At 39.2% G+C, this 72,089-nt stretch overlaps 4 protein-coding genes, 3 long non-coding RNA genes and 1 other non-coding gene across 9 annotated transcripts; 5 read left to right on the top strand and 3 right to left on the bottom strand.

Moving 5' to 3' along the window:
• Positions 1-1,433: 1,433 nt before the first annotated feature.
• Positions 1,434-6,374, bottom strand: LOC118488818. Its single transcript, XM_035986190.1, has 4 exons — positions 6,095-6,374; positions 3,546-4,582; positions 2,574-3,449; positions 1,434-2,447 (listed from the first exon to the last, which is right to left on the bottom strand). Exons 1-4 carry the CDS (start codon positions 6,372-6,374, stop codon positions 1,434-1,436), a joined length of 3,207 nt encoding a protein of 1,068 aa, XP_035842083.1.
• Positions 6,313-6,418, top strand: LOC118489496. The gene has a single exon (XR_004887516.1). It is a non-coding gene; the product is annotated as a small nucleolar RNA R71 (small nucleolar RNA).
• A 19,725-nt stretch (positions 6,419-26,143) lies between these two features.
• Positions 26,144-26,769, top strand: LOC110921838. Its single transcript, XR_002582681.2, has 2 exons — positions 26,144-26,294; positions 26,355-26,769. It is a non-coding gene; the product is annotated as an uncharacterized LOC110921838 (long non-coding RNA).
• Positions 26,770-30,673: 3,904 nt separating this feature from the next.
• On the top strand, positions 30,674-31,607 carry LOC110924093. Its single transcript, XM_035986818.1, has 3 exons — positions 30,674-30,823; positions 30,904-31,062; positions 31,142-31,607. Exons 1-3 carry the CDS (start codon positions 30,710-30,712, stop codon positions 31,436-31,438), a joined length of 570 nt encoding a protein of 189 aa, XP_035842711.1. The 5' UTR covers positions 30,674-30,709; the 3' UTR covers positions 31,439-31,607.
• Positions 31,608-33,254: 1,647 nt separating this feature from the next.
• On the top strand, positions 33,255-41,413 carry LOC110925712. Of its 2 annotated transcripts, XR_004886534.1 has the most exons (5): positions 33,255-33,384; positions 33,897-33,962; positions 35,905-36,384; positions 40,009-40,074; positions 41,025-41,413. It is a non-coding gene; the product is annotated as an uncharacterized LOC110925712 (long non-coding RNA). The 2 variants fall into 2 exon arrangements; XR_002584685.2 differs by lacking the exons at positions 35,905-36,384; positions 40,009-40,074; positions 41,025-41,413 and adding an exon at positions 35,161-35,401.
• Positions 41,414-51,124: 9,711 nt separating this feature from the next.
• Positions 51,125-51,632, top strand: LOC110926408. Its single transcript, XR_002585175.2, has 3 exons — positions 51,125-51,234; positions 51,306-51,479; positions 51,563-51,632. It is a non-coding gene; the product is annotated as an uncharacterized LOC110926408 (long non-coding RNA).
• A 2,304-nt stretch (positions 51,633-53,936) lies between these two features.
• Positions 53,937-54,893, bottom strand: LOC110924094. Its single transcript, XM_022168132.1, has one exon. It carries the CDS (start codon positions 54,891-54,893, stop codon positions 53,937-53,939), a length of 957 nt encoding a protein of 318 aa, XP_022023824.1.
• An 86-nt stretch (positions 54,894-54,979) lies between these two features.
• Positions 54,980-56,294, bottom strand: LOC110924095. Its single transcript, XM_022168133.1, has 3 exons — positions 56,159-56,294; positions 55,282-55,916; positions 54,980-55,201 (listed from the first exon to the last, which is right to left on the bottom strand). The coding sequence occupies exons 1-3, from the start codon at positions 56,292-56,294 to the stop codon at positions 54,980-54,982; spliced, it is 993 nt and encodes a 330-aa protein (XP_022023825.1).
• Positions 56,295-72,089: the final 15,795 nt, after the last annotated feature.

Raw genomic sequence — 72,089 nt, 5'->3', positions numbered from 1 at the left:
TGTACCATCATAAACTTGTGATTACCTAATTCATGCAAATAACCGGATAAAATGTAGAATGTGCGTTATGTTTAAGCCTTTTAAGGGTTGTCCTACGGACCACCCGTCACATCCCCACACTTACCCATTGCTTGTCCCAAGCAACCACTTCAAAAACTGTTTTAACCATAAGCGACCAATCATGCAAACCAAACCAAAGTGCCATCCTTTTACTAGCTTTTTATCAATCCACAAGACACACCCCTCACAACTCTCGGTGACAAGAAAAATTAGCAACTTATGCTAAACCACTCAATGCGTATATGTGTGTGTGCGACAATAAGCTTGTATGAAAATCAAGTTGCCTCCTAACCAATGTCTAGCATGCTTTTTGAATCAAGGAAACTTACGGGTTGTAATGAGGCTAGGTGCAAGGGTAGGAAAAGGAATATATATGTAGTAGCGAAGGATTTAACCCGGTCTTTTTATTACACAATGAAACAAACGAACAACTATCAAACTTAACTACTATATACAAGACAACTAAGCATCACTTTTTTTTTTTTTTTTCATATTTTCATTGTTTTTTTTTTTTTTTTTTTTTTTTTTTTTTTTTTTTTTTTTTTTTAGAACACAACTAAATCACAAACTACTAAACAACCACTAATTATAAGACCGGGTTAAATCGGGTAAATTCTTAGGAAAACTAGCTAGGGGGTAACAAATGATAGGCTTTAAGCACAAAATGGGCAACTAAATGTCCAAACCCCCGCCCCTCTCGCAACCATGCTCATATATATAATTAATGAGGTCCAACCCCCCCAAATCCCACACTCGCACTCATCTAGACGAGGCATCCTAGAAGTCCCCTATCATCTGCAAAAGCATGTTGACTCTAGGATTTAACAAGTATTCACACACAAGTTCTATTAACACACAACACATAACGCCACTCAAACAAGGAAATATCACTAACAATCATGCGTGGCTCAATTCTCACCAAGAAAGGATTAGAGATGGGTGTCGGTGTGTCAAATGGAACAATATCAAGTGTTCAAAATTTTACACTTCCGCTTGGATTTGCAAAAAATTTTTGAATTTTCTCAAAAATTTCCCCCATCCCCACACTTGGGATACATTGTCCCAATGTATGGTTTTGAGGGAAAAATCGCTTTCAACAAAAACATCCCCAATGGCTTATATTCTCAAACCCAAATATTTTTTTTTTTTTTTTTTTTTAAATTTTCAAAAAATTAAGTTTTCAAAAAAATTTTTTAAGAAAAACATAACTTTTACCCTACCCCCCATTAAAAACCCGTGTTGTCCTCAACACTATGTTCGGGAAATTCGTGAAAATTTCCCCACACTTGTTTCGAACACCGGTTTTGAACGAGATTTATTCGAAACGAAATAAACTACGCTAAATATTTACAAATACCAAACCTGGGCCTCTTTCACGTTTCCTCATCATCCACTGGGCGTAAAATGTAGCCCACTTTATCTAGTTCAAGGTTGTTGATATCATTCCCTTCCAAGTACGGTTTGAGGCGATGCCCGTTAACCGTTTGTTGCTTGTTTGTTCGTTCGTCTTGAATATCAACATCTCCGAACCTTCCCACTCTTCGGACAACGTAAGGACCCATCCACTTGCTTTTCAGTTTCCCCGCAAACAATTTCAACCTTGAATTATACAACCACACTTTCTGACCCACTTCAAAGTTCTTTTTCTTAATCTTCGCATCATGAACTTTTTTAAGTTTGTCTTTGTATGCGGCTGCACATTCATAAGCTTGGTCCCTTATTTCCTCTATTTCATTCAATTGAAGCTTTCTCGCCCGACCCGCTTCATCATAGTTTGCGTTCACTGTTTTAATTGCCCAATACGCCCGGTGTGCCAACTCCATAGGCAAGTGACATCCTTTCCCATAAACCATCCGATAAGGAGTGGTATCAAGTGGAGTTTTGTAAGCCGTTCGATAGGCCCACAACGCATCGTCAAGCTTGCTTGACCAATCCTTCCGATCCGTTCTCACCGTCTTCATTAAAATCTCTTTAATTTGCCGGTTAGAAACTTCGACTTGACCACTCGTTTGTGGGTGGTATGGTGTAGCAACGCGGTGGTTCACATTGTATCTCTTGAGCAACTTCCCAAAATTGAAATTCTTGAAATGTGACCCGCCATCACTTATTATCACCCTAGGCACACCAAAACGAGCAAAAATATTAGATTGCACAAACTTACAAACAACGGAGTGATCATTGGTCCTTGTGGCAATAGCTTCAATCCATTTCGACACGTAATCGACCGCCACCAAAATGTATAAGAACCCATTTGAGTTTGGGAAAGGACCCATGAAGTCAATTCCCCAAACATCAAATACTTCTACTACCAAAATTGGGTTTAACGGCATTTCATCACGTTTCGAAATACTTCCCATTCTTTGACAATTGATGCAATTCCGGGCATACTCACAAGAATCCTTGAAAATCGTAGGCCAATAAAACCCACTAGATAACACCCGATAACCCGTCTTGTTCCCACTAAAATGCCCACCACACGCCGATGAATGAGCATGAATCAAAATCTCTAGAACTTCCGTTTCGGGAACACATCTTCGTATCACTTGATCGGCTCCAATTTTGAACAAGTCGGGTTCGTCCCATATGTATTGCTTCACTTGACTAAGAAATTGTTGTCGTCTCTTCCTAGTCCAATGACTTGGAATTGCACCCTTAGCCAAATAATTGACATAATGGGCATACCAAGGTGCAACATAAGTGGAGACGGCCAACAAGTCTTCATCGGGGAACCGTTCATTTATTTGACTTGGGTCATCGACACCTTCCAACGGGATTCGGGACAAATGATCCGCAACAACATTTTCACACCCTTTTTTGTCCCGAATCTCAAGATCGAATTCTTGTAGTAGAAGCACCCAACGAATCAACCGGGGTTTTGCATCCTTCTTTTCCATCAAATATCGGACCGCGCTATGATCCGAATACACTATCACCTTGCTTCCCCAAATATAAGATCGAAACTTGTCCAAGGCATATACCACCGCTAATAATTCTTTCTCGGTTGTGGTGTAATTAAGTTGCGCCTCGGACAATGTTTTGCTTGCATAGTATATCACCACCGGCTTTTTATCTACCCTTTGCCCCAAAACCGCTCCAATAGTTGTATCACTAGCATCACACATAATCTCGAACGGCTTTGACCAATCCGGTGGTTGCAAAATGGGAGCCTTCACCAACTGTTCCTTCAAAACATGAAACGCTTGCAAACATTCATCAGTAAAATCAAAGGGAACATCTTTTAATAATAAGTTACATAAAGGTTTTGTGATCACACTAAAGCCTTTAATAAACCTTCGGTAAAACCCCGCATGTCCCAAAAAAGATCTCACCCCCTTTACATTCTTTGGTGGGGGTAAAGATGAAATTACCCGAATCTTTGCTTTGTCTACCTCCATCCCCCGGTCCGAAATGACATGCCCCAAAACAATACCCTCTTGAACCATAAAATGGCTCTTTTCCCAACTTAGTACCAAGTTTGTCTCAACACACCTTTTTAAAACTTTTTCTAATTCATTAAGACAAGAGTCAAAACTTGGACCAAAAATGGAAAAATCGTCCATAAATACTTCAAGAGACTCCCCGACCATATCCGAAAATATACTCATCATACATCTTTGGAATGTGGCGGGGGCGTTACATAGTCCAAATGGCATTCGCCGAAAAGCAAATGTACCATATGGACATGTAAACGTGGTTTTGTGTTGGTCGTCCGGGTGAATAGCAATTTGGTTATATCCCGAATACCCATCCAAAAAGCAATAATATTTTTGACCGGAAAGTTTTTCAATTATTTGGTCAATGAAGGGTAACGGGAAATGGTCTTTTGAGGTAGCCGCGTTTAATTTGCGATAATCAATACACACTCGCCACCCGGTTACCGGGCGGGTGGCGATTTGCTCACCTTGTTCATCTTTCACTACTTGGATGCCGGATTTTTTAGGCACTACCTGTGTCGGACTTACCCATGCACTATCCGAAATGGGGTAAATGATCCCCGCATCCAACCACTTGATGACTTCTTTCTTCACCACTTCTCTCAAATTCGGATTTAACCTTCTTTGTGTTTCACGGGTCGGCTTTGCATCCTCGCTTGTAATAATCTTGTGCATCACAATGGATGGACTAATACCTTTTAAATCGGCTATCGTCCACCCAATCGCCGCCTTATGAGCCTTCAACACCCGCATCAATTCTTCCTCTTGAGCTACCTCTAAGTTGGAAGCAATGATTACCGGTAAGGTATCATTCTCCCCCAAGAATGCATACTTTAGGTGCTTTGGTAGCTCCTTCAACTCTACACTTGGTGGACTTTCCAAAGAAGGCTTTGTGCCCGAATCAATTTCCACCGGTAATGTATCCGTTTGATAAGTCCATGGTGGACTTCCTTCTTTCACCGCGAGAGCTTCTTGCTCCTTCTCTTCAACCTCTAGCTCGCATGTATGAACCTGCAAAGACATATCACAAACACAAGAGCCCAAAATTTCTTCTTCGAACACCTTCGGGTCATAGCCATCTATAAAATCTGCCAAGAAACACTCATCACCATACACATTAGTACCGTTAGTAAAAACATTCAACCTCATTTTTCTATTACCGAATGTCATGTCAACTGTGCCATAACGACAATCAATAATAGCATGTGCGGTGTTCAAAAATGGCCGACCCAAAATAACATTTTGTTGTTGAATTGGGTCCGCGGATGAGTAATCTAGCACAAGAAAATCAACGGGATAATAAAATTCATCAACTTTAACTATAACATCCCGTACGATACCCCGGGGAAGCTTGTGAGACAAGTCGGCTAATACAACCGTTGTTTCGACCCGCTTCAATGGACCAAAATCGTATTGGTCATATAACCCCCCCGGTAGGATACTTACTCCGGCTCCAAGATCCAACAATGCCCTTGTGGTTTGAAAATTTCCAACTTGAATATTTATTAAGGGCGTTCCCGGATCTTGTAACTTAGGAGGAAGGTCTCCTTTCAATACCGCACTTACCCGCTCCGTCAAATCTACCAATTTAGGCACTTTTTGTTGCCTCTTTTGAGTACACAATTCCTTTAAAAATTTGGCGTAAGCGGGTACCTGTTTAATAGCTTCAAGTAGAGGAAGATTAATTTTAACCTGTTTGAATACCTCCCACATTTCCTCTTTTTGAGGACCCCGTTTTGAAATAAAATTCTTTTTACCCGGATCTAGCAAGGCCGAAGGAAACGGTACTTCACTAGACCCCTCACCCTCATTTACTTTTTCTTTTTCTTTAATAATTTCGGGTTTTTCAAAATTGGGTTTTTTAGACGAAACAATGGGTGGTTCGTTTTCTTCCTCACTTTCTTGACCCGTTATATCCTCAACCACCCCTTCAACCAAATCCGGTGAAGGATTGGTTTTATACTCTTTCCCACTTCTCAAAACACTCACATGATGAATATTAACATTGTTACCTCTTGACGTACCGTGAGATGGATTTACCTTAGTGTCGCTTGGTAATTGACCTTTACCCTTCTTCAATTCGGACACTTCGGTTGCAAGTTGACCCATTTGAGTGGTCAAAGTTTGGATTGCTTTGTCTCGCGCCTCATCCTTTTGTATGCGTGCGTCATCCATTTGGTTCCTCTTTTGCATCTCCACTTGCATACTCTTCAACATTTCCATCATTTCATTTCCACCCGAAGACCCTCCTTTTTCTTGACCCGCTTGGTATTGCCTTTGGTATCCTTGGTTGTTCCCACCTCTATGTCCACCTTGATTATTGTAAGGTTGGCGCGAACCATAATTCCCTTGGCTACCTTGAAAGTTCGGGTTTGATTGATTCGAAGGGTTCCCATAACGAAAATTCGGATGATTTCTCAACCCGGGGTGATAAGTGTTAGAATTCATGTTGTAATTTCTACCACCCCCTCCTTGACCTTGAATGGCATGAACTTCTTCAAATTGCCCTTCAACCATTCCTTGGCAATTTTCCGCCGCATGACCTATTTCATTACACAATGCACAAACGTCATAAATTTGATTAGAAGTTTGTATATTACCGTCATCAACCGCGTGCACTTGTGTTCGAGTAACGGCCGGTCGTGCTCTCCTTGATGCTTGCGCCTTCCTCTTTGAGGTGATTGCCATTTGCTCCAAAAATTCCCAATCCTCATATTCATAGTTTGTGCCGAAAGTTCCATTTGTGATGGACATCAAATCTCGTGCATCTTCGGCACACAAACCTTCATGGAAAGCATTCATCAATTCCCAAAGCTCAATTCCATGATGTGGACAATTTTTGATCATCATATTAAAGCGCTCAAAGGCTTCATGGAACATTTCGCCTTGTTGTTGTTGGAAACTCCTCAACCCCTTCCTAGCATCATTGGTCTTTTGGGCGGTGTAGAATTCGTCTAAAAATGTTTGTTGCATTTCCGCCCAAGTGTAAATAGATGCCGAAGGCAAAGTGTAGAACCACTTCTTTGCCTTGTCCTCCAAAGAAAATTGAAATAATACCAACTTGATATCATCGGCCGAAAAACCTTGACTCCCAAGAGTATTGCAAATTGAGTCATAGGCCTCCAAATGGAAATACGGCTCCTCCGTTGCTTGACCCTTGTATTTCGGCAAACTTTGTAAGGAGTTGGTCCTTACCTCAAATGTTCTTCCTTGATTGTTTTGAGGAATAACCACCGGTGAAGGATTGTGAGTAATCACCGGTCTAAAATGCGCTTCAATTCCCCTCGCATTTTCCCTAAGATGCCTCCTTGGCACACCAAATCGACCCCTTGGACGAACTTGACCCATTGGTCTTTGCATCGGTCCTTGTGGTGCATTCGGTTGTTGAAATTGTTGTTGTGGCACCGGTGGATGTTGAATTGGTCTTGGAAATTGTGGTTGCACATTTTGTGGTCGAACTTGTTGTAAAGGAACCGGACGTTGCAATTGCGGCCCTTGTGGCCTTGGCCGAATATGTTGAGGAATGAGTTGTTGTTGTTGTATTCCACCAACATTTGGAATGACTTGTACTTGGCCTTGCATATACCCGAATTCCCCTTGATCTCCATCACCCCCATAACCGTATCCTTCTTCATCAAAACCTTCAAATTCCTCATAACCTTCATCATACCCATCTCCTTGAATTCCCGATGATTGCCCAAATGGAATAGTCGAGTATTGGAAACCCGATTGATTTGGTGGTCGATACGGTGTAGCATGGACAATAGACGAAATTGGTGCCATAGTATGGCTCGAATATGAGGGACCCGCACCCGGGAAAAAATGGGATAATGGTGGTATAGTAGTGGAAGGGTTAAAGGTGACGGTTGGTTCTTCTTGGGTAGTAATGGGCTGTGTGGTGTTGGTTGGTGTAACCTGTTGAGGTATGGTGGGTTCGGTAGTATTTGGTGGAATGGTAGTGTTAGGTGAAGGTTGAGTGGATGTTGGCATGAATGATGAGGTAAATTCACCCGTAGTGGGTGGTGGTGGATCTCTCTCCATGTATCGAAGTGGTGTAATTGGTGTTGTTGGTGAACTACTGATTGTGTTTTCTCGTAACAAAATTCGGTTTGCTCGCAAAGTTCGCTCGATTTCCGGATCAAATGCCAAAGGTGATAGCTTGTGAGAGCTCCTAGTACGCATGCACCTGTAAATACCTGCACACTAAACACACCTCGCGTAAACCAGAAAAATAACAAACAAAAAGCAAGACAAAAATAACACACGTTGCGCACTACTCCCCGGCAACGGCGCCAAAATTTGACGTGATGTCGTGGTCACGCAAATTTAATCCCAAAAAAACAACTATGTAAATAGTGGTAAGCGGGTATCGAACACAGGGAGTTTGTGGAAAATGTGTTACTTGAAAATTATCTAAGTTAACTAAAATTACACTAAATTGCAAGGAAAATAAAATTCACGAGTTGTTTTGATTTGATTGGTTTTAAAAACTAAGATTAATTAACTACTTTGCAAAATGAACTTGAAGTTGTAAACAATTGAGAAATAAACGACTATCTTGTGTATCCGGTTTGCTTCAACTTTTGTGTTAATCATTTAACTAGAAAGAACTACATAGACATAGTTCATGCATAAACAATTGCAGTGATGAAAGAGGACGAAGTACTCAGATTCCGAGAACGTGAGGTTGTCACCCGATGATCAATCAACCCTTACCCAAACCTAACTATACCCATGATATCCCGATTGCCAACGGCACCAAGAACGTATGGTTTCTAATTAGTTTAAAATAAGAATCAACCTGTTACTAACAATTGACTACACACCATAACAATCAATTTAAATGAAAAGAGATTGATATTCTAGAAATGCAAATAAGAACACAAAAGTCTAAACAAACCTTCACCACAAGATAGTCATTAAAGTACCTAGCCACTCATGGCTTTAACACACATCATGACAAAATAGAAATAACAAACAATGTTTCCAAGTTTCACCAACAAAGACAAGAAATATAGTGCCAAGATTCTTTCCACTTGATTCTAGTGAAAGATTATGCAAAAGATGTGTTTCTTAACTCCCAAGTGCCTCCTAAATAGTCCCCCCACTCGTTTTTCTCAAGTAGTAACCGAAACCCCATGATTAGATATCATAATTCTTTATAAAATGGGCTTTAAATGCGTCGGTTACGTCTTTGGTTCGATCAGCGCCGTAAGCTACGGCCTCCTGCCGTAGCTTACGGTGGGCAGTGGGTTCCAAATCTCAGTCATCGCCGTAAGATACGGCGGGTGACCGTAGCTTACGGCGGGCAGTGGTTCCTTACGCCTTCCGGCTCCTGTCTTACGGCGGCATTTTTGGCCATTCTTTGGGTGCCGTAGCCTACGGCAGAGACCGTAGGTTACGGCCCTGAATGACTTTTTTCTCCCGTTTTCTTCATTTTTCTTTGGTTCCCACATATTTCGATCACACCAGCCTCTAGCATCCTTCAAACCCTCTTAAACCCGCATTTTGTACACTTTAACACCTGTACCATCATAAACTTGTGATTACCTAATTCATGCAAATAACCGGATAAAATGTAGAATGTGCGTTATGTTTAAGCCTTTTAAGGGTTGTCCTACGGACCACCCGTCACCCTTCTGCATAAGCACACACCCCATACCCGTGTGTGATGCATCGCAGTAAACTACGAATTCATCTGTACCCTCAGGTAAGGTCAACACAGGTGCGTTGCTTAGCTTCTGCTTCAGTATTTCAAAGGACTCTTGCTGCTTCGGGCCCCAAATGTACTTTTCTTTCTTCTTGGTCAAGGAAGTCAAAGGCGCAGCAATCCTCGAGAAATTTTCAATAAATCTTCGGTAGTATCCTGCTAAACCCAGGAAGCTACGAATTTCGGTAGGCGTCTTTGGCTCTTGCCAGTTCATGACTGCCTCTACCTTAGCGGGATCCACTTGGATACCACGCTCACTCACAACGTGTCCTAAAAACTGGACCTCTCGTAGCCAGAATTCACATTTCGAGAATTTGGCGTAGAGTTTCTCACGCTGTAGTAATTCGAGAATGCAACGAAGGTGCTTCTCGTGGTCAGCTTGGTTCTTGGAATAGATAAGGATATCGTCGATGAAGACTATGACGAATTTATCTAAATATGGCTTGCAAACGCGATTCATGAGATCCATGAACGCAGCCGGTGCATTTGTGAGCCCAAAAGGCATCACTAGGAACTCGTAATGACCATAGCGAGTCCTAAATGCAGTCTTGTGTACATCTTCATCTCTGACCCTTAGTTGATGATAACCCGACCTTAAGTCGATCTTGGAGAAGTAGCTTGCTCCTTGCAGCTGGTCGAACAGATCATCGATCCTTGGTAAAGGATATCTATTCTTTATGGTAACTTTATTTAGTTCTCGATAGTCGATGCATAACCGCATCGATCCGTCCTTCTTCTTTACAAATAGGACAGGAGCTCCCCAGGGAGATGAACTAGGTCTAATAAAACCTTTCGCCAGCAGTTCATCCAACTGGGTCCTCAGTTCTTTCATTTCCGTTGGCGCTAATCTGTAAGGTGCTCTTGCTATCGGAGCTGCTCCAGGAATGATGTCAATTCTGAACTCCACTTGTCTATCTGGAGGCAAACCAGGTAGTTCTTCAGGAAAAACCTCGGGGTATTCAGAAATGACAGGAAGATCCTCGATCTTCGGCTTTGGTTCTTCGATTATCACCTGAGCCATGTAAATTACACAGCTTCTGTTCAAACACCTTGAAGCTTTCAGCATAGATACGTCTTCGGGCAATCCGTAATGCGTATCCCCTCGAATGGTAAGAGATTCACCACTCGGAGTCTTTAAAACTATTTGCCTCTTGCCGCAAATGATTTGGGCCTGGTTATGGGATAACCAGTCCATGCCTAGCACGATATCAAAACCCGCAAGTTTGAAAGGAAGTAGAGATAAGGGAAAAGAATGGTTCCTAATGGATATTTCACATCCTTCTAGAACGGTAGAGACGGTTTCTATCGTGCCGTCTGCTAATTCTACTTCGTATTTTACGTCAAGGGTTTTGATTGGCATATTTAGTAGTTGGCAAAATTTCTGGTCTACAAAGGACTTGTCAGCGCCAGAATCGAACAGTACTCTTGCAAATATATTATTTACGAGAAAGGTACCTGTAAGCACATTGTCGTCCTTGACCGCTTCCTTTGCATCCAAGCGAAAAATTCTCGCATTTGATTTCTTAGTCTCTTCCGCCTTCTTGGCATACTTCGGGCAATTACTCTTTATGTGCCCCTTTTCATTGCAATTATAGCAGGTTGCGTCCTTTATCTTTTTGCACTCCACTGTCTTATGCTCCTTGGACTTGCATAGTCCACAAGGTGGAGTCCTTGGTTGCGACTGTGAACCAGACGCAAACCTACACTTCCCGGAGTGTGGTTTCTTGCAGACCTTGCAGTAAGGTCTTCCATCAGATTGCCCCTCCTTCCTTGCCTCCGACCCTTTCTTGCTCTCACCGTTTCCACGGTGCTTTTTCCCTGACTTTCGTGAGGTATCATCCTCACGCTTTCGCTTTTCAGCCTCCTTGCTCCTTTGTGCCCTCAGACGGACAGCATCAAGTGTAAGAGACAAGGAGAGGTCAGTAACTGACCTGAAGGTCGTTGGCCTAGAGGCCTTTACGCTGGCCTTGATCGCCGGCTCTAAGCCCCCAATGAATCGGGCAATCCTTCTTGGTTCTGGTGTCACAAGATATGGCACCAGTCGTGACATAGTGTTAAAACTTGTCAGGTATGCTTGACAATCCAGGTTTGTCATCACCAGTGAGACAAAATCTGCCTCAATCTTTTCAACCTCGTGCTGAGGGCAGTAGTTTTCTTTTATGAGGGTAATAAACTCCCCCCATGTCATCTTGTACAAGGCAGACTTACCTGAAGCCTGCACCAGAGCTCTCCACCATGCCAGGGCCTCGCCCTTGAATGACTGGGACACAAACTTAACCACGTCCCTCTCAGCGCACCCGCTGATGTCCACAATCGTGTCCATCTCGTCCAGCCAGGTTATACAGTCAACCGCACCTTTCTCCCCTGTAAATTCACGGGGCTTACATGATACAAAGTATTTGTAGGTGCAACCCTTAGCACTGGACGCATCAGTATATTCTCTATCGCGGTGAACGTTGTGCTCAGTAGACGAATGCTTGTCGTCATCTTTCTTGGGTTCAGAGGGTGGTTTGGAGAGTGTCTTTGGTTTAGAGGGTGGCTTTGACACAGATCTGCCTTGAGACTCAGTATGTTGACGATCAATAGCTGCCTGGACAGCATTGTTGATCAGAGCCTTTAGCTGTGCGCCTGTCAAATGTACTGACGCATTGTCATAGTCATCTTCGTTTGTGTGGCTGTTGTCTCCATTGGGATCCGCCATTGTAACTTGAATCTGTTACAGAAGATAACAAAATTTTAATTTAGGAGATTATTATAAAATTGTCTTTTATGACAATTTGTCAACCATGGTACAGAGACCATATCTGGTTAACTTATTATTTCATTATATATTAAGATCTGAATATCTCCTATTTCAACTATATAAATAGTATTGGCGGCATAAAGCCTAATCACGATGATGTTTTATAATATCAGCCGAGATTTCATAGAATCAAAGGCATAGAGAATTGAACCGTAGTTCTTTATCTCTTTTCGACAGGGAGTCATAGACCACCACTGTCTTTTGTCTTTATAAGACAATTATTATGGCCCATAGGCACTACACCCCTAATGGATGTCTTAATATGGTTGGCCCGTAGGCACTACATCACTAATGGATGTTTTAATAATATTGGCCCGTAGGCACTACATCACTAATGGATGTTTTAATAATACTGGCCCGTAGGCACTGCATCACTAATGGATGTCTTTATAATATTGGCCCGTAGGCATTGCATCGCTAAATGGATGTCTTTATAATATTGGCCCGTAGGCATTGCATCGCTAAATGGATGTCTTTATAATACTGGCCCGTAGGCATTGCATCGCTAAATGGATGTCTTTATAATACTGGCCCGTAGGCATTGCATCACTAAATGGATGCCTTTATAGTATTGATCACCTTTATTGGTGATTTAACCCGCGATTTTATAAATCATTTAGTTGGGTTTTGAAATCCTTAAAGGATTATTGTATAGGAATGACGTGCGTGAATATAACGAATCACATCTGCCATGAATGTTAACATGCGTACAGAGGTTAACAGAGAATTAGAATCTTTTCAGCTAGGTCGTACCATCTTGACTGATCTTTAAAAGACCCCAAGCTAGGTTTCACCCCCTTAAGATTCTTTATTTAGGCAGATCAATGTAAAAGGAATGGTTTTGATTTATTTTTTATATATATTAAAACAAAACTCATAACATACATTCCGAAATTTCAAATACAATTACATATTGCCCTAAACGGGTCTTTCAAATAATACATACCTCCAGAGAGGTTTAAAATAAGTGTCAAGTCCACGCAGGGACTAATACAAGATAGGTGTCCATGCAAGGACTAAATATAAGTCCACGTAGGGACTGAAATACGATAAGTTGTCCACACAGGGACTTATTTCAAAATAGAAATTACATTCGTATTACTATTAAGGGCTAGTGGTCACGTTTCTTCTTTTTGCCCTTTAGTAGATTCGCCAAGCCCTTGAGAAAACCTCGGTGGCTTTTCTTTTCTTCCTCGAACTCTCTCTCCACACGATCTAGTCGATGGAGTATTTCTTCCTGTTCAGGAGGAGAAAATCGTGGTTGTGGCGCTTGATGCGGAACTGGAGGTCTGGGAGGTATTGGATACCCATGAGCTGAGTAGTCCGGGGGTCCCATGTTTCCATGTGCTCCGTCAGGGTAGCGCGCATTATATCTAGCCGACACCACATATGGGTCGCGCTCATAGCCGTAGTTGTATTGTGCTTGTGACGGTTCAAACGGGTTGTAAGCCGTTGGACCTGTGTAAGCTGGTATGGGTTGGTCATACCCAAATGGTGGCGAATTTCTTGCAGTAGGTGCGGAGTTCGCTTCTTGTATAGGACTTGAAGGTCCTTCTTCATGTAGTGGCGGATAGTGGCTACTACTAGAATGTCGAGGAGTGCTGAAGTGGTTACCCCCTCCTCCTCGTGTAGACATACGAGCATTTGTCCTCCTACGCCTCGGCGGAGCAGGTATTACTGGTTGTGCCGGTGGCGGAGGTGGTGGCGTAACTGCCTCAAAGCGTGAATCCTCAGAGGGATCCTGTGGATGTCTCGGTTGCGATGTCTGATGAGATGGTGTGTTGTACCACTCATGTCGGTCAAACAAGGCCATAAAGCTGTCTGGGCCTTGATACTGCGGACCATGATATGAAGATCCATCAGATACTTCTATCGGATGCGTGGGCGTACCACGAGCTGGTTCAGTTGGATCCTCATCTTCCTCCATGGGATCTTCAGAAAAATGGTCTTGTGGCCCTAGTGGAACAAAACCTGAAGGTTCCTGTATGTAGTCAGCCGGATTAAACTGAGCTACGTAGTATGGACTAGGGTCGTCGTAGTTCCGGTGCGACACCGAACGTTGTAGAGGTATGAAGGAAGGTTGTGGGTTGTTGGGATTATTTTCTGAATCTGGCCCAAAGGAGTGCCGGTAGGATGGCGTTGAGCTGTGAGAAGTGGAATGCCTCGCTGGTTCGTAAAGATCTCTTCGTCGTTGTGGCTCTTCGCTCCTTGTCATCGAAGGATGTCTTGTACCAGATGGTCCAGCTTCTTGATCGTGATGTGTCACGATTTCTCCTCGGCCTCTTCGTCCCCTTCCTCTTCCTCGGAATATAACAGGTGGCATTTTCCTGCTCCAAAACTTATTAAAAATCAAATCGAAAAATAAAGACAAAAAGGAGTATCAATCCGAATTTGTCCTAAGTTCTTGTCTAGACTCAAGTATGTGCAATTGTGTCATTGAGATTAAACACAATGGATAGTGTTTAATTCACTCAATGTTGGCTCTGATACCAACCTGTCACACCCCGATTTCCACGTGTCTCACCGGTGGGCCCGGTGGGGGATTACCGTGACGATGTTGGCAACAATATAGTCAAACCACACAATTATATAATGCACAGCGGAAGCATAATTTAAATATATAATTTCAACCTCTGATTGTAATATCAAAATGTATTACAGAAGTTGAATATCCACAGTGGATCGAAAATAAAGATAAAGTATTGTTCCATTAGATACTGCAATCAAGCTTGCGAGGCTTATCCCGACGCTAGGGAGCTAATACCAGCCAATTACGTTTAGGTACCTGCACTTAATCTTTTTGGGGAAAATACGTCAGTTTACACTGGTAAATACATTCAACTGACACATTTGAAAATGTTTATTAAAAATTGATTTGAATGCACAAGGCACAAACTCTTTTATAACTTGGGAAAATTCATAATGATCTTGTGAACGTTTTACATGTTCTTTTATGCGTTCAGTAGCCCGGGTCGTGCCGGGTTAAAGATTTATAGACACACCACGTTCGCGTAAAACCGTAGTACAGAAACCAACGGCTACGTCTTTTAGTTTTAATGTCGACACTTTATACCGGGTGTACGCCTACACCGGGATGTCGATGGTCGTGGCCATTTCGTAAAATGATGCCGAGGATATCCGGGACAACGGTCATTAAACCCCCCAAAGGCTTTTAAGCAACAAAACTGTTTAAATGAGCCGATCATATTATTTAATTATCCACCTAAGCGATGGATGAATATAATGCTCAATCAAGCGGTATTAATATACCGTAACCCAAGCCCATATAGGGGAAATAAGTCAAAAGTATTTACCTTTGCAAGTATTAATCCTTAATTTAGATCAAGTCACCGATAGCTTTTACTGGGGCTCCTAATCTGGAACGAAGGTTTTAATTAACCTCTTAGAATCCTAACGGTCCTTGTATTAGCCGTAGCTTAAACCGGTTGATTCCGATATATAGGTATGGTTAATTCGCACGAAAAGGCGAAAACCGGGAATGGAGTATGATTTGGACCCAACAAGTTCAGAGACTTGTTTTATATGGGTTTATGGTTCATACTCTGGATTTTGGGGTTCAAATAATATAATTTGACCCGTATCGGCTATTGCACGAAAACTAGTTCCATGAGCCGTACCGTGTGCGCAAATAGGCGAAACGGTTAACCATAAGAGTCGTACGCTTATTTCCTAAGTCAATATGCCTTAAAAGTATTTTGGTATCAGTAGGATACCTTCCGTAATGCCCGTAACGAGTTTAAGTTAATATTATGCCCCGAAGGGGCTTTTCGGTCATTTTAAAGACTTAAAAAGGACTTTTCGAGTTCTACAGGAAATCTGAGTTTCCCGAACAGCTTATAAAGCTTAAAATACTTTATTTATTATTTAAAACCAGTGGCAATTGGAATCGGGTCAAAAGACCTTGTAGAACTCCCGTTTTGGCCAAAAAGGGCATATTCGGTATTTACCGAACCGTAGCCATAACCGCAGGTTATGAGCAAGGTAAAAATTATAAAAAATCTTTAAAATTCCCAAAATATTATTTCACCACAGTGGGTAAAAGTTTTGGTGACGAAAACTTGGGTTAGATGGGCGTTATGCTAATTGCGCCGTTAATTACAAAACTTTCTTAAAAGTGCGCCTTTTAGCATAACTCTCATTCTAGGCCTCGGATTGACGTGAAACTTCAGGGACATGCTTATAATTTAATAAGCAAGGTTTTGGTCCGTTCACGTGTCCGAAATACTCGTTTTAATTTTAAAAGGCCGTTACGGTCAACTTTTAGGCGAATGACGGAATTGCGTAAAAGACTCGGGTAACTCATGAACCGACCACAGAGGCTTATACCAACATGTGACCTGGTCCTAAGAGAGTCCTAAGGTATATTTATACCTCACTAAAACGGGTCAGAACTGAAGTCAAAGCAAAAGTCAAACTTTTGCGACTTTCGGCTCCGAACCGGTTCTATATAGTAAATGATCGATTCAAACGAGCGCAAACAGGTTTATATACTCATTATCATGTTTTATGATTATCAAAACAGGTTCCATAACATATATATTACAGATTATGCATAAATCGCTAAAATAGCTTTCTGTTGACTTTTTAACCGCACGTTTGACTCGACATTTGACATAGTTAGAGTGGTGATCAGGGGGAACCATTTTAGAGGTTTAATACCCACATAAATACCAACTCAAAACTACTTTTGGTTCGTCATAAGACTGAACCATCACTGAGTTATTTTAAAGTCAGACCGTAGTTACGACGGTTTGGTTCTTAGCCATTTACTAAGCATAAACTGAATCACAAAGGATCTAAACGACTTACAGTAGTTGGTTCTTGCTTAGGGAACTTCAGAGAAGTCTTGAGAGCTTGAGAGATGTTTAGTAGAAGTGTTTTTGAGTGTGTGAATGTTATGAGCCAAAGAGGCCTATTTATAGTCACACAAGACCCTCAAGATCTTTACACAACATACTATAACTGATCATGGATCATGGGCAGGTGTCCCTAAGGGTAATGGGTCGTGTAGGGGTCACCCATGCTGCCATAATTGATCAAATGATCGTTCAAGAGCTCAAAAGTCAAGAAGTTACAACCATTCTGCATCTGGGCGTCGTACGCGACCCGCATGGACAATCCATGCAACTTGTACGCGGGTCGCCTGGGATCAACAATTCAGACGCGTAATAGAGGGAGCTCGCGGCCCGCCTCAACTTAGGTTTAAACCTTACGCGGGTCGCGTGAGGTTATATTTTCAGAATTTTTCAAATCTTTTATAATCATTACAGAATCGGGCCATTAATAACGAAATCTTTCGTAATGATTTACCTGGCCTTTCGGTTCTGAAGGGGTAACTTTGCGGTTTGGCCCTCGGTTATTTACCGATAGGGGCCTCGTGTTAATTACCCGCATTATTAAGTCCCCGGTTTATTTATTTAATTATTCTGAAAGCCTTAACTTTCATTGTTGACGCTTTTAACCCTTCTTCTACGAATTCGATCGTATCTTTCTCGTTTCATATCGAAACTTCGCGAAATTCATATATATTATTTTAGTGAGGGTATAATACCGTTACAAAGTCTTTGGGACGTTAAAGGGTCACTCAGAGGTATTATTAAACATGTTGACACAGTTAACCCTCGTAGTTTGTAATCTCTCACTTTCTTTCGCGTTTTATATTTGTACGATCTATAATTTATTTGTTTGAAGGTTTAAGCATTATTTAGGGATACTATACAGTATATTTACCCTTGTTGACAATTATAACCCTCGAATTTATATACTTTCAAGGTTTGTCAAAATTAGTCCTTTATTTATTATAGATGCCACGTGTAAACAAATGACACGTGTTAACACATCATTGGACACAAAATTTCGAGGTGTTACATTATCGCATAACCAAGCCCAAATTGTGTGCAACAAGAAACAAGTGGTAATCAAGACTCCGTCTGGAGAACCACTTACCATTCAGGGAGATACTCGACATGGAATGCCTGCACAAGTATCTATGCTAAAGGCATCCATATGTTTGAAGAAAGGATGTGTCATTTATATGGCACAGGTGATTATCGGTGAGGAGAAACCCAAGATTGAAGACATCCCAGTCATCTCTGACTATCCTGAAGTTTTCCCAGAAGAACTGCCTGGTTTGCCACCAGACAGGCAAGTGGAATTCAGTATCGACATCATTCCAGGAGCAGCGCCTATTGCAAGAGCACCTTATAGATTGGCACCCACGGAAATGAAAGAATTGAGGGCGCAGCTAGATGACCTGCTAGCCAAGGGTTTCGTTAGACCAAGTTCATCTCCTTGGGGAGCTCCAATCCTGTTCGTCAAGAAGAAAGATGGTTCGATGCGTCTATGCATCGACTACCGTGAACTTAATAAGGTTACAATCAAGAATAGGTATCCTTTGCCCAGGATCGACGATCAGTTCGATCAGTTACAAGGAGCGAGCTACTTATCCAAAATTGACCTAAGGTCAGGGTACCATCATTTGAAGGTTAAAGACGAAGATGTGCACAAGACCGCATTTAGGACTCGCTATGGTCATTTCGAGTTCCTCGTGATGCCTTTTGGGCTCACTAATGCACCTGCCGCATTCATGGATCTCATGAATCGCGTTTGTAAGCCTTATTTGGATAAATTTGTCATTGTCTTCATCGATGACATCCTCATCTTCTCCAAGAGTCAAGCTGACCACGAGAAGCACCTTCGATGTATTCTTAAACTGCTTCATCAAGAAAAGCTTTATGCCAAATTCTCTAATGTGAATTTTGGCTACGAGAAGTTCAATTCCTTGGGCATGTAGTCAGTGAGCGTGGTATCCAGGTGGATCCCGCCAAGGTTGAAGCCGTCATGAATTGGCAGGAGCCGAAGACGCCTACGGAGATTCGCAGTTTCCTAGGTCTAGCAGGATACTACAGACGCTTCATCGAAAATTTCTCAAGAATTGCTGCACCCCTAACTTCGTTAACTAGAAAGAATATAAAGTTTAATTGGGGCCCTAAGCAGCAAGAAGCTTTTGATATCCTTAAACAAAAGCTGAGCAATGCTCCAGTGTTGACATTGCCGGAAGGAATAGAAGAATTTGTCGTATATTGTGATGCATCGCACACCGGTATGGGTTGTGTGCTTATGCAGAGGGGCAAGGTGATTGCCTATGCGTCAAGACAATTAAAAGTGCATGAAAAGAACTACACCACCCATGACTTGGAGTTGGGTGCCGTTGTATTTGCACTAAAGCTTTGGAGACATTACTTATATGGCATTAAATTTGTGATCTATTCTGATCACAAAAGCCTTCAGCATCTGTTCAATCAGAAAGATTTGAATATGAGGCAGCGACGTTGGATGGAAACTCTGAACGATTATGACTGTGAAATAAGATACCATCCAGGCAAGCCCAACGTAGTCGCAGATGCCTTGAGCAGAAAAGAAAGAGTGAAACCAATAAGGATCAATGCCAAGAGCATTAAAATCAAGAACAGCCTGAATGAGAGATTGTTAGCTGCACAGAAAGAAGCTGTGTCAGAAGCTAACTATCCTCACGAAAAGCTAGGAGTAACTGAAGAACAGTTATCCTATGGCAAAGATGGACTTCTGAGATTGAATGGAAGGATATGGGTTCCTGTTTAAGGAGGTCTTCGAGACATTATCCTTCAGGAAGCCCACAGTTCCCGATATTCCGTTCATCCTGGAGCTGATAAAATGTACCAGGACTTGAAGGCAAACTTTTGGTGGATAGGCTTGAAGAAGTCTATAGCCACCTACGTAGCAAAGTGTTTGACTTGTGCGCAAGTAAAAGTTGAACATCAAAAGCCGTCAGGCTTGCTACAACAGCCTGAACTTCCCGAGTGGAAATGGGAAATGGTGACGATGGATTTCATCACCAAGTTGCCAAAGACAAAGAAGGGAAACGATACAATATGGGTAATAGTTGATAGACTGACTAAGTCAGCACATTTCCTACCCATAAAGGAGACTCATAGCTCCGATATACTAGCCCAGTTGTTTGTAGATAAGATTGTAGCCCTTCATGGCGTGCCTGTGTCTATCATCTCTGATAGAGATACCAGATACACGTCGCACTTTTGGAAAATTTTCCAACAATCTTTGGGCACACGTTTGAATTTCAGTACGGCTTACCACCCTCAGACAGATGGACAGAGTGAGCGTACAATCCAAATGTTGGAAGACATGTTGCGTGCATGTGCGATCGACTTAGGTGGTAGTTGGGATAACCACCTACCATTAGTCGAATTCTCCTATAACAACAGCTACCATACAAGCATTAAGGCTGCACCTTTTGAAGCCTTATATGGTAGAAAGTGTAGAACGCCCGTTTGTTGGGCAGAAGTGGGAGATGTCCAGATGACAGGACCTGATATAATATTTGAAACAACGGACAAGATTGTCCAAATTCGTGATCGATTGAAAGCTGCCCGAGACAGGCAGAAGAGCTACGCAGATTTGAAGCGTAAGCCTTTCAATTTTGAAGTAGGCGACAAGGTATTGCTTAAGGTATCACCCTGGAAGGGGGTGATGCGATTCGGTAAGAAAGGCAAGTTAAGCCCGAGATATATTGGACCTTTCGAGGAAATCGAATGTGTCGGATCGATTGCCTACAAATTAAACTTACCGGAAGAGCTCAGTGGCATCCACAATGTGTTCCACATCTGTAACCTGAAGAAGTGTTTCGCTGACGAATCACTGGTTATACCGCATACAGATGTACACATCGATGAGAGCTTAAAGTTCGTTGAAAGACCTGTGTCGATCGAGGATCGACAGGTTAAGAAACTTCGCAGGGAGTATATACCTATTGTGAAGGTAAAATGGGATGCCCGTAGAGGTCCCGAGTACACGTGGGAGGTAGAGTCCACGATGAAGGAAAAGTACCCTCATTTATTTCAGTAAATCTCGAGGTCGAGATTTCTTTTAAGGGGGTGAGGATGTAGCACCTCGAAATTTTGCGTCCTATAATGTATTGACACGTGTCATAAGTTTACACGTGGATATAGATACTAAATAAGGAGTAAAGTTGACAAACATAGAAAGTATGTGAATCCGAGGGTTCAAAATGTCAACGAGGGATAAATATATTGTACAGTAACCCTAAATGATGCCCGTACCTTCAAACGAATGAATCATGGATCATACGGAACGAAATGTGGAAGAAAGTGAGGAATTACAAACTACAGGGGTCAAATATGTCAACATGTTTAAGTTATACCTCTGAGTGACCTTTTGACAAACCCGAAGCTTTGTAACGGTTAATTATGCTCACTAGAATACCTGACAAAAATTTCATAAAGTTTCATTATCGTATGAGCAAGTTGTGATCAAATTCGTATGCGAGGGATTAAAGCGTCAACGTTGAAAGTTAGGACTTTTCGGGTAACAATAAAGTTAACCGGGGACTTAACAAAATGGGTATATCTCTTGAAGCCCCTAAACGTCAATTTGGAGGGCTCAAAGTGCAAGAAAATGATGTCTATTCAAAGTTTGAAGAGCCAAGGACCAAAGCGTAAAAATCAGAAAATTGAAGATTTGGTGCAGAAGGGCTTAGCGCGACGCGAGGCCCAAGGGGGGGGGTCTTAGCGTCACGCAAGGGCCTGTCTGGTCCGATTTTATTGGATTCTTGTCTGCCATAGCCCTTGTAACCGACTTAGATCCATTAATGATGCAGCATGGGCGCCCCCTACATGCTTTAGGGCCCTTAGGGACACTTGTGGATGAGTTGTGGTCAGTTGTAGACTTACATGTCAACAATCTATGGTGATTTGATCACTATATAAAGCCATGAAGTTGCAACTCATTCTTCACACCTTCAATCTGCATTTGTGAAGACTTCTGGAGCTCCAAAGCAGAACCAAGCCATCCCTAGTCGTGCATAGGACTTTGGTAAGCACCCTTAACCTTTCTTAGTTAAGTTTTTGCTTAGTTATAGCTTAAAAGTCAAACCGTCGTAATTAACGGTTGACTTAACGGTTAACCACAAATGGTCCAGTGATTAGCCGAATCAAAGGTAGTTATATGTTGGTAATTATGTGGGCTTTAAACCCTTAAAAGGGCACCCCCTGATTCCCACTCTAACTAGTTCAAATGTCGAGTCAAACTTGCTTAGAAAAAGTCAACAGAATGCTAACTTTCGATTTTATGCATAATCAGTAATGTAGATGGTGTGTAACCTGTTTTGACACTCATAAAACATGATAATAAGTATTATAATTGGTCTAAGCTTGTTTGATCCGACCATTTACTATTTTGACCCGGTTCGGAACCGAAAGTCGCAAAGCTTTGACTTTTGCTTTGACTTCAGTTCTGACCCGTTATGGTATGATTTAGATATGCCTTAGGACTCTCTTAGGACCAGGTTACATGATGGTACAACCCTCTGTGACCGGTTCGTTGTTTGTCCGAGTCTTTTGCACATTTCCGTTAAACGCCTAAAAGTTGACCATAACGCCCTTCTCACTTTAATACAAGAATTTTGGACATGTGAAAGGAAAATAACCTTAGTTACTGATTTCTAAGCATGTCCCTAAAATTTCACGTCAATCCGAGGTCTAGAATAGGAGTTATGCTAAATAGCGCAATTACGGAAACTTTAGTAATTAATCGGCGCAATTAGCATAAACCCTATCTAAACCCAAATTTCGATACCAAACCTTTTACACAATGATGTAAAATAATATTTTGAGATTTTTAAAGATTTTTAATTATTTTTAACCTGCACATAACCTGCGGTTATGGCATCGATTCGGTAAATACCGAATATACCCTTTTCGGACATAACTTGAGTTCTACATGGTATTTTGACCCGATTCCAGTTGCTACTGATTTCAAATAATAAATAGAGTATTTTGGACTTTGTAAACTGTTCGGAAAACTCAGATTCCCTGTAGAACTCGGAAATCTCTTTTATAACCTTTAAAAAGACCGAAATACCCCTTCGGTGCGTATATTGGATTTAAACTCATTACGGGCATTATGGAAGGTATCCTACTGATACCACAACCTCTTTAGAGTATATTAACTTAGGAAACTTGTGTAGGACTCTTACGGCTACCCGTTACGCCTTTTGCGCGCACGGTTCGGTTTATGTAACTAGTTTATATAAACTAGCCGAAACGGGTCAAACCTTATCGTTTTTACTTCAAAATCCAGAGTGTGGTTATTATACTCATATAAAACAAGTCTTCAAACTTGTTGGGTCCAAACCACATCCCATTCCCGGTTTTCGCCTTTCACGCGATTAAACAGTAATTATCCTTTGAAACTGATCGGTCTAAGCTAAGGCTAAATTAAAGACCCGTTAGGATTCTAATAGGTTGTTATAAACCTTCGTTCCAGAATAGGAGACCAGTAGAAGATACTTGCGTTTGTTTATTGAGGTTATTACTTGCTCAGGTAAATACTTTTAACTTATTTTTCGTTATACGGGCTTGGGTTACGGTATATAAAAATACCGCTTGGTCGGGCAATTGACCCCAACTCATTAGTAGTTGGGTATTATCAATGTGACCCGTTTAAAAATTTGTTTTGTTGGCTTTACGCCTTTGGGAGCTTAATGACCATGTCCCGGATATCCTTGGCATCATTTTACGAAATGGCCACGACCTCGACACACGGGTGTAGGCGTACACCCGACAATGTGTCTATATTTATAAAGGTATAATCGTTGGTTTTCCCGCCACGGCTTTATGCTTTGTGGCGTGTCTATTAACCTTAAACCCGGCACGACCCGGGCGACCGAACGCATAGTAAACATGTAATTCTTTTACAAGATTTAATTGATAAATTATCCCAAGTTATAAAGAGTTTGTGCCTTGTGCATTCAAATCAATTTTATTAAACCTTTTTACAAAAGTGTCGGTTGAATGTATTTACCAGTGTAAACTGACGTATTTTTCCCAAAAAGATTAAATGCATGTTCTGTACGAAATAGGCTGGCCACTCCTTAGCATCGTTAGAGTCTCGCAAGCTTGGGATGCCACTATCTGTTGAACCATATTTCTATTTTTATTTTGATCCCCTGTGGATTTATTTCGACTACTTGTGATACTTGGATATTACATTCGATGGTTGAAATATATCAATCTTTATGCTTCCGCTGTGCATTTAAATATTGTGTGGTTTGACTATATTGTTGCCAACTACGTCACGGTAATCCCCCACCGGGCCCACCGGTGAAACACGTGGAAATCGGGGTGTGACACCAACCCAAGCCCCATACCCCATGGCCTTAATGTTAATGATAGCGAAAGTGAGGAAACTATATTTGGATAGTAGAAAATATAATAATATGCCAACATTAACCCGTCAGAATAATCTATTATCAGATAAAATCAGACACGTTACCTTTGAACAAGAAAATGTCACAATAAATATTAGTAGTGGTACAAAATTTTATGTTCCTATGACAAATCCTAAAACAAATAACAGATCATATTATTATGAATGACTATACAAACTTCAATATTTATTTCGTATTTTGTATGCATATTACTCTATATTATATATATACTTAAATCATATTATGAACATATTTTTTTTATTTCACATTATAATTATGATTCACCCCGTGTATTACACGGGACAATAACCTAGTTATAGATATATAATACAACTTGAGTGCTACACTAACGTTTTGTCTTTTTATATAAAAAAAACCCTTTCAAGTTTCAAATTCATTTCTTACACTATATAATATACGTCTTTAACCAATAATTTATTTTCTCTTATAACTTCCGTTCGTTGGGTTTTTTACAAAAACTAGATACACGATAAAAACTTTGTTGCCGATTCCCACATAAAAACATAGTACTAGTATTGGTACTATTAGAACCGTTACAGATATTCATTTACTATGGTTTTCAGTCAATGTAAAACATGTGTCGACATCTTTTTTTACTTATCACGACTTTATTTTGTAAGTTTTCTTTTTCGGTTGTTATCATAGGCGGACCTTTTAAGGCGCAAGGGGGTGCACCCGCCCGACCAATGTTTAGGTTAGTAGTGTAATTTTTCTGATTTTTCGTCATAAATTTTTAAAATTATATAGGTCCACCCCTGCCAATTATTTTGCCTAAAAATTCTATGGCCCTACCAAGTTTATTGTCCAAAAAAATTATACATATTTTCATATTGAGTTAAATATAACGTGAAAAATGAGGCTATTAGTAATTTTTATAATTGTTTTTGAACTTGAAGTGAATTTAAATAAGGTTTGAAACTAGTTTTTATATAAATGAAACTTAAGGGTTCAAATTTAGTTTTTATATATGTAGGAACGAATCATTTGAATGAATGAAGATTATTTAGTTTTATTTAGAGTTATTATTGTTTGACCCGGCCCGAACATATAACCCGAAATCTAGCGACAGAAATTTTTTTTTGGTCCCATTACTTTCTGCCCCTGCGGAACTTTTGGTCAAGCTCCGCCACTAGTTACTATATCAAGTGTTGGTACCGAATTGATATGTTAATGGACCGAACCAATACCGACCAAATTCGCGTTATCAGTGTTATTTTCACCCCTACGTATACGTTTATGTTTAGAATTTATAAAAAATCAGGTACCCACCGATTCCAAATAATTCATTTGTTTCATCTCAACACAAAATATGCGGGGTGTTTAGCTTAGCTTTTTAAAACAACTTATTGGTTTTTTTGAAAAAGACAATAAGTCAAAATAATGTTTAGATAAGGGAAAAGAACTTTTTGAAACAACTTTTTGTATAAGGTGAAAAAACCATTTTGAAAAGCTAAGAAACCTTGACTTTTTGAAACTCCTTTTCACTTTTCATGAAATGTTACATTTTCCCACATCATCAAAAGTTCATCTAAACACTTTTTTAAGAGTGAATTGCAAGTTTTGTCCTTTATCTTTATACCCAATTGCAGGCGCTATCCTTTATCTTTAAAATTGACGAGTTTTGTACTTAATGTTTTAAAATCCTGCATGTTATGTCCTTTAACCCTAACCTAGTTTATTTTTTCTGTTAAATCTGATCATGTGACTTGCAAATGAGGACAAATCTGTCTTTTTACCTTGCTATTAAAAAAAACCTTAAAAGAAAAAAAAAATTATATATTTACTGCACATCTTTCTCACTCTAAGAAAACCCCTCTTTTCCTCCCTATTCTCTCTCTGTACCAATTCAATCACTTCTTCCACCACCACAACCTTCTTTCACCACCATAACAACCAAATCCGGCCAAAAAGAAGCACACACCATTTCACAGATATGATAACGGTAACGGCCACTTTCATCAGGTCCCGTCTCTCTCTCTCTCTCTCTCTCTCTCTCTCACACACACAGATCTGAAATCGCAGGTCGGAGATGTTTAGAATGACCGGAAATCACAGATCTCTCTCTCTCGGAACGACCTAAAAGAACCACTACGGCGGCCGGACTTGAATCAACCTCCGATTATCTTTCTCTCTCTTGGAACGACCAAGAACTGTGACGGCCGGAGACTCGTTGATAACTCTGTTGATTTCTATTAGATTTAGCCTAATTCAATTATGTGTATAAGAAGTTCATTATTTTGTAAAGTAATTGAAATGATCTTTATTTTGAGTTTTTCAAAAAGTCATAGCATGGACAATTAGGGCTTGAAGGTTAGTATTCTGTTGAAATTAGTAGAATTTAAGAACAAAAGAATTTTGCTGTGAAGAAATAGTTGACAAATCATTCGTCCGTGTAAAGCAATATAAGAGTCAACATCAATTGCTTTATTTTTTTTAACAGCAAGTTTTGATTGCTCTGGTACTTGCATAGTTTGTTGCTTTCTTGTTGCAGAGATCTTCTTTACAAACCCATTTTTCTAGGTAGGAAATGCTAGCAACAATAATGGATTCTATGATTTTTCAAGATGGTGGCAGGTAGCATGGGTGGTGGTGGCGGTTAGTAGTGATGGTGGTGGCGGTAGTGTGAGAGAGAGAGAGGAAGGTAGAGAGACAAAGGGATTTGTTATATATACATACAATATACGTATATACTATATTAATCTTTGTTTAATTTGTTAAATTATTTTTAAATAAAAAGGTAAAAAGACTAAAATGCCCTTATGTAATTTGAGTTAACAGAAAAATTTAACTAGGTTAGGGTTAAAGGACATAACATGCAGGAATTTAAAACATGAAGTACAAAACTCGTCAATTTTAAAGATAAAGGACAGCGCCTGCAATTGGGCATAAAGATAAAGGACAAAACTTGCAATTCACTCCTTTTTTAAAACAACTTCGAGACTTTTTGAATGGTTAAGTGCTGAACCAGTAAGAGGTCTGAACCATTAAGTGCTGAACCAGTAAGAGGTTTGAACCATTAAGAACCTTATAATGCTTAACCGTTCAGAGGCAAATGTTTGACCAATTTAGATTAGAGGTCTTAACCATTCAGACTCTGTATCATGGGCGGACTTAGCCTTTAGCCAGGGTGGGCAGCCGCACCCCTTGAAAAAAATTTAGTGTATATTTTAGGCAAAAAACCTGACCGCACTAGGGCTGTAAACGAGCCGAGTCGAGCCGAGCTAGACCCAGCTCGAGCTCGGCTCGAACTCGAATCGAGCTGGCTCGGCTCGAGCTCGAATTTGAAATCGAGCTGAGATTTGAGGCTCGAGCTCGACTCGATTAGAATTCGAGCTAGCTCGGCTCGGCTCGATCTAGCTCGAACTAACAAAGAACTGCAAAATTTAATACTTAAAAACCCTTAAAATGAATTTCTTCATAGACTAAGGGCTATAATTGCCATTTAATTTAACCATATGGCTAACTATGCAAATATAAATAGTTAATTCATTTTGTACATTGTCTTTACCTTCTTTTATAGAGGAGATTCTCCATTAGGGTATGTTTGGTATGTGGTAATGGAATAGATGAGAGAATGGAATGGACGAGGTAATGGAATGGACAACGGAATGAAATGGATCATTCCATTCCATTGTGATGTTTGGTTACTCATATGTGAATAGAATGAATTATTACTTTGTACAATTTGATAAACAAAAAAAGATGAAGTAACAAAACACAACTGTATTAAAAACGACAAAAATATAATTGACTCAATAATAATAATAATAATAATAATAATAATAATAATAATAATAATAATAATAATAATAATAATATATTAATGATAAAAAATTAGTAATAGATTTTTCATATATATTAATATTAGTATGAATATTAATAAATATAAATACAAATAAAAGTATAATAATAATAATAATAATAATAATAATAATAACAACATATTTCTTTCCATTCCTTGAGGGAATGGAAAAAAAACACCTACATACCAAGCAATGTGGGACAAAAAAAAAATAAAGGATGTAAACCTTATCGAGCCAGCTCACGAGCTCACGAGCCGAGCCAGGCCAAGCTCGAGCTCGGCTCGTTTACAAATCGAGCCGAGCCGAGCTGGCTCGTTTACAACCGAGCCAATTTCGAGCCGAGCTTTCTTCGAACTTTTTTCGAGCGAGCTGCGAGCCACGAGTTTTTTGAACACCCCTAGACCGCACCCCTTGAAAATATGGTTGAACACCTCATCCGCACCCCCAGCAAAAAGTTTCTAGGTCCGCCACTGCTCTGTATAAATCTTAACCATTCAGATGCAAATGTCTGAATCATTCAGACATCTGCTTGTGAAACAAATAGTCTAAACCATTAAGTATTGAACCAGTTTCTAAACCATTAAAAATCTCATTAAAAAGTAAACAAACAGTCATTATTAATTTATTAACTTTTCCCACCTCATAACCTTATTCAAACACTTTTTTAAACACTCCTTACGAATAAGTCACAAGAAGTTCTGAGTTGAATAATCAAATCCCAAACATCCCCTTATTTTATCCTTTACACACATTCTTCGCTCACTTTTGCCGCTGAGTGTAAACCGTAAAAAGGTTAGGTTCCTTGATACTTCAACTCAACTCAACTCATGTATCTTCTTCTTTTGATCAGTTTTGTTGTTATTTATCTGGTTTGTGAGGTGTTTCATGCCTTCTGATGTCATTTTAACTAAGATTATTTTCTTTGAATTTGTTTGTTTATATACATTTGGGTATTTTAGGGCTTACAAACATAATTTGTTAATAAGAGTTTGCTTGTCCGTTGGATTATAAATGGATACGTAGGGGGTGTTTGGATGCATGGTTAGAAAGTTATAATGTGACACTAAATGTATAAAAGTTAAGGCTACAATACAAAGTGTTGGAGGAGATGATTTTAAACTTTTAAATGTGTGTGTGTGTGTGTGTTTTTTTTTTTTTGAAGTTGTTATGATCACTTTGATGGTGTTGAGTGTTTCCGGATCTAAACAAGTGATGGATAAATAAAGTGTAAAATCAGTTTATATGTTTGAATAAACACAAAAAATGAGTTTAATCGCGTAACATGGGAAAACCGAATTACTACGAAGCTTAGCCGCGCCAATGTGTAAACTATTTTAAATCCATGTTCACAGTTTGCAGTATTGATCCAGCATAAACAACCTGAAATGAAAGGTAAACGTTTGTCTAAAGTTCAACGATTGCCTAAAGCTCGACAATTGGATAGAATCTCTACACTTCCTCGAGCCATAGTAGAAACCATCCTTTGTCTTTTACCAGTTGAAGAAGCAGCTAGGACAAGTATCCTCTCAAGGGAATGGAGGTACAAATGGACCACTATTCCTAAACTTGAGTTTTATTGGCGTACTGTCTTCAAAAGAACAACCGAAGAGATTGATTGGAAGCCAATATCCAGATTAGAAATTGCAAAGAGTGACAAGGACACCAGGTGTAAACTTTTCTATGCTATACACCAAGTTTTGTTACTGTGCCAGGGTCCAATCATTGAGTTCACCCTTTCAATGGCCGCACTCGCAGGTCACGCTCTTTTTGAAATCAATCAGATAATACATCATTTGTCGAGGAATCATACCGTCAAGAAATTAACCCTTGACTTCGGTTATTACGGTACACGTGCTACACGTGGTTTACCCTTATCTATCTTCTCGTTGCATCACCTAACGGACCTATATCTTCGTAATTGTGATATCAACCATAAACCTATAATCGGCGAGTTTGGTAGCCTTACAAGCTTATCCATAGAATCATACTTGGGTAACATAAGTATCTCCAAAAAAAGTCTTCTACATCTTTTATCTAATTGTCCATCACTTAAGAGATTGTGTCTGGTAAGTTCATACTTGTATATCCATTCTCATGGGCTTGGTTTTAAATTGCGTGATGCGCTCCGATGCGTTTGGTCTAAAAATCTGATGCGTGAAGCGCGATGCGAGCGCATCACGTATGTGATGCGCTCTTTATAAAAAAATATTAAAAAAATTATTTATACATAAAAACTTGTGAAAATATACTTGAAGTAAAACAAATGACGCAATAAGAAGATAAGAGTTGTGCTTTTTGGTTCAAATCAAGCATACTAAGATATTAATTATTGAAAAAACCGAACCCAGTTCATAAAATCTCGAAAAAAAATAAGAAACAATATTGCGTGCATCAGAGCGCATTATGCGATGAGCGCATCATGCGAAATGCGCGCAATATACTCGCATCACGTAAACGCAACGCATCAGTTGTGACGATGCGCTCTCGTCAGCGCGTCGGGCGCATCACGCATTATGCGCGCATTTTAAAACCAAGCTCATGGGATTTCAAAATTTATCTCAATATTCTAAGTAGATGCAGCTTATACGTGAAGAAAGTTTTCATGGTTATGAAAAACCCAGCATTATGGAGCTATTCAAGTGTTTACCTGTGATTGAACATCTTACTATCTGGGCTCGTATCATTTCGGTAATCCTCACATTATATATTATTTAAAGATAAAAATTAATGTATTGCTTGTTAATCGCTGTTTTGGCCAATGTTTGAAGATGTTAGTTCAAGCCTCAGTTCCTAAAGAGCCTCCACCCTTGCTAATCCACCTCAAATACCTTTGTATCGAAGAAGTGGATTTTGCTGACGACTATGGATTGACTTTTCTTGCTGTATTGATCAAATGTTCCCCGAACTTGGAGAAACTTAAGATAGTGGTAAATATTGCAAGCTTATCTTGTATCCTATTAATTTTGATTATGATGCCAAAATTCACTTACATGACTCATGTTGTAGAGTGATACCAAAGATCATTGTGATGAGAGAGAATCCGTTAAACTGAGAGAATATTCGCATGTTTGGTTAGAGCATCTGAATGAATTGGAGATTAAATATTTCACAAACAAAAAGCAGGAGATGGAGTTTGTAAAGTTTATCTTAGCCAAGTCACCCAATCTGAAGAAGGCGACATTGCAAACAATAATGATTTTCAAGAGTGAAGTGATGGAGATGTTAAAAATTCTCTTAAGTTCCCCACGCGCATCGCCTGTTGAAATCTTTGTTGAGAATCTCTGCCAATACCATTATGGTTAGATCACCCAACTTTCTCTAGAACTGATGTTGAGCTTTATTATGATAAGCTTTGTATGTTGCTACTTGTTTTCCTTAAAACACAAAATTCTGGTTGGCTGAAAACTTACCTGATGTTAAAGACTTAGAAAACAAGCATTCCGTGTATAAAATGTGGCCTTGTTAAAAAAAGATGTTGGGTTTTAATTAATTTTGTTCTTCATGCATCATTTTTCTGAGTTTGTGTCATGACAGTTACCAATTACTTAGCTTAATTAAAGAATGTTGCATTTGTATGCATCGAAGGTCAAACCATATGTTTCGGAGTTGGTTTTTGGTAAGTTCGACCATCGCTATTAGAATAGTCATAGTATAGAGAGAAGAACGGAAGCAACATTGATCAACGGCTGTGATATGGGAAGAGAATAAGTAACAAGTGTTTGTCGGAGTTTGCTTACTCCGTTAAGCAACAGTTTATTACACCACTCTGAATGAATCTGCAAACTCAGTATTTTGCCTTGGTTTTAACGTAAAACTGGGAACCAAACAAAAAACCGAACTGAAAACCGAATATGTAACTCAGTTTGGTTTCCTCCGTTTTGTAATAAACTAAATTATTAATGGGTTGTACACAGAGAAAAATCCATGGCCCAATACATGTAACTCAGGTTCTTCGGTTTTAACCAAATTGAGTCATCTAAAACCAAAAATCAGATAGAACACGAATTACCTAATTCGGTTTTGGTTTAAAACCAAACAGAAAACCGGATAGATAATTCGGTTGATTGGTTCGGTTTTAAATGGTTTTGCTTCGCTTCGGTTTTGGTTTAAAACCAAATATTGAACACCCCTCCCTACTTGACTAGTTTTGGATCTCCAACTAAAACAACAATGCTCAAAGACATGCATCTTTGCCCTGTTTGCTTATTGAATTCAGACAACGACAAATAAGACTACACAAAGTGGTGGGCAATGGTGGGCAAGGGTAAGGGGCAAAGTCCTGCCATGTAGACGTCACGAAGACCTTGGGGGCTTTGTCATCTACATCAAAAAAGTGCTAAGGTGATGAAAGGCAAAGGGACTAAAAAGTCAAGTGGATAAAGTTGGTGAAGAGCCCCACACACCTGGATAAAGTTCGTGTAAAAAATGTCGCCTTACTAAAAAGATTGTAGGATTCTTATCAACTTTGTCCTTAGGCATCATTTTCACCTATTTTTATGAGGTCTTGTTGTAAGAATTATCTGATGGTCAAAAATAGTAGGTTAACTAAAGAATTCGAATTTTTGTTTTTAAGCAGTGTTTAACCTGCACGCATTACAGCATGCTAAACCGCAAAAAAAAATAATAATAATAACATCCTCAAAACAGGGTGTTGAAGGAGACGGTTTTAATGTGCTAGTTAATTTGTTTTATATTTATTTGTTTAGAACTATTAAAATTTTTACATTGCTTGATTCTTTCAAACGAATACCTAAATAAAATTTCCAAAAAGACGGTAAAAATCAACTAGTAATGGATTTTAATAATCCCAACTACTAGCCGTTGGCCGGCAACACTGCAAAAATAACCAGTGTTGGTCTCATCTTTTGTAACACCCCGCAAATATAAAACTTTATATTGAAATTATAAAGTATAAAATAATCAAAAAAATAAACTAACTAGGAATAAATAACCTAGTTAGTCATAAGTCTAGTTAAAACAAGAAACTTAGTTGAAAACATGGAAAAATCTAACTTAATAATAGATGGGGGACCGAAGTTGTCAAGTGTGAAACTTTAATTATTAAAACAAAATAAAAATACCAAACACACACTTTAAGTGTGTGTGTTGGTCGTACAAAACACAGGGGACGACCAAGAACCCCCCATCAAACCCTAGCTCATCTAAATTGCTCAAATTGAAGACCAAACTCGAATCCAAATCGAAAATCAAGCATAGAATAGTGATCCTCATCACAAGGGGGTTACAAGGTATGTAAAATTTGATGAAAACTCTCAACTCGAAATTCTCATGAAATTGGGAAAATCTGAATTGTATGGTTGCATGTTTGTTTTATGATGAACTAGGAACAATATAGAGTCTAGGGACAAACCCTAGACAAATACAAGTTGAAATCATGTGAAATTTTAGTAAAATCCATGAACAACCTTGTAGGTGATAAGTGGGTTTTGTAGAACTTGATAAATACTAGGAAATTGGGTGTTGTTCTAGTGTAATTTGACAATGGTAAAGTGACTTCAGGATTTTAGAAGTTAACAATTGTGTAAAAAGGGTTGATTGATGTGAATTTTGGGTTAGATGATAAGCTAGGGATTTGCTATATAATCATGTAAAATTCTGCCCTTAAAGTGTTTGTTGAAATGCCTCAAAGAAGGCTCGAAATTGAAATCTAAAGTAAGATGCATGATTGTGATGATTTGACAAAATTATGCGATATATGGTTGAAAAGGAGTTCTAAACAAGTCGTGATTGAACTCTACAGGAAAAGATACCGGAGCGTCGAGTGGACAAGCCGGTGGCGATTCACGTTGAAGGGCGTGCACTAAAGGTACGTAACTTCGGTTTCGTTACGTTATGCATAAACAATAGTCTTAGAAATGTTAATGAAATTGTAGTGTCAATTGCGAGTTTGGTATGTCATAGAAGTGACGAAGTTCACTCGACAAACCAAACGGGTCAAAATAGTTAATTAGAAATGTTGGTTGATAATATTGTTTAATTAGTCATGTATGGAAAATAAATAAAGTGATGTAACTCACTAGATAAAGAAACAAGTTGAAATAAGGGTCGAAATGGTAGTGTTCGAAGTGACTTAAACGTCACTCATTAAAGTTGAGTTATAAAAGCGTAAAACATGGAATGGACGTGATACGCTAAGATTGACAAGCCCGGGAATGGGTAATTGTGGTTAGAAACCAATGTTGATAATTTATGTAAGTATGTAACTTGTTTCGTTACATTACGATAATTTGATATTGTAGTTATTCAAAGTTGGGTTTTAGAATAAGGATTTGTATTAGTTAAGGTGGTGATGATCACTACTTAATTGAACGGTCAAAACTAGATTAGAAAACGTTTGGTTATTATTGAAATGGAGAACTCCATAAATCGACCAAACGGGTCAAATAAATGTGTGTTTAATCAATACTAAGAAATTATTGAGAAATCCCTTGGAGATTGTAGATCATAAGAGCGTAAACAATGAAATTGGTAATGAAATGCCAATGATCGTAAGCCCCGGAAGAAGGGTAAAACAAGCCTAGTGGTCATAAAAAATATTGATGATAGTTTTAGTGCAAAACTAGACGGGTCGAACAAATATATATTAGGGATTTATAAACTTTCAGCCCGTAAACCAAATTTTCGGTATGATAGTCGTAATAGACACGTCGATAATTAAATTACAGACGTATAGGAAAAAGAATCACCTAAAACGGACAACCGAGCGGAAAGTTATGGTCATTTTAGTCCAAAATCTGAATTTTCCGGAACTGGCAGCAAATGCAGGTCACAGAACCGAACCTGCTGGAAAAACGTTCCTCCCGCGCCACGCGGCAGGATTCTTCAGTTGTTCCGCGACACGCGACAATTGCCGCGATACGCGACATATGGAATGGAACCTGCCGCGACACGCGGCAGGATACTTTTCTAAAATTTTATTTTATTTTCATATTTCGATGTCGGAACTTGATTGTATGTACTAAATAAATGTCAGGGCTAATGTTTTTCATTGGTTTTGACCCTAGGTGACAATGGGGATCTTACGGATGGCGATCAAGCAAGTTTTTGAAGAACCGAACACACTTTTGAAGCTTCTGCGTTATCTAACTTTAATAGACAATATTTTGGGATGTAAACAAGTTGCTAAACAACTTATGAATATTTGAATTAGTCGGTTGTTGACTAATGTTCTGTTACTTTGGATCTTATGTTTTAAATTGGACGTCTTCTTTAAAAAAAATCATAAGAATTATTATTAAATTCAAATACTAATTAGACGGGTGTTACAAGTTGGTAATCAGAGCTCAAGGTTGTCAACAAAGTGTTCGGTTCAAGCTTGATCGATCGTCCGGTAAGGATTAATTATTTATTTCAGTAGATGTTATCCTATGTAAGAAAAAGAGGTGGAAATTAATGTGCACGGGAAGAGTGCGTTAATACACTCAAACCCGGAAGGTGCATTGAATGAGAACGGTCAAAGCAAGTTACGAACTTGACTAAACCGAAGCAAACAAAGTTATGTTATAAATGAGATGTTTAATAATTGATGTAAACGGTATGAAATACGTGAAAAGTGTATGGGAAGAGTGTATAAATACGCTCGAACCTGGGAAATACACTAAGTAAGAATGGTAAGGCAAGATATGTACTTGACCAAACCGGAAAAGAATAACACATTACTTATGATTAAGCGAGTGTGATATAAATTTCCGTATAATAAGATAGAAATGAATTAAATAATTATTGATTAACCATTATGGATGTTTCAGTTAAAGAAATGTCTGGAGTAACCGGAGATGATTCGACATCTCAATTGACTGAACAAATGAAAGCTAAGATTTCCGAGGTAGTCGGAAAAACTCTAGAAAATAGTCTATCACATTATATTGATTGAATACAAACCACAATCATGCCAATGGTGGACGATATGATGGCTAAATTGAAAGACAGTATATTACAAGAAATATAAGAAAGGAGGGTGTTGGATATGAATCCAAGTTCCGTAAAGAAATCCAAGTCTAATAAAGCTCCCAAGAGAAGAGTTACAAAAAGTGTGTTACATCAGTGCAAATTTTGTGGAAAAATTCACAAGGGCACATGTGGTAAGCCAAGACATAAGAAGTTTAAACGTCCAGAGAGGCTTGGAACCAAAGATGCAACCGACACAATGTCTGATGCTCAGAAGTCAAGGACAAGGTCGTTTTATATAACAGCCACAGAGGCTAAAGCTGAATCTGATGTCATTTCAGGTATGTTTCTTGTTAATTTATTTTAACACAAATTTTATTCGATGCAAGTGCGAATTATAGTTGCGTAAGGGCATATATGAGTAATGAATTGGGAAAATTATGTAAAAGAAATACCTACATAAATGTGTGTATATATGTAGATAAGAAAATAAATAATGGTGAGCATGTGAAGCCGAGACAAAAAGTAATCCCGATGAAAATTGCAATGGGAAGGAGTGCGCGTACACTCGAACCCGGGAACTTAATGAAGTGAATAAACGTTGAAATGGGAAGGAGTGTAATTACGCCCGAACCCGGAAATTGCAACAATAATAAACAACGAAGACAAGATTATAGACTTCGCCGAACTAAATAAAACGCGTAGGAGCGTCATTTACATCAACAAACGATGTAGATAAATTTTATGCAACGATAAACAATAGTAAAATTAAATGAATTAGTTTTGTTATTGTTACAATAGGATTAAGGTTAAAGATGAGAAATTAAGACTAGGACCGAGAATATCCGCGAAAAAGAAGTTAAATGGATGATACGTATTATTCGCTCCTATGAATAATAAAGTATCAATAAATGCAAATTTAGAAACTTGGTTATGGGTGACCATCCAAGTAATACATTATTAATCAAATCCTCATGAGGAAGAAAGGTGATCGCAGTGATGGATGTGATTATATAAAAGCCTAGCAAAATAAACTTTATGAAAATGTTAGAATAAGAACGGGTAAACCCCAAAAGTCGTATGACCATAACAGTGGTTTTACTAAATAAGACTTAAGAAATGGGCCTTCGGAACATTAGTAAAAGAAACAGACCTAAAGGTCGCTAACGACAGAAAGGTGGTGTTCGGATCAAATAAGCAAAATACTTGATAATAAAGGTAAATGGAAGCCGGATGACGGGAGTGTGTTACATTAAAGTAATAAGCCCAAGGGAAGGGATACGAATTAAGGTAAATAAAAGTATAAACCAACAAACAAGAATGTTAGGGAGTAGGAGTAAAGTTGACTATCATAAGCAAGGAAGCACACACGGACAAGTCAAACAAAAAGAAGGAAATAATAAAAGACTTGGTAGAATAAGGGCGACGGAATACGCTAATACTACTGAATAAATCAAAACCAAGTCTTAATACATGCCGAAATGGCTGCTTTAATAATAACTTCGGTAAAATACCCGATAGATGAATAGGAATACGGATCTATACGTAAACCAAGAGACGGTGGCGCAGACTAAAAGTCAAAAGACTTGGATTAAGAGTTATGACTAAAAGACGATAAAATTTTACAAAAACAGAAATTTTGATAGTTATGTTTAACTATTTCTATGTGGACGGGCTGAATAAAGTATAATACTCAATAGTCCAAGTAATCGCAAAATGAATAATGGAAGCGTGAAATATTAATGAACCTGTGTGATAGGTCGTAAAAGAGTATAGAAAGGAAAATGCAAACCAGTGAAACAGAAGTGTTAAAACATGATGATAAAGAACCCGGGTAATGGGTTGAAAAGGAGTAGGGGCATAAACCAAATAACGGAACGAGTAGGATAAACAGTCGTGAAAACGATGTAAGAAGTCATAGAGTCGGAAAGATAATCCGAAAGAAAATGAGTGTAGCCTTAGACTTCGGTTAAGGTCAAATGGATTTCAAAATAAAAAAAAATAATATATATATATATATATATATATATAAATTATTCAAAACGTAAAAGGGGGTGCCCTGACACCATATGTATATATATATATATATATATAATTAAATAAAGACACGAGTAGAAGGTGATCTACGGGATCACTATAACTTTCGGGTTATAAACAATATAAAGGTCTACGGGACCAAAATGACCCTTGGGTCACAAATACACAGAAACAAACTAACAGGTCCCACCTTAAAAAAAAAGGGGGTGAAGATCTAATAAAATATCCTACGAGGCTAAGTGAAGGAACCTACGGGTCGATAATATAAAGCGTGGGAACCAGTTATGATTCCTCGCGTAGTATAAAAATAGAAAAGAATAAGTTCTTGTCGTCGACTCCTAGATATGAGTTATTGACATAAGTTGAAGAGATAAACGTTAAACTAAAATTCAGTTTTAATAAGAGACAATGTTTAACGGATATGAATATTATGATACAAATTAGGAAATAGTTAATAATAAAGGATATAGGTCTTAACACCGATAGGTGTAAGACATGATGCGATACGTTAGAAAGAGGATTTTGAAAATGAAAAGTTTATGAAAAAACTTAAACATGACATGAGCGCAAAGAGTGATGTGGAATATAATCATGTTGTAGCGTGAGTTACGGAATAGGAGATCATAAACTCACGTAAGTCCTAATATAGCAAAGGGATATACCCAAATTAACGGGACATGAGGGGACAGTAACTAGCCAGTCTAGCTGATAAGTTCATCAAAAGTCAAAATAGTGTCGTGAATTATATAAAACACTTGTCAATGTAGAGCAGTATGGAATAAGCATATTGGCAAACTCATACTATTGGGTAATCAAGTGGTAATCGAGACAAATAGGCGACAAGATAAGAAATGCGGGACACAAGTTACGGTCCGTGAGGATTTACACATAAAAGACGCATGCGTCAAGGCAAAGGATAACTTTTGGGTAAAAGAAAGAATGCCTTGAAAACGAAACTGGGATGGTTAGGTCCAAACCAAAGGACTACTTAAAGAAGGTTTCGGGGACGAAACCCTTTTTAAGGGGGTGGACTTGTAACACCCCGAAAATATAAAACTTTATACTGAAATTATAAAGTATAAAATAATCAAAAAAATAAACTAACTAGGAATAAATAACCTAGTTAGTCATAAGTCTAGTTAAAACAAGAAACTTAGTTGAAAACATGGAAAAATCTAACTTAATAATAGATGGGGGACCGAAGTTGTCAAGTGTGAAACTTTAATTATTAAAACAAAATAAAAATACCAAACACACACTTTAAGTGTGTGTGTTGGTCGTACAAAACACAGGGGACGACCAAGAACCCCCCATCAAACCCTAGCTCATCTAAATTGCTCAAATTGAAGACCAAACTCGAATCCAAATCGAAAATCAAGCATAGAATAGTGATCCTCATCACAAGGGGGTTACAAGGTATGTAAAATTTGATGAAAACTCTCAACTCGAAATTCTCATGAAATTGGGAAAATCTGAATTGTATGGTTGCATGTTTGTTTTATGATGAACTAGGAACAATATAGAGTCTAGGGACAAACCCTAGACAAATACAAGTTGAAATCATGTGAAATTTTAGTAAAATCCATGAACAACCTTGTAGGTGATAAGTGGGTTTTGTAGAACTTGATAAATACTAGGAAATTGGGTGTTGTTCTAGTGTAATTTGACAATGGTAAAGTGACTTCAGGATTTTAGAAGTTAACAATTGTGTAAAAAGGGTTGATTGATGTGAATTTTGGGTTAGATGATAAGCTAGGGATTTGCTATATAATCATGTAAAATTCTGCCCTTAAAGTGTTTGTTGAAATGCCTCAAAGAAGGCTCGAAATTGAAATCTAAAGTAAGATGCATGATTGTGATGATTTGACAAAATTATGCGATATATGGTTGAAAAGGAGTTCTAAACAAGTCGTGATTGAACTCTACAGGAAAAGATACCGGAGCGTCGAGTGGACAAGCCGGTGGCGATTCACGTTGAAGGGCGTGCACTAAAGGTACGTAACTTCGGTTTCGTTACGTTATGCATAAACAATAGTCTTAGAAATGTTAATGAAATTGTAGTGTCAATTGCGAGTTTGGTATGTCATAGAAGTGACGAAGTTCACTCGACAAACCAAACGGGTCAAAATAGTTAATTAGAAATGTTGGTTGATAATATTGTTTAATTAGTCATGTATGGAAAATAAATAAAGTGATGTAACTCACTAGATAAAGAAACAAGTTGAAATAAGGGTCGAAATGGTAGTGTTCGAAGTGACTTAAACGTCACTCATTAAAGTTGAGTTATAAAAGCGTAAAACATGGAATGGACGTGATACGCTAAGATTGACAAGCCCGGGAATGGGTAATTGTGGTTAGAAACCAATGTTGATAATTTATGTAAGTATGTAACTTGTTTCGTTACATTACGATAATTTGATATTGTAGTTATTCAAAGTTGGGTTTTAGAATAAGGATTTGTATTAGTTAAGGTGGTGATGATCACTACTTAATTGAACGGTCAAAACTAGATTAGAAAACGTTTGGTTATTATTGAAATGGAGAACTCCATAAATCGACCAAACGGGTCAAATAAATGTGTGTTTAATCAATACTAAGAAATTATTGAGAAATCCCTTGGAGATTGTAGATCATAAGAGCGTAAACCATGGAATTGGTAATGAAATGCCAATGATCGTAAGCCCCGGAAGAAGGGTAAAACAAGCCTAGTGGTCATAAAAAATATTGATGATAGTTTTAGTGCAAAACTAGACGGGTCGAACAAATATATATTAGGGATTTATAAACTTTCAGCCCGTAAACCAAATTTCCGGTATGATAGTCGTAATAGATACGTCGGTAATTAAATTACAGACGTATAGGAAAAAGAATCACCTAAAACGGACAACCGAGCGGAAAGTTATGGTCATTTTAGTCCAAAATCTGAATTTTCCGGAACTGGCAGCAAATGCAGGTCACAGAACCGAACCTGCTGGAAAAACGTTCCTCCCGCGCCACGCGGCAGGATTCTTCAGTTGTTCCGCGACACACGACAATTGCCGCGATACGCGACATATGGAATGGAACCTGCCGCGACACGCGGCAGGATACTTTTCTAAAATTTTATTTTATTTTCATATTTCGATGTCGGAACTTGATTGTATGTACTAGATAAATGTTAGGGCTAATGTTTTTCACTGGTTTTGACCCTATGTGACAATGGGGATCTTACGGATGGCGATCAAGCAAGTTTTTGAAGAACCGAACACACTTTTGAAGCTTCCCGTTATCTAACGTTAATAGACAATATTTTGGGATGTAAACAAGTTGTTAAACAACTTATGAATATTTGAATTAGTCGGTTGTTGACTAATGTTCTGTTACTTTGGATCTTATGTTTTAAATTGGACGTCTTCTTAAAAAAAAAATATCATAAGAATTATTATTAAATTCAAATAGTAATTAGACGGGTGTTACATCTTTTCACATATTGTAAACCAATAAATCTTTACTAACGGAATCTTAATTTTTTTGTCTCCTTTTCCTTTTCCGTTAGCAAATATCCATTAGCTTACAATATGTGAAAATATAACACCATCACTAATTTATGAAGTTTAGATTATTAAAAGAGTTAATTACACAAATGGGTCCTGTGGTTTATACCTAATTTCGCCTTTGGGTACTAACTCTTTTTTTAACATGTTTAGGTTCTATGGTTTCAATTTTGTAACACCTTTGGGTACTAACACCAAAATTAGTTAATTAATGACTAAAATACCCTTGCATTTTTTTAAGTTTATCAATGTAACACATTCGGGTACTAACACCTAATTTTATTTAAGTTTAAATCAATTTTATAAAATCTATTTTTTTTATTTTCATCTTTTTATTATATCTCTTAATTAACATAAAGTCTATTTATTTTTTTATTTTCATATTTTTATTAAATTTTTTATTTAACATAAAATCTACTTGTTACACCAGTATTTTTTTAAATAGATTTTTTAAATAAAATCTACTAGCTATATAGTTTTATGTAAATTAAATTTTCTTACTAGTTTTAAATAACGTAAACCTTACTCGTTTTCAATTTTGGATATATATGACTGATAGAGTTAATTAAATAGTTAGTCCCTGTGATTTGCACAAAATAACATACTTAGGTACTAATTGTTTAAAATCACCTTCTAGGGTATTAACTTTTCATTTTGTAACGTTTGGAGGTATTAACTTCTAGGGTATTAACATAGTTAGTCCCTGTGGTTTGCACAAAATAACATATTTAGGTACTAATAGAATGTGATTTTAAACTTACAAATAACGCTAATACCTCCAAACGTTACAAACTGAAAAGTTAATACCTTAGAATGTGATTTTAAACTATTAGTACCTAAGTATGTTACTTTTTGCAAACCATAGGGACTAACTATGTAATTAACTCTAATAATAATAAATATCTTTCATGTAAAAAAAATTAAGCCATTTTTAACTCGTTTTTTTGTTCATTTACATTTTACTATTTTAGAAAGATATTTAATTTACATAAAATCTACTAGTTGCACTAGTAAAATCTACTAGCTATATAGTTTTATGTAAATTAAATATCTTTTTACAAAAAAACGAGTTAAAAAAAGGCTTAAATTTTTTTAGTTTTATCTAAAATACCTAGCTATATAGTTTTATCTAAAATACCTAGCTATATAGTTTTATGTAAATTAAATATCTTTCTAAAATAGTAAAATGTAAATGAACAAAAAAAAAACGAGTTAAAAAAGGCTTAAATTTTTTTACATGAAAGATATTTATTATTATCAATCATTTCAATCCAAAATTAAAAACGAGTATGGTTTACATTATTTAAAACGAGTAACAAATTTAATTTACATAAAACTATATAGCTAGTAGATTTTATTTAAAAAATCTATTTAAAAAAATACTGGTGTAACAAGTAGATTTTATGTTAAATAAGAAATTTTATAAAAATATGAAAAAAATAAAATAAATAGAGTTTATGTTAATTAAGAGATATAATAAAAAGATGAAAATAAAAAAATAAATAGATTTTGTAAAATTGATTTAAACTTAAATAAAATTAGGTGTTAGTACCCAAATGTGTTAGATTGATAAACTTAAAAAATGCAAGGGTATTTTAGTCATTAATTAACTAATTTTGGTGTTAGTACCCAAAGGTGTTACAAAATTGAAACCATAAAACCTAAACCTGTTAAAAAAAAAGTTAGTACCCAAAGGTAGCCCAGTTGGTAGTTGGGCCAGTGTCCTCTTCTTGAGGCACTGGTTCGACTCTTGCTTGTGGCGAAAGGGGCAGGACCAGGCAATGATGGTAAGAACTTGTTAGCCACTAGTTGCGCAAGTTCGAGCCTGAGCCGGCCCCGGTTTTCATCCGGTCGTTACTCTAGCGAGGTCACTTGTGTAGAGGCGGCACGGTTTCCGGGCGAGAGCCGTAGCCAAGTATGACTACCCAGCGCGGGCCCGGTTAAGACAACGTAAGTCTAGACAGATCTTGGTTAGGGTCCCCGATTTGGGGATGTGAATAACCTTATAAGAAGTTCACCTTTCAAAAAAAAAAAAAACTCTTATTATATACCTATATTAATTTCAAACATAACTGAACAAAAGTATTTTAACAGAAATGACATTAAGGGCGTCAACAACTTTACTTCCGGGAAAATCACCAAAATGGCCACTGCAACGCCGTTTTTGCGAATTTGGCCACCGGACACCCCTTGACGAGCCGTTTCAATATCCTGAAACGACACAAGAATTTTGGTAAACGGCCACCCATTCGCTGTTTGATACGTGTCCGACAAAGCCTGTAATGGCTTGAGAAGCAACCAGGTAACGCCACGTGTATGATAGTGTGGAAAGATCTTAGCCAAGCCGTTACAATCGGCTCATGTACAAAGATCTTAGCCAAGTTCCTTCAACGAGCCAAGCCGTGTTCTTAGGATCTAGCCAAGCCGTTACCGTACACGCATGGACCCCACTTCTGTCATCCGAGCTGTTACAGCTGGGTCCGAGCCGTTTCCGTAAACTGCTTGTGCCGTTTCAACTGCGCCGAGCCGTTTTAGCTGGCTCCAAGCCGGTACAGCTGGTCCGGGCCGTTTCAACATATGGTTCGAGCCGTTTCAGCTGGCTCAGGCCGTTTGAACTGAATTCAAGCCGGTACAGCTGTCTAATGACGGTTCAATGTGTTGTTCCAGCCGGGTCAACGTGTTGTTCAAGCCGTTTGACCGTATGTTCTCACTATATATTTACCCACTTGTTTTTTTTTTTGTGTGCTTGTTTAACGAATCCCTCTAACACACTTAAATCTCAAAGAAAATGTTATCTTGCTTTCTTTATTTGATTATCATAGATGTTTTCGTGTATCAAATGCAAGAAATATTTATGAAATCACACGTATCTGCTAGTGACGTGTTCCTGGGCTTTAGTTATCAAATTCGATTTTGATATTGTTTCTCATATTGGAGTGTCTTTCTCTTCAGAAATGTCGTATCTACTTACCCAGTTAGTGCGGATGGAACTATCGAGCAAAAGACGCATGTTTATCATTCCTACTGGCGTTTTGACTCGAATTCCAGAAGAAGAGTTTTGATTCACTCCTAACTTTCAATTTTCTCTCGGGGAGGTTCTAAGTTCTAAGCAGTGGTTTGGTGAAGTTATCTGAAGACTGCTTTCTTGGAGACCGAGCTTTTTTCTCTACTACCCATTTCTGCGGTTATGAGAAAGGGTCCCGATGAGAAATTTTGTGGATGAAACTGAATCACTTTACTAGCGGTTTGGCGAAGTTTTGTTTGTAATTTTTACATGTTATATGTTTTATGTAATTTGTATTAATTAATAATAAAAATTATGTGTTTTAAATTTGTTTGGGTTGTTTATGTGTTCCGTTCACTTTTAATTCTGTTTTGGGCTTTTTATATGGGCTGTTCACTAACAAGTTAACGAAAAAAAATACATAACTGTTTGGGCTTTTTATATGGGCTGTTCACTAACAAGTTAACGAAAAAAAAATGCATAACTGTTTTGGGCTTTTTATACGGGCTGTTCACTAACAAGTTAACGAAAAAAAATACATAACTGTTTTGGGCTTTTTATACGGGCTGTTCACTAACAAGTTAACGAAAAAAATAAAAATGCATAACTGTTTTGGGCTTTTTATATGGGCTGTTCACTAACAAGTTAACGAAAAAAAATACATAACTGTTTTGGGCTTTTTATACGGGCTTTTTACCCGTTGCCTTTCCATCTTCCCATGTAAACGGCTAACCATTGCCATTATTACCTCCCTTATTACCCACTATATAAACCCCCCAAATTCCACATTTCTCCACGCCGTCCCCGTTAACACTCTTCATCTTTTTTGAATACAATCCGTTCACATGGCAAATTCTTGGACCGAAGTTGACGACATCGCCTTGTGCGAAGCCTGGGAGGAGGCAGTGACCAATCCTCCACCACGCGGACAGGGGGGCCTTTGGGTTCGGGTTCAACAGATTTTTGGCCAGCTTCGTGGTCCGGACCATAACCGAAGCGTGGACGCCTTATCTTCCAGGTTTCGGGTGGTGCGGTTGGAATGCGAGAGGTTTGACCGCTATTTCAATAAGGTGGAGAGAGAAATGCCGGACCTTGATGAGGATGATCAGAAGGCGGTGGCGCTGATCAACTACCGTCATGACGAGGGACACGATTTCAAGCATGTCTCGGAGTGGGAGGCAATTAGGATTTGGTTTTAGTTTTTTTTTTTAGTATGTTTTGTTTAGTGTTCTTATGTTTATGTTTAATATTTATCTTATTTATATAAAAAATATTTTGGATGTTATAAAATTTTGCATGTTATAAATTTTTGTCAACTGCAACGAAAATGGTACTACTTGACTGCAACGAATACCATTTGATTTTTATAAAACCTGAAGCCCAACCTGGCCCAATTGTGGACTGCAATGAATTTTATAAAACCTGGCCCAACCTAGTGTATAACAATAATAAAGTTAACAATTTTATCAGCTCCTAGTAGGAGGATAAACTGGTTAACATGTTTGGCTTTCATACGAAGGGCGCAGGTTCGATCCATGAAGGGGCCGTTTCTTTAAAGAAGAACCCCCTTCTTTATCCATTTTTTAAAATTTTCACTTTAGGCCCCTGAAGTTTTTATAAGTTTACTAACTGATCTAACTGTATTTTATTAACCTACTTATTCTTTATGTAGGATATTTAACTAACTCAGTTAATTTGATTACTAATAACTTACCTTGTTAATTAATAAACCAAGTTAGCTAACCTTGTTAACTTTATTAAGTTAACAATATTAAATTTATCAATTAATCCTTTTTATTATTTAACTATTTTTATTTAACTTTATTAAATAGTTTAATTAATAAAAATATTAATTAATAAATTTTAAAATTATTTGTTTTAAAACGTTGTGGGTTCTTTGGCCCAAACATTATAGCTTGTTTTGGGCCGTTTGTTACTATTTGTATTTAACTTTATTAATTAGTTTCATTAATTAAAATATTAATTAATATTTGCACGGTGCATATCGACAAACGGCTCTTTGGCCCAAACATTAAGTTGCACGATACAACCTAAAAATATTACAAACTTATTTCGTAAATTACAGATAGATTTTTAAACTTTCAAACACTGAAAGGTGTTCAAAGTCCTCGTCGTAAAGTATTGCGTAGTCGAGCAGGGCCTCTTCTACGATCTCTTTTTCTTCCATGTTCGGATTTGTTTTTTTCACATTTTTGCACCTTCCTAAAAAACGTGTACATTTAAAGCGTAGAAAAGAAAGACGAGTCATCAACGCCTCGACGCTTCGGGACGTCTCTTGTAGGTGAATGCAGAAATTGTTGAAAACCTGCTCCCAGAAAGCAGGATCGGAAACTGAATAAGTGCCCAGTTCACGAGCGGCAGTGTACGAAACGACAGTAGCAATATCTTCCTCGTCGGTCCAAGAATCCATTTTTTTAGTGTGAACTTTTGGGATGAGAATGATGTTTAATAGGAGGGAGTAATGCATGTATTTATAGGTTTGAAGAGGGTAAAATGGGAAGATATAATGTTAAATATTAAACATATTACAAAGAAGAGTTATTTTATTTAACAACATTTGGGCGTGGTAAACACCGCCAAAAATACAGTTTATCAGCCATGAATCGTCTATATGACAAACATATTTGCTTTACGTCTCCAGTAATGTTAATGGGTTTGTCTGTAACGAGATGCTCCATAAGCATACACAGATAGACAGCTTCATTTCCTACGATTGACCTGTTAGAAATCACGTAGTTATCGTTTAGCTCATGAGTTATGCAGCATTCTGGTTTGCCTGTCTTTTTCCAATACTGCAAATGCACCAGCAACCCAGTTAAATACACCTTAAGCTTCGTCAACCGTGGAATAATAACTGCCCTAAATTTGTCTCCTCGTCCATAAAAGTTTTCAAACGGGTACAAAACTAATTCCTGGGATGCCAACTCTAACCGTACTAACATCCATTCGTTATTGTCAATCGACAGTGGGAAAAACACAAAATCCACGTCAACAAAGGAAGGAAATGGGTTTTCTTTACCATTTCCATAACCAACCACGCTTTTAGGAACCGATTGTAGTAACGTGTCATAGAATTGAGGTGGGAGAATTGTCCACCGCAAATTTAACGTCGGATCCCTTTGTAAATTTCTTCTTCTCCAAGCCATTAGTCGTCCAGTCCATCCCTCAATATGCTGTTTAACGAATATTTATATATTAATAATAGTTACATCTAATAAACACGAAAAATGCAAATTTTGGTAATAAAAAATTTATAATGAAATTACCGTTGCTGTTAGGTAGCCATTACAACGATAGCCTAACAAAGTACCCCAAAATTTTTTGTCTAGCTCCACATAACGAGTGAAAACAGCTGAATAACAGAATGGGGCGTCCCCATTACTATAAAATGTTGCAACATCTTTTGACCAATTCTCAGATTCGTCGTCTGGAATTGCCCATCTTCCGGCTCTGTTTGAGTGCAAGCTTTGACGGTTATTTAAAAAGTTGTTTTCTTCCGGCACCTGCGGCACAGCCGTTTCAGACGAGGAAGATTCACCCGACTGTCTGGGTGCTCTCCATTTCTTAAGAATCCACGTTGATGATTTACTAACTGGTTGAGAGCAGTATACGTTGTTTTTGTCAGCCATTATTGGTTTTAAGAATGTTTCAAGTGCTCTAAATGGCGTTCTTAGAAAATATTTTGCGATCTTATTTAACATGAAAATAATTTTTGAAAAAAATGGTTTTTTAAGAGGTTTCATCACAACTTTCAATAAAGCTACTGCCCGAGCCGTTACAAGTAACTGCCCGAGCCGTTTCGTGGCACGTGCTTCAATAAAGTAAAATTCAAGCCTTTTCCGTTTCCTACTTATGCTGTTTCAGCAATCCCGAGCCGTTTGCACTGCAATGTCAAGCCGTTTCAGCTGCAACGCCATGCCGTTTCCTCTGCTACGCCGAGCCGTTTCCGCTGCATGTGTCCGCTGTCAGTTCGTGCCGTTTCTGATATCACGACGAGCCGTTTCCGCTGTCAGGTCATGTCGTTTCCGATGTCACGTTGAGCCCTTTGACGGCGCGTGTTCCAATAAAGTACTATTCCCCATGTCAGACAAAATTCAAGTCGGGTCAACAAAATGCGAGTGTCGTTTCCTCCCATGTGACCATCACTTTCCCATTTTCAAACCACTTTGAATTTGTCCACGTTGGAGCAAAGCAAACGACTAGAAGACCCCAACTTTCAAGATCCGAAAGATCGTTGACTCTTCCGGGACCACTAATCTGACTTCTTCGACATTAATTGTGGGCCCCCCACTATGGACTTCAACCGACACGAGAACATGCGGAATGATTTCGAGAAGATTCCAAACGACCAAGAGATGCAAGATGCTTTCATGGACCCCCCGTTTTGCCCGGTAAACTGTTTGCCGATAAATTAAAGATAAGTTTTTTTATTTGAATTCGTATGCTAATGTTAATTTTTTAATCTTTTTATATAGCAAATAACCATTAAAGTTCTAGAGAAGTGGTTGGTTTTAAAACATTTGCGTGAAGTGATGACTCCGGCGATTGAAATAGCTATTAGGCAGACTTGTTTCGGTCCATATTTAGATAATAGGTGCACCATATGTGATAGCCTTCTTTTATATGGCGTTGCACAACTACAAATACCGACGCCTTTTCCCCGTATTGGGATTTCGTATAGATTACGAGGGGAGCTATTTACATTCACCCCGAAACAGTTTTGTTTAATAACGGGGCTATGTTTTGGGCACAGTTCTTTGTCACCTATAGACCGTCCGAACTCATTTAAGAACAAATACTTTGGAGCTGGATCATCTGTTAATTTTGGCTAAATAATGAACATGTTCGGGAACATTAGCCAGTTTAACGATGCTGACGGCACGAGGATATGTCTTCTCATGCTAATCGGTCAAGGTTTTTTGGGTTGGCAAAAAACCAATGTAGTTGATAATATGATTTTAGACCTTGTGGATAATTTAGAAGAATTCAGACAATATCCTTGGGGTAATTATTTTTGGGAAAGTACTTATAGTGCTATATACAATTTGTGCAATCGGCAAAAAGAAGACGCTAAAGGTTTTTCTTTAGCTGGATTTGTCTGGCCATTCAAGGTACCCGTGAATGTTAATTAATATAGTTATTGCTCAAAACATATAAAATTAAATATAAATAACCCTTAAATAAATTCACTTGTGTAGATGTGGGTGTTGGAGACTTTTCCTCATTTTAAGAATTCAAGGGAATGGTATCAAGGTGAGACGATTCCAAGATTTTTGGGATGGAAAGAAGGCAAGAAGTTTATGAGGAACAGTGTCGACTCATTGCTACAAACAGCTGCAAACGTAATACATTTTATTTTTTAAATATACTAAAAAATAAATATAAACTTTTTTATTGTTTATATTAATATATATTAATATGCTTACTATTTTTATTGGGCATTTTTTTTAAACATTTGCAGAAACGTGAATTTAGGCCGTCTTTGGTTATATTGCCCACTCAAAATGAGTTGCAAAGCGCGTGGTATTTGTCTAGTTCAGATTATTTAGACGCTGAACGTCGGATGTATGCCAGTGCAATGCCGGGCGAGAATCCGGTTCAAATTCCGACAGAAATACCCATTCAAATGCCCACAGGATTCACGGGTCAAAATCAACCAGAAATGCAGGCCGCCCCAGGTGTCGTCACACAAGAACAGCTTGCGTCTGTAATGGGGGCTCTGTTTGGTCCCGATGGGACGAATGAAGGTTATAATCCGGCAACGGATCGAGACGAGATTCCACAACAGAATTTTGTTCCCCCTCCGACCCCGTTTCGATCAAATTACGAGAATGAGCTGATTTCACAGTTTAAATCAGTCTTGGACGAGAGGCTGCTCGAGAACAACCGGAGACTTACCAATATGTTCATGTCGGAGTTTTCGCAATCATATCAATGTTCTCCAAAGCAAAAAACGGTCAGGACTCTAGCGACCGTACGAACACCAAAAGAAGAGACACACACTCAGAGTGATAATGTAATGTGTTTTGTGAATAATTTTTTTTTATAATAACAATATCTACCAATAACTGTTAATTTACCTGTCATGCTTTTCTTGTAGGCTGTTGCCGATTCATTTATCAATTACGATAATGCCTACCACGTCTCTATGAGCCCGATGGTGAATCAAGATTTTGTAAGTTGTTCCATTTTATATATTTTAATTACTTGTCATTTTTTTTATTACTAGTATAAGTTTATAAAAATTCAGTATAAATTGTGTAAATGAAAGTTAATGAAATTATTTTTTAGAAAGTTAAATTAATACATATATACAATATTTGTAGAATGAGGATCCTGAAATAATCAAACTGAGACGATCTGAAAGGCTTGTAAAGCCCGCAGTAGCTGTGCTATCCCCGTATGTGGCTTACAAAAGATTGAAAGATAGAAAAGCCAAAAGGTTAAGAAACAAGGATAGACAAATTGAATTCATCAAGCACTGGTATCCAAATTGCGGCAGTAAACATCTTTCCCTACTAGCGGGGAATTCTGTCGGTCCAAATTTTTGGGAGTTATTGCTGGGCATGGACGGTCGCGGCTGGTTAAGCGATGATGTAAGTAATAAAAAAATAATTTATATTTTTTTTGTATATTGTATTCAAACTAACTTTAGAATGTTTAACAGCATATATTTGGGTGGATGATCCACATGTATCATTCAAGAAATGAAAGTGATCGGTGGAGTATTCTACCCCCATATTTTCAAAATTATTTTCGGTACACGGCCGTCGACCATACCTGTAAAGGTTACTTTACTGGGCAGGTTGACCCTTTTCCATCAATACATACTGTTGACGAGGTAATGTTGAACGAACTTATTAATTACTGAATAAATGTATTTCGTATTGAATTAATTTAATATTTTGCTTACTAATTATATAGGTTTACGTACCGTTGTATATAGAAGGTGCTCACTGGTTTTTAGGCGTTTTCAACCTTGTCAATTACACGCTAACGATATACGACAGGTATTAGCCAGATTTAACTGATTAGTACTCCAAGATACATGTTACTAACTGTGTTAATTTGTTGCTCTTATAGCCTTTTAAATGCTATGGAAAAGGAAAGAACGGATGTGGTGTGTCATATAAATTTTGTGTTTGACCACTGGTTACGAACTCATGGTTACAATGCCCACAGACCATTACCGTTAACTTACCCTTTCCGACTTATTTATGCAACCGATGCTCCTCAGCAGTCCGGAGTTTTGGGAGACTGTGGGGTTTGGGTTTGCATATTTCTTGATAGGTTGATAAATAAAAAACCGTTGAACGATGATAAAGATACTCAGAAAACAGCGGAACGTATGCGACGTCAACTTGCTTTACTATTTTATGATTCCGTGTTACCAGATACTACAAGTGACAACAACCTTGATGATGATGATGATCCTGTATTAGAAATGTAATTGTATTTTTTTGGTTTAAAAACATTAAATATTTTTCTACTCGTCTCTATGTGTGTATATATATGTGTCACTTCCACCTTTATTACACATGTGATATCCTCCATAACCAATGACAAGTATTCCTCCTTCCGTTTCGATCAATCAACAGAATTGGGATCGCCAATGGTCTCCAAATGTTCTTGAATTTTACTACGATGGGGATACTCCTAGTTGCTATTCTTCTTACACGGGGTTAACACCACTAGGAAAAGATTGGTGGGGGGGGACTGCTTGGATTTACTGGAGCAGGTTTTATTCAAAAAACGGTACCTTAATAATAAATATTTTCGTAATAAAAATCTGTTTCATTATTTTTGTAATAAATAAATTACCGTTATTTTTTAGCACGTAAAAGCATGGTGTAACAAACTCATGTATGAACGAGAGAATGCAAGGACGCTGTCGTCAAACGATTATCGTTGGACAGTTCTACCGCCAAATTTCTTCGACATGTTAAATAAACAAGATATTGATGCAACCAGATACGCAGATGGTTCTACAGCAACATATCCTCCATTCTGGGAAATTGATACGGTAGGCTATATCAAATTTTTTTTTATTTTATCATATCCGTTTTTTATTAAATAAACAAGATATTGATGCACGACTCTCACTCTTACTCCACACCTATTTAAACACATCTTGTTTCACTACTCAACTGGCATCCCCCTTTTTTCTACCTCATGGCAAATCAAGAAAACAACAATCATCTACACTTTCATATCAACGTCAACATTTTCCAACCGGTTAACCACCCAAACCCACCCTCAGATAACCCCGAACCAAACAATTCACAAACTCGTAACCCCCCAAACCCGGTGCAACAACCAACACGTGAAGAACCATTTAGCGGTTCAGGTCAGTGTGAGGCGGTTGATCCGTCACCTAACCCCGATGAACAACAGCGTCCTTTGGACCAGATTATTCCACAAGAAAATTCGCCGGTTACTGCTGAGGAAGACTCAGACGAGGAATCTTGTTTCGAAAGGCTGTACGATAAAGTGCGTTTTGAAGCTTATCGTGCGGAAATGGAAAAAGGGGTAGAGTATGATTCTGAAGCGGAAGACCATTCCGGCTATTAGTTAAATGTCAGGGTTTTTTTTTTTTTTTTTTGAAATAAGAACTTAAACGTGTTTGATGTAATTTTCCCTTTAATTTTATTGCTAAGAATTTTTTTTGGGTTTTTTTATTTGCAGCATTGATTTAGAACCTAAGATTATTCACTTTTTGCAGGTATACATTCCTATACCGGACAACGAACAAAATTGGTTGCTTTTTCAAATAAATATAAAGTCACTACAATTAAGAATTTTTTTTGCTAATACTTGTGACACGATTAATTGCGGAGATTCATTTTGCATGCACAGAAGAGTACATCAAATTGTTCTAGAATTTGAGTCTCTATTTTTGTGGTTTCTCGGACGTATATCGTACTGGCAACAGTCAGAAATAAATGAGACGTGTTCCATGCAAATAGTAGGGGATTTCGTGTGGCCTCCTCAAACAAATCGTATTGGCAGAAATTCAGGAGTCATCATATGTATGCTAATGGAAAAACTTATTTGGAATCGTTCTTTAACATGGACCGAAGGAAACCTTCAGGATGCTTGTTTCAGATACAGACGATACTTTACACCGGGCGCTTCACACCTGTTAATGTTTAATGGTTCTATGTATGCATGTAATATAAAAAAAATTAATAACATATTTTAATGAAATGATTTTCAATATTAATTATTTGCAACTAAATACACTTACTACGTTACTCGAGAAATTAAATTAAATTTCACAAAATAAATTAATAAAGTATTAAAAGTCTCCCAAGTTGAAAGACGGATATATATAATCAGCAGGAGATTGTGTAAAATAATCAGGATTATCGGCTTCTTTCCCTTTCCCTTTGTCTGGGTCTTTGCGAGTACGAACTTCTGACGGCAAGGGCTGTCGACATACATCCCGATGATGACCATATGAGTTACACCGGGAACAATACAGGGGAGTAGGTTCTTCCCCGCGGGATAAGATTCGGTTGTTTTCTCGAGGACGACCAGCCTGGCGTTTTGTCATATGTGGCGGTTGAAGATTAATAAGGTCTTCTGGAGTCTCCCATTCAGATCTATGAGGAAGAGGATAAATCGCTTCTTCATAAGTTTTCTTATAGACTTCGTTTGAGTAACACGGGAAGCAATACTTACTGCAATCGGTTTCACCTAAAAATTTTGAAACGGCAATAACATGCCCGCATGGTAAACCAGAAACCTGCCAAACTCGGCAACTACATGTTCCATTAACAAAGTCCACTAAACCCCCCTTTCCACTGTCTACAACAGAATAACTGTTTAACTCAATCCCAGCAACCGTCCATGTTCTAGACCCTTCAATTTTTTTAAAAATTTTCTTCTGTGCCCATTGTGTAAGTAAATGTTTTTCATGTATACCTTGCAAACGGCGATCGTAAAACCACTTTTGTACAGATTGCCGGAAGAACTCTAAGAGTTGTGTTACCGGCATTTTACGCGAGTGTCTAGATAAAGCGTTAATAGACTCCACGCTGTTAGATGTCATATAATGATATCGATTGCCTGGACAATGCGCCCTTGCCCATCTACCGAACCCAATACTTGTTAGAGTGTGACGTACTCTAGGAACGGCAAGACAAAGAGCATTAAATGACTCGTTAAAATCAGACAATCGGTACGATTTGCATGTCTTCCACCACAGCTTCTCATTTTCTTTTTTTTTATCAGAGGGTAAACGTAGGTTCATCATTAAATGACGACAACATAACCCATGATAAACATGTGGAAAGACGTTTCTAACAGCCAGATGTATAGAATACGCTCTATCCGAAATTATGGCCATTTCAGGTATTTCACCGATACATTCTTTAAGCTTTGACAGAAACCATGTCCAAGATCACCATCCTCTGATTTTCCTATTCCATAGGAAATTGGTAAAATTTGGTTGTTTCCATCCATCCCGACCGCTAAAAATAACGTCCCTTTAAATTCACCCTTTAGGTGTGCAGCATCAATGATCACAACCGGTCTTAAATTACATATAAAGGTACGAATCTGAAACAAAATTATTTAAAAAAAGTCAACAACATGTAGTTTGTCGAAATAAAATAAAAACAGAGAATCCTATAACTTACCGCAGCACCAATCGCGACAAAGACCATCTCAAACCGACGCTCGTCATCAGTCTTGATATGTGTAACAGAACCAGGATTTGCCCGCTCTAGATTGTAACAATAAAGTGGTAGTTCTGCAAACGAGTCTCTGCTTGATCCTTGTAAAAGCTCTAGTGCCAGACTTTTTCCACGCCAAGCTTGACTAGTGGTTATCTCAACTTGGAATCTTTGTCTAAAATCTTTCACTATTTCATTACAACGATATATTCTTCCACTATCTTTTAAAGGTTCTTTTAAATAATGAGCAACAACATTTGGGTTTTCCTGACGAACATGTGGGTACGTTAGCGTCTTCGAGCACGTGTGTTTATCATTAAAACTCTTAACAAAAAACACCCCACTATCTCCAAAACTCCTTGCATGAAAACGCCAACCACAACCGTCCACCAAACATGACACTTGGTACCGACTTGTAGAGGATCTATCTACTTTAAACTCAAAGTGTTCTAACAAACATTTTTTTCCCAACTCAAGTTTCATGTCTTCTTTGTTATTAAATACGTGACCTGGTTCAAAAGTAATTGATGAAGATCGCGAACAATTTTCAAAAGAATTATCAGGATTTGGTTGGGAGTCGTTTACAACATCATAATTTTCTTCATCAGTATAGAAATTTAAATCAAGAACTAAAAATTTTTTTGGAGTTGAAAACTAGATGATCCAACACCAAACCCTTCAATCACATATAATTTATAAATTTCAAAAATATTTTCCATAGCAAAATTATAAAAAATTGCAAGATCTTCATCGTTTATTATATCTATTGGATCACTAAAGGAAGACAACCGATACGATAACTTCGTAATGTTTGTAGAACTACACATGTTTGACACTTTACTTAGAAGAGCAGTGTATGAAAGGTTGGGTTCAATTTCTAAACCACGTCTACTTGAATCAGCATCAACAACATACTCCAACTTTCCGTTAACGATTTCCCACTTTCCGCCATTGTATACAACCAAACGAATCTTCATAATTTTAAGTGGGAAACTTCCTTTTACAAAATGCTAAATGTTTTTATAACTTTAAACAAATCTGTTGCACAAACAAATACAAAAAATATAGGGAAAAATATATAACGGCCACTCACTAAATATAAACGATTGAAACGGCCTGAGCCAGCTGAAACGGCTCGAACCATATGTTGAAACGGCCCGGACCAGCTGTACCGGCTTGGAGCCAGCTAAAACGGCTCGGCGCAGTTGAAACGGCACAAGCAGTTTACGGAAACGGCTCGGACCCAGCTGTAACGGCTCGGATGACAGAAGTGGGGTCCATGCGTGTACGGTAACGGCTTGGCTAGATCCTAAGAACACGGCTTGGCTCGTTGAAGGAACTTGGCTAAGATCTTTGTACATGAGCCGATTGTAACGGCTTGGCTAAGATCTTTCCACACTATCATACACGTGGCGTTACCTGGTTGCTTCTCAAGCCGTTACAGGCTTTGTCGGACACGTGTCAAACAGCGAATGGGTAGCCGTTTACCAAAATTCTTGTGCCGTTTCAGGATATTGAAACGGCTCGTCAAGGGGTGTCCGGTGGCCAAATTCGCAAAAACAGCGTTGCAGTGGCCATTTTGGTGATTTTCCCTTTACTTCCTCACCTTGTCATCATCTAGAACTGATCGAAGAGTCGCGCTCCGGTCAAAGATAATATTTATATACCCTAATTACCCTTAACAAATAGCTAGTGGTAGCAAGGGGTCGAACCACGAAGAGTATGTGGTTTGGGAATGGACTTTGAATGAAATGCAGAAAATGTCACGTTTATGAAGCTTGCTAAGATGTGTTTTTGTATTTTTGTTTGATTGGAAGATATAAATTATAACTACTAAAAAAAACAAGCAATTGCAATAATGTAGATAAAGGTTTTGACAAGATAGAGAAAACAAGGTTCACACCCGGTTCGGTTATTGCAATCCTAGGGTTCTTACACGTTTTAGATTTAATTCACTTGAATATGTTATTAACGGATTTCTATCATCAAAGCTTAGGTGCCAATTGTTATCAACGCATACACGGACTACAATGCACTTCGTTACTTCGGACAAATAAAACCTTTTGAATGACAAGGCATAATTGCACAAACTTATTTCGCAAAGTCAAATTTCATAACTCACTCGACAATTCACAAATATAGTTCAAATGCAAGACAATTGTCAATCAATTCAAATACAAATCAAGTTGTCACAAAACCAAACTAAAACATTGTTCAAACTAGGGCCGTTCAAATCGCTCGTCGCTCGCCGCTCGCTCGACGCTCGTTCGGAAACTGCTCGGAAATTGCTCATTCGATTTGACGCTCGGTTGTAAACGAGCCGCTCTGCTCGATTCGATTTGTAAACGAGCCAAGCATGAGCAAAGGTCCGCTCGGCTCGGTTCAGCTCGAATTATTATTTTAATTAGTATACATATACATATATAAACATGTATATACACACACATATATATACACAAATATAAATTATACATAATACACACACACCTATATATATACGCACTTACACATACATATATACTTAAATACAAATTAAATCTATAGTTTTATATGTACCACTCTATTAGATTTTGGTAAACGATATACAAATTTACAACTATATCTATACGTACTAGCCCAACCACGCCAATAAAAAAATTAATATTAAAACTAAAAGTTAAATCCTAACCGATAAAAGATAGTTTGTTCATCGCCTCAATGTTTAATGTTGTTACCCTAAGTTAATCGTCTCCTGCTCTCAACGTAAATGTTCGTGCAATATGATTATCGCCTCGTCGGCAACAAGATTGTTATTAATAAGAAAAATATTGTGTCACTAAATGTGCATATTTTTAAAGACATAAAAACTTGAGACCCAACATTGTCACTATCTCTCTCAGCAAATTTAAATCGGGCGACACGGTTGTCCAAATCACTCGAATTTCGCTCGACGCTCGCTCGGAATTTTTATTGCTCGAAAAATGCTCGATTGATTTGAGGCTCGGTTTTAAATGAACCGCTCCGCTCGGTTCGGTTTGTAAACGAGCCAAGCACGAGCAAAGGTCCGCTCGGTTCGGCTCGGCTCGTGAACAGCCCTAGTTCAAACCCTAGACTTACAATTAACCTACACCGGGGTGAAACCTCCGAGGAATTAGCCGCTCATGGTGTAAATGGCACGATCAACGGATGCACGGAACTTGAATTGGATCATCTTGGGACTTGAAGATGGATGATGGAATGGTTAAGGTTTTGAATGGTTGGTGGTGATGAATGGGTTGAATGGGTGTAATGGTGATGAACTAGGGTTTAGATTTTGATGAGAATTCGGGTTGTTGAGAGGATGGATTCTTGATTCGAGATGAAGTGGTGATGAAAGATAGGTGAATAAATGGCTCCAAGTTATGTTTTTCAAACTCCAAATGAAGTGTAACCCCCGAATTGAATCTCCAAGAACCAATCATAATCAAACATAACCCCCAAACCAAAATCTGCGCGTTTCCACAATTGACGAGCCGTCGCCGACGGCCTGAAGCCCCGTCGGAGACGGTGCTTGCTTGTTCACTTTTGGCCGACGGCCTAACTTCCTGTCTACGGAGAACTTTTGGCTACGGGAATATGCATAGACCGTCGGCGACGGCCCCTCTGGGCGTCGGCGACGGTGTTTGAATGTTTGGTTTTCTGTTTTTCTCATTCCTTGCTTCCGGTTGACCCATGTCGCTTCCCGGTGTTTCCGTTATCGCTCCGGTGACCCGTAAAGCTCCCGAAAAGCTCCTTAAACTCCCTTAAACCTGCAAAACACAAATCTAATCAAGAGTAGGCAATTCGAAACTAAAACTTGTGTAAAAACATCAAATTAAACAATTACAAGCACCGGTTTTCACCCACGTATCACATCCCCACACTTGTCTTTTGCTTGTCCTCAAGCAAATCTGTTTTTCACTTTCACGTGGGTCGAACAACGAACATACATCCCATTCCCGAGACAAAGGTTAAGGTCTAATGTCATGCTAAAGTTCAAACTCTTTACAATATTCAATGTATTTAATGGTAACGTGCTTTAGATACACAAATGGTTACCCAAGATTAACCCGCCCGTAAAACTAACAACTCATGCATATCCCTCACAATGTGCTCTCCACTCGGCTTAAAGTTTGCTAACATGTATAATGTATTAGCTTTTCAACAATTAATCGCTCAAAACCGATTAGAACACGTACCCGCATAGGCTTGCAACTCAATCATCCTCCACTATTGAACACAAATACTAAGCACAAGTCAAAAGGTCTTTGAGGGGTTGTAACGGGGCTAGGCGAAGGGTAGGAATAGGATATTTTTAAAGTGACTAAGGTGATGAAAAATTCGATTTTTATTACAAACCACTAAACTAAACAAGACTACAAATAAACATCAACTATGAGGCAACAACTTCCGCCTTTTATTCAACCAACTACTATTACATCTTTTTGTGTTTTTCTCAATGCTTTTTTCATTCTTTTTCGCAACATTTTCTGAATTTTTTTTTTTAAATACAAATGAATCAAAACTATACAAACTTAAGATCCTATAATCGAATTTTCATCACACAGGTTTAAAAATAAAAGGCTTATGGTTATGGGCTAAGTGGGTTGTCAAATGAAAGGTTTAGGCTCAAATTGGGCGACTAGGGGACTTGTTTGGGTAAGGATAGATAAATGGTTTAAAAGGAAAAGGTTTACCTAATGCCTTAATCATTCTCGTGCTTGTATTCGGTCTATAGTCTCGAATGTATCAAAAGTTGCAAGTTCTACAATACGCGACTAATGGCCCACTCAAACAAAGAAACATGTGAATGTGAATCTATGATGTATAAAGGGCTCAAACCTCACGTATAAGGGTATGATATGTGATATGCATACATTGCTAGTTCCTTAGGCGAATTATTCTCAAATAACCACCCGCTAAATACCCGATATGCTTATTAATTTGAACTTGACCATGACAAAAGACCAAATGGGTTGTGACATCCCTCGTTGACTTGGTTACTTGTGCTTTTGAGATTGCCTTGAAAACAAGATATTTTGAAAAAATTTTTTGAAATTTTCCCCCATCCCCACACTTGAGGTAAACATTGTCCTCAATGTGTAGTATTTAAATGAACGGGTCAAAATCGAAAATTTTTACTACTCCCTCATCCCCACACTTGAGGTACATATTGTCCTCAATGTGTAAGAACTAGAGTTTTTAAAGCACAAGGGATGTGACACGGCTATCCTCCCCAAAAATACACCCCGGAAAATAAAATACAATTTACAATCCACTTATTTGCTACTAAAAATCAAAAGATAAAAAGAAACGTATGCACCTGGTTTGTCGCTAGTTCCTCGTGTGCTCTTCATCTTTTCAACGAAGTGGTCGTCTCACGAACATAGTGTACCTACAAATCTTAACCCTTGTGTAGAAGCATGCTTCTCACAGCCATCAAAATTTGTTAGTTACCTAGTTCTACCACTTTTATGAAATTTTTACCAAGCCATACATTATCTTACTTTTGATTTTATTTGGAAAATATTTTACACTACAATAAACCTAACTCACTTTCGTAGGAATCACGACGGCATTTAGCATATGCACGCAAGCCCTTTAAACCTCCCGATAGCTCGGGAGGACGAGTCAAAATTTGATCGAAGAGTCGCGCTCCGGTCAAAGATAATATTTATATACCCTTGGTTACCCCCTTGATTGTAATTCCTTTGGTAACCCCCTTGGTTACCACCTTGACGATTGTTGTATGAAGACCCACCTTGACTACCTTGATTACCCGATTGGAAATTCGGATTCATTTGATTTGAGGCGTTACCATACCGGAAATTAGGGTGATTTCTCAAACCCGGATGGTAAGTGTTGGAATTCATGTCGTATTGCTTCCGATCCCCATACACTTGATTTACCTCTTCAGGGTAGTCACTCGATCCCGTTGGGCATTGCTTGGTGCTATGCCCAATATCACCACAATCTTCACACACTTCAAATTGAACCGCGTTCACCTCCTTCTTTTTCTTCAATTGAGCTATTTCCCGCTCTAAGGTGGAAATCCGATCCTTGGAATCGAGATCGGGAAGTGACCGGGAAACCGGATGCCTTTTTGCTCTATCGGCCGATTCTTTTTGTTTGGACCGTTTACTCATCCTCTCCAAAAATCCCCAATCGTCATCCTCATGGTTGCTCAAGAGTGTACCATTGCTTGTCGTCTCGAGCCGATTCCAAGTCGCATCATCCAAACCCCGTACGAAACATTTCACCAATTCCCATTTTTCTATTTGGTGATGTGGGCATCTCCTCATGAGTTCTTTGAATCGGGTGAACGCTTCATGTAAAGGCTCACTTGAAAGTTGACGAAATGACCGAATTTCATCCCTAGCATCATCGGTCTTGGCCATGGAATAGTATTCGTCCAAAAATGCTTGTTGCATTTGTTCCCAAGTTCGAATACTATTGGCCGGAAGTGTAAAGAACCACTGCTTTGCTTTATCTTTCAATGAAAATTGAAATAGGCGAAGCTTCACTTCCTCTAATGCGAAATTATGCCCTCCAATAGTATCACAAATAGACGAGAACTCCGTCAAATGGGTGTATGGCTCATCATTGGACCTCCCGTTGAAATGAGGAAGGATGTTGATGTAATGCGGCTTACAATCGAACATCCTCCTTTCGCATACTATTGGAGAGTTGTTCTCGGTCACTATCGGTCGGAAACAATCGTTTACTCCCCGTGGAGGTTGTTGACGACGTTGTGGCCCATTAACTTCTTGATCGACCGGTCTTCGATTATCCCGTCTTTCATCCCGTCGCTCCTCTCTTCGATTATCTCTCGGGTTACCACCTCCCACAAAACGAGGAATCCGGTTAGGGTTTACATTGTTGTTGTTATTGTTGTTGTTGTAAAACCCTTCATTCCGGTTCCGTTGGTTGTTGTTTTGTGGTTGACGGTTGTTCCCATAACCATTGTTTCTTCCACCCCCGTAGCCATATTCCTCTTCCCCAACATAGTTGGCGTTTTGAGACCCAAACTCCTCATCGTCGTACCTTCGAGCATTGTATACGTTTCCCCTATTCAAATAACCCCAATCTTCATCATCATTGGCTCGATCATCATAATAACCCCCATCGTCCGAATTTTCCGTATGAATGCTCACGTGTTCCGGCGATTGATAACCGGGAACACTATACGGTTCGTCATCGGGAATTGCATTCCTTAAATCGTCGATGTTGAAGAATGGGTCTTCGTTCACGGGATTGCCGTGATCACGGTTACCTCTTCGATCGGAGTTGACATTCCGATCATCAAGGTTAATAGGTAACGATGCTTGTCGGTGAAGAGGTTGTTGTTGAGGTGTTCGTTGGGTGTTGTTGGTGTTTTGGTTTCGGAAAGGTGGAGTGGGTGGTCTTGCATTGGTGTTACCACCCGGTAGCTCTTGAGCGGGGAAAAAGGTTCCTCGGGATTGGAATTGATTTGGGTGGAGGTTTTGGTTTGGGTTAAATTCTTGGTTGGAATTGTGGTTTGCCATTGAATCGGTTTCAATGGTCGGTGTAAGTGGTGGTGTTCGGTTGGTTTGATTAGAAGCAAGAGTTGCTTCTAACCGGCTTGCTAAGTTTCTTCTTGCGAGTCTTTCAATTTCCGGTTCGTAGACTAGAGGTGAAGTCCTCCCAGAATTTCGTGTACGCATGCACTACCTGTAACCTGCACAAGTAACACACCCCGCGTAACAAGGAAAAAGACAAGTACAAAAAGAAAACTAAACAAATTAAACAGTTAATCACGAAATTTCAAACAATATCCAAACACAAAGCGCACGCACTCCCCGGCAACGGCGCCAAAATTTGATCGAAGAGTCGCGCTCCGGTCAAAGATAATATTTATATACCCTAATTACCCTTAACAAATAGCTAGTGGTAGCAAGGGGTCGAACCACGAAGAGTATGTGGTTTGCGAATGGACTTTGAATGAAATGCAGAAAATGTCACGTTTATGAAGCTTGCTAAGATGTGTTTTTGTATTTTTGTTTGATTGGAAGATATAAATTATAACTACTAAAAAAAACAAGCAATTGCAATAATGTAGATAAAGGTTTTGACAAGATAGAGAAAACAAGGTTCACACCCGGTTCGGTTATTGCAATCCTAGGGTTCTTACACGTTTTAGATTTAATTCACTTGAATATGTTATTAACGGATTTCTATCATCAAAGCTTAGGTGCCAATTGTTATCAACGCATACACGGACTACAATGCACTTCGTTACTTCGGACAAATAAAACCTTTTGAATGACAAGGCATAATTGCACAAACTTATTTCGCAAAGTCAAATTTCATAACTCACTCGACAATTCACAAATATAGTTCAAATGCAAGACAATTGTCAATCAATTCAAATACAAATCAAGTTGTCACAAAACCAAACTAAAACATTGTTCAAACCCTAGACTTACAATTAACCTACACCGGGGTGAAACCTCCGAGGAATTAGCCGCTCATGGTGTAAATGGCACGATCAACGGATGCACGGAACTTGAATTGGATCATCTTGGGACTTGAAGATGGATGATGGAATGGTTAAGGTTTTGAATGGTTGGTGGTGATGAATGGGTTGAATGGGTGTAATGGTGATGAACTAGGGTTTAGATTTTGATGAGAATTCGGGTTGTTGAGAGGATGGATTCTTGATTCGAGATGAAGTGGTGATGAAAGATAGGTGAATAAATGGCTCCAAGTTATGTTTTTCAAACTCCAAATGAAGTGTAACCCCCGAATTGAATCTCCAAGAACCAATCATAATCAAACATAACCCCCAAACCAAAATCTGCGCGTTTCCACAATTGACGAGCCGTCGCCGACGGCCTGAAGCCCCGTCGGCGACGGTGCTTGCTTGTTCACTTTTGGCCGACGGCCTAACTTCCTGTCTACGGAGAACTTTTGGCTACGGGAATATGCATAGACCGTCGGCGACGGCCCCTCTGGGCGTCGGCGACGGTGTTTGAATGTTTGGTTTTCTGTTTTTCTCATTCCTTGCTTCCGGTTGACCCACGTCGCTTCCCGATGTTTCCGTTATCGCTCCGGTGACCCGTAAAGCTCCCGAAAAGCTCCTTAAACTCCCTTAAACCTGCAAAACACAAATCTAATCAAGAGTAGGCAATTCGAAACTAAAACTTGTGTAAAAACATCAAATTAAACAATTACAAGCACCGGTTTTCACCCACGTATCAAGAACCCCTCACTTTGCTTATTCACCTAGAAATTAGAGTAAGAAAGAGACACGGAAGAGAGAACTTGAGAAGCATATAGAGATGGTAAAAAGTAAGAGAGAGAGTAGAGTGACGGAAGAGGACCCAACCATGGCCTCCGACGGGTCTCCTCACTTTGCCAAACATAACAGACGAAATTCAACAAACCCAATCGATCCAACCCGAATGCATAACCTAGAAACTGACAACAGTCACAAGCAGCAGCGGGGTAAAAACCCATCAACCGAATCACGGCTTATGAGCAGTCGCCGAAGGGAGAAGCTTCGGCGCTTAATTTACTCTCCATTTCACCATCGATGAAAAATCTATTTGATGGATGTGGTGAGACGTCGGTATCAACCATTGGCACATAAACACATAAATGATACCCCAAAGCCATCTTCACTTTCATTCCTGTGCTCCCCATTTCACCAGAGAATAGCAAGAAATTGGAGGTGGTGTTGAGCAAGATCTGTTGAAATTAAAGGTGAGAGATGGTGTATAGTTAATTTGGGGAAATTAGGTGAATTGCACGAAAACCGATCTAAGGGTTTTAATGCACAGTTTGCCCTTTTGGTAGAAATATAACATTCTAAGACCGGTGGGTATGGGGAGGATAGTCTCTTTGGAGACTATCCACCACGTAGGCGCCACGTAATCACGGGAGGAGGATAGTCTCTTTGGGAACTACCCAAGGGTGTGGGGACTAGCCAAGACTACCCCACCATTAATAATATATATATATATATATATATATATATATAAAGGAGGAGAGAGAAGTCAATGGGGGGCACCAATTTTGCTCCGTCTCCTGCGTCACAATTCCGACATCTTTGCCGCGACGGACCCCTAGGGGGCGGTGTTGGACGTTCCTAATGGGGGGACGGGCCATGTAACGAAGCCCATACCCATTGGTCTAATGTGCACATTTGGTAGATATATGAAGAAAAATGTGTGAAATGCTATAACCATCTCTTCTGTTACAATTCACTCTGTAATATGTTATACATTTATTTGTGGCAATACTAGATTTTATAGATGAGTCCATTCTTTATTTTAGTAACTGTCATAATAATTAGAGAAAAATGCCCGGATAGTCTCTGTGGTTTCGCCTTTTTTCACCTATAGTCCCCAACTTTTTAAAATTACCTGAATAGTCCACAAGTTTTCATTTTTTGTTCCCGGATAGTCCCTGGGTCTAACTTCTGTTTGTTTTCTCTGTTAAAGTGATGTGAAATGACAAAAATAGCATTACTAAAAAACAAAATAACTTAATCTATTTAATAGATTTATTTTTATGTGGGACCCACTACTTGATCAGTCTCCTCCTCTCTCTCTTAACTCTTGCTCTTTCTCTCTCTTAATTTTGTCTCCCTCTCTTAACTCTCTCTCTCTAATTCATGTTCTCACCATCACCACTGCCCTCCCTTTTCTCACCTATCTCTCTATCTGTTCTCCATAACCGCCAGCCGACCACCACCACCCAGCTACCGCCACCTGAGAACCACCAGCCGACCACCGCTGTAAGCACCACCACCTCTTAAATAGTCTCTCTTTCGCCCTTTTTTTCTTTTCTTGTTCGATTGCGGCGAAGGATGAGAGTTGGTGTTGATGTGGATGGACCAGATCTGTAAAATTCGTAGCTAGACCTTGGTTGAAGGTTGGGTGTTGATAATGGTTGCAACCCAGATTAGACGATGCATGCGACAGTTCTGTGGCGGAGAAGGAACGAATATGTTTAAGCAATCGTTTCAATGAATATGATTTGGATTTATAAAGTAGTTGTGAGTTAGTTTGTGAATTTAGGAAATGATTGTGCTGTGATTATAGTTTAGATATGAAGCAGGTTGAGGGTTTTTGTATATGAGCCAGAGTATTGTGAAATGTATATAAATTTGTCCATAAAATTTAATGCCACTGGTTCGATGGAGATAAGCAGGTTGAGGGTTTTTGTATGAGCCATAATATTGTGAAATGTATATAAATTTGTCCATAAAATTTATGGCCACTTGTTCGATGGAGAAGGAAGGGTTGTTTGTTAGGCAAGTGATGAAACACCGATTAACACCAAGGTTAATAGATGGGGTTATTTCTTCTGTGGGTTCAACCTCTTTCCTTACTCGTGATAATAGCCTGAATCCTGCAAAACAGTAACACCGTTAGTCTCGTTAAGAGGGGGAGATGGGGGTTTTCCCTCTTAACCAGGCTCCGGCGTGAGAATAAGTACTGTTCTGAGAGAATAAAACAGTGTGTGTATAGAGTGGGTGAAGAGAGTAAAAGATCCTGAACCTGAATGATGAAGGGTCCTATTTAAAGCCGGAGGGTGAAGAAGGGAGGAGCAGCTGTGCCAGCTGTGGATGCGCGCCAGCTGTCTGACCAAGGAGAATATCCTCTTGGTCTGCTCTGTCATGGCTGGTGTAGTGTTACACGTGGCGCTCTTACATTTGTCCATCCTGGAAACCTTGTACTGGTGTTGTCAGCTCTGCCCCCTGATTTCTCGCAGGCCTATGTGGCGTTCTGCGAGTGGTGACACGTGTTGTCCTTTTTGTCGGGTAGAGCATCTTTGGTGCCACCTGCAGATCTTCCAGAAGTTTCTAGAGGCTTCTGGATTGCTTTGCTGATGTGGTCGCCATGTATGCTCAAAAAGTGGTGTGGTCCCTGCCATGTAGGCAGGGAATTGGGACCATACCTCTTCAAGTCCCCCCAGTCCAGTGTGCCTTCTAGTTGAGTTGATCGTCTAGGAGGGATTCTGGACTTATAAGAGTAGTGGTTTTTATGGCAGTTTGTATGGTGCGTAGAGTTTGGTGATTTAAAAACGTTGAGCCAAACGGACGCGTCGCGCATGGGTTTTGGTACTTTAGTAAAAAGTGAGCCAAATGGACGTATGGCGCATGGGTTTTGGCTTTTATCAAAAGTGAGCCAAATGGACGCATGGCGCATGGGTTTTGGCCTTTGGTAAAAAGTGAGCCAAATGGACGCATGGCGCATGGGTTTTGGCACTTTATCAAAAGTGAGCCAAATGGACGCATGGCGCATGGGTTTTGGCACTTTATCAAAAGTGAGCCAAATGGACGCATGGCACATGGGTTTTGGCACTTTATCAAAAGTGAGCCAAATGGACGCATGGCACATGGGTTTTGGTACTTTATCAAAAGTGAGCCAAATGGACGCATGGCGCATGGGTTTTGGCCCTTTGTTGTTTCCTTCTGATGGAAGTTTTGTGGACTTGGGGAAGATTTTGATGTGACTGTCTGAAGTCCCTGTCTTATCGGAGGTGAACAGGCGCCTTTTCAGTTACTTTCTGTCACGTCGTCAGGCCCTGTTACCCATGCTTCCCGAAAAAAGAGGTGACGTCTTCTCTCTCTTCTGACGTGTCACTCCCTCATTGCTTGCTTTTCCTGGACTCTGACGGTCCCTTACCCATCGCATTAAATGCGATGGGTATAAATAAGAGACGGTTTCTCCCTAGTCTTCACTTTTTCAAATTTCTCAAGTTTGGTTTTCTTCATCTCTTTCATTTCCTTCTTTCTCTACTCGAGTATTTGTTTAACCTTTCGTTATCTTCGTCATGTCTGGTACAAATCCCACTCAGAGGAAGAGAAAATATAAGGGGAGAGCTCCTCCTGGTCCTGACCAGGCAGTCATTGGATGGAAAGAGGAAGAATTCAATAATCTTGTTTAAGGGGTGGGTTTTCGCCCTGAGTGGGGAGCCCAATATCCCCCTGTTGGTTCCACCGCCCTCGATGCTCATCCAGGTTATATCACTCTGTATGCTGCATTTTTCCGAGAGGGTAGCTTTAGGCTTCCGATTACGAAGTTTACTGCCTCCGTGTTGAGGAATTATGGGTTGCATATTTCGCAGATCAACGCGATTGGGCTTCCACGTATTACTCATTTCGAGTATGTTTGTAGGGCTTACCATATTGAGCCGACGTTTGAGATGTTCAACGTCTTTTATAGCGTTACTTATACCAGTGGGTTTTATTCGTTTCAAGCGCGGACCGGTGTTGCTCCGTTGTGTTCTGTTCCGTTGAAGAGTTTGCACGATTGGAAGCAAAAATTCTTCTACATCCGTTGTGGTGTGATTCCGGTGGATATGCATTATCGGTTGGTGAGTGAAGGGATTCCGAAGGTTGATGTTATGGGGGATTATGCCGCACAAGACTGGTATAAAAAGATAACACACAAAGCAACTGCCATTTCTCAGTTGGAGGAGATGGCTCTGGTTGGTGCCGGAATGAGTTTGCTGTGGGTACCAAAGAATCCTCTGGGTCAACCCGTTTATAGCTATCAAGGCAAATGTATGTTATTTTTATAAGTTACTTCTGAATCATCCTTCTTTATGTTTGTTATATTTATATGTGTTTTCTCTTATCTTCTTGTCCTTTTGCAGTTGGTTATAGTTTGATAAATGTTTTGGACCCGAAGGCGGCGAGTGCCATGGTTGAAGCTATTCAGGAGGATGGAAAGCCGACATGGCTAGACCAGATTCGGGGCCGCTTCCTACACCCAACTGATGAAAGCTTCAGTAAATATGCCAACGATGTTCTAGGTGAAGATGATGAGGGCGACCCTTTCGATCCTGCTCGAGAGGAAGTCGTTGTCCTTTCGAGTGGAAGTTCTGACCAAACCCCTGAAGGTCTAACCTCTCATTGCGCGCGTGCAGGTACCGCGCGGGATGGTGTTACAGAACCTGTGCATGAGGTTGTTGATGATGCTGCTGATGCAGAGATGCCTGTTGATCCTTCTGCACAGTTGGAGACAAGAAAAAAGGCGAAGACTGATAAGTCTGAGAGGAAAAAGGAGAGGGCGGAGGGCCGAGCTACTGGTACTTCTCGTAAGCGACCCTCTACTCTTCCTTGTCTAGATTATGTGGTTATCTCTGACACGTTGTCTGGTCTAGGAGTCGGTGAGAAAACTCGGGAATCTGACCCGAATGATCAGTCTACTTTAACTGATCATATGAGGAAAAAAGCGCTTGAAGATAAAAAACGCAGGCTTGATGAGCAGGCTGCTTCACTTCTTGCGGTGAAGAAAGCTAAGCTCCACAAGGAGGCTTTTCCCGCGCCTTATGAATCTGAAATTGACATGGGCATTTTTAGTGAGAACCGCGGGAATCTTTTGGAGGAGATTTTTACTGCTTCCGCCCCTCCTGGTAATGGTTTTATAGTTGCATTTTTCTTTCATGTTTCTTCGAGTTTCTTCTAACTGTTGAGGTTGCTTTATGGCAGAAGTCAAGACTGGCAAAAAACCGCGTGGGGTGGATATTTCACAGATTACTCCCCCTGCTTCTCCTCCATCAAGGACGGTTGGGTTAACCCCTCCGCGCGATGGAACCGGGGAAAAGGAGAAACCGAGTGAGGTTGTTGCGGAGACTGTGGGTGAAGGTGGTGGTGATGTTGCTGGTGATGAAGGTATTGAGGGTAAGGGTAAGGGTGTGGAGACTGAGTTGGAGTCTAGTGAAGCTACTCTGCGCCAAACTATCTATACCAAACGTACTCCGGGTGGTGATGGTGCTACTTCCGGTGTTGTTCGTAGCCCTCAATTTGAGAAAGTTCATTATGATACGTGGGATACGCGCAATCCGGCTTGTGATGACCTGCCGCACGTTCCTCGGTGGAATCTGACTCAAGGTTCCCGGATGAGTGACTTGGCTAATTGTCATGACTTCTTCTCTATGTCTCTCCCCCCTGCGGAAAGAATGTTTCAAAAAAGGCGTAATCGGTTTGAGTTGTTGGATGATCATGTCCATGCTGGAGTTAATTTCTTTGCCACCTCTCAAGAGATTCTGCGCGAATGGCGATTGATGGGGGAAGAGACAGCCGAGTTTGAGAATGCGAAGAGAGCGTTGTCTGAGGAAAGGGAGAAGTTTAATGCTCAAAGGAAAGGGTTACAGTGGAGAGTTTCTGATGCTGAGCGAAAGCTTGAAGAACAGAAACAACTTAGTCTTCAGAAGCAGAAAGATTGGGAAACTGCTTGTGAGCGTATCAACGTTGAGATGCAATCTCAGCGTGATGCAGTTATACGATTATCTAATGAGAAAAAGGAGTTAGCAGATGAAGCTAATAAGGCGCGCCTTGCAGCTGAGAAGAAAGAGAAGGAGTACGTTGACCGGATTGATAAGTTGGAACTCCTTGCGCAACAGAAAGCTTCTGAGTGTCAGGCTTCTGAGCTCCTGGCTGAGGAAGCATCTGCCGATTGCAAATGGCTGCTTTCTCGCGCTGTTCCCTTGGTAAGCTTTTCTTCCTTGTTTTCGTCTTTGTTGTATTTGGTAATGTCCTTCTGATCTTGGCGTTTACCTTGTGCAGCTTGCTGACCGTATCGTAAATTCTCCCGAGCTTGCTAAGTATATGTTCGAGTTGGGCCAAGCGGGGAATAACAGTGGTCAGAAGCATGGCTATGCAGAGGGTAAGGCTGCAGCTGTAAATAAGGAAAAAGATTACCATTTTGAGCTTTACAAAGAAGATTGTGATGGTGAATATGCTGCAAAACGTAAGGAGTTTGCGTCCTTGGAGTTTGCTGTTGTGAAGGCTGCGGAGAAGTTAGCAAGGAAAGGGAATGGTGTGGCTTTGTTGAAAAAAGCTCTTGGGGATGACGGAAGTGCGGCAGGAGGTGCTGGTACTAGCCATTCTTGATTGGGGCGTCCCGGCCTGCGAGCCGTGTATGGCCTTTGGTGGCCTTGTAATTTGATGACTTGTTTGAACAATTTCGTTTTATTTTACCTGTTATGTTTATGAACAGCTACTCACCTGATTTTGGTATGTCATTTGTCTATGTTTTTACACAACTTTGGATATGCGAATTTTGTTATCGTCATAATATGTGCATGTGCAATTACTTTGATTAGGTGTCACGAATGAATGATGGCGCTGACAGGTTATATTGTGTTAACTACAACGTTTATTCTGTCGTATTTGCGCATGAGTAGGTTCGTGATTACGAAGTGATCGAGTTGCAGGTTATTGTGTGAGCTCAGCTGTGTTCAGCTTTGGGAGCATTACAATGTTTATTTACCTTGCTGTCGATGTTTTCGTGTTTGTGTGGGCACGAAGTTTTTGTTTTGGCGTTTATAGGCTTTAGTTGTGTTTTTGACCCGGCTGTGCACTTGGTTGTGACGAGCCTTAGGGGTCTACAATGTTTCCTATGGTCGAGCCGTTGATGTTTTCGTGTACGCCCAAAGTAATAAATGCAGTTGTGACAAGAAATTTGCATGAAATAAAAGTAGCCAAACACTTCTTGTATTATAGTAAATGTGTTGGCGATTCGGCCTTTGCGATTACATAGTTGTTTTACATATAGCACTTTCTAAGCTGTTGAGCGTTCCAAGTTCGTGGAACCTCTTTGTCGTTGATGGTGCGCAGTTTGTAAGCTCCTTTGCCGAGTACTGTATCGATGGCATATGGGCCTTCCCATTTGGGGGCCAGTTTTCCGGGCTTTTCTGCGTTGGAAGCCTCATTGTCTCTTAGGACGTAGTCTCCCGGGTTGAAAGTGCAGACTCGGACTCTAGAGTTGTAATATTTTTCCAGCTTCGTTTTG

This window comes from Helianthus annuus, chromosome 17, assembly GCF_002127325.2.
Source record: "Helianthus annuus cultivar XRQ/B chromosome 17, HanXRQr2.0-SUNRISE, whole genome shotgun sequence".
Lineage (NCBI taxonomy): Eukaryota > Viridiplantae > Streptophyta > Magnoliopsida > Asterales > Asteraceae > Helianthus > Helianthus annuus.
Note: the sequence above shows the minus strand (reverse complement) of the source record. Positions and strands in the feature narration are given on the sequence as shown.

What these genes read in the sequence shown, in the direction of transcription:
- LOC118488818 (XM_035986190.1), bottom strand. Translation starts at nt 6,374, where the DNA reads ATGTTCCATGAAGCCTTTGAGCGCTTTAATATGATGATCAAAAATTGT. An exon ending in AGTGCACGCGGTTGATGACG is followed by an intron (nt 4,583 to 6,094) that starts GTAATATACAAA and finishes GTTTCTTGGCAG; the next exon opens with ATTTTATAGATGGCTATGAC. An exon ending in AAAAAGTTTTAAAAAGGTGT is followed by an intron (nt 3,450 to 3,545) that starts GTTGAGACAAAC and finishes CGGGGGATGGAG; the next exon opens with GTAGACAAAGCAAAGATTCG.
- LOC110924093 (XM_035986818.1), top strand. Translation starts at nt 30,710, where the DNA reads ATGCAGCTTATACGTGAAGAAAGTTTTCATGGTTATGAAAAACCCAGC. An exon ending in TCTGGGCTCGTATCATTTCG is followed by an intron (nt 30,824 to 30,903) that starts GTAATCCTCACA and finishes CAATGTTTGAAG; the next exon opens with ATGTTAGTTCAAGCCTCAGT. An exon ending in TGGAGAAACTTAAGATAGTG is followed by an intron (nt 31,063 to 31,141) that starts GTAAATATTGCA and finishes CTCATGTTGTAG; the next exon opens with AGTGATACCAAAGATCATTG.
- LOC110924094 (XM_022168132.1), bottom strand. Translation starts at nt 54,893, where the DNA reads ATGAACCTACGTTTACCCTCTGATAAAAAAAAAGAAAATGAGAAGCTG.
- LOC110924095 (XM_022168133.1), bottom strand. Translation starts at nt 56,294, where the DNA reads ATGAAGATTCGTTTGGTTGTATACAATGGCGGAAAGTGGGAAATCGTT. An exon ending in TTCATACACTGCTCTTCTAA is followed by an intron (nt 55,917 to 56,158) that starts GTAAAGTGTCAA and finishes ATACTGATGAAG; the next exon opens with AAAATTATGATGTTGTAAAC. An exon ending in TTGTCGCGATTGGTGCTGCG is followed by an intron (nt 55,202 to 55,281) that starts GTAAGTTATAGG and finishes ATTTTGTTTCAG; the next exon opens with ATTCGTACCTTTATATGTAA.